We start from the raw sequence: 72,089 nt of genomic DNA, 5'->3' as shown, positions 1-72,089 counted from the left end.
TCTTCCAAACCTAGCACTTAGTTGCTTTATGACAATTTCAAAAATGTTTACATCTCCACCATCTGTATTTTCTATAGGAGGTAAACTTTGTAATTCTTTGAGTCCTGCACCACCTAAACAGTTCTTTAGTAACGCCAACTTTCTTTTTGGAGAACAACCATCCTCCTCAACAACATCTACATAAGCTAAAAATGTGGGGTACCAAAGATCCCATTCTACCTTTGGATCTCCTGCTGTGGGTAAAAAGTGTGCAGGGGAAGCAATATTGTTTGACATTGTAAATTAGTTACACATATAATTTCCCATAGATGAGAAAAATTTGGATAGAAAATAACAAGGAAGAATTACCCAAAATAATAAAAGTAGTCACCGTTGTCAGTAAAGTAGTAGTCACAAAGGAGTTCCAAGTCTTTCTTTCTTCCAGCTTTTTTTTTTCTTTTTTTAAAAAAAAAAAAAAAAAACGAAGTGGTAAAGGTTGTATATTAGGCAGAGTTAAGTTAGTACCATGAGAACTGTAGAAGGTTGTAATCAAACAAGGTGTATAAATGAGGCAAATCACTGAGGAACGATCGTGATCGTTAGTATAAAACGATCGTGGTTGTTTCTATGGAAATGAAGAGAAAACAAAATGGCCGCTGGAACGCACACGCAAGAGCGTGATACGTGCGTGATGACGGTAGGCAAGTGACGTGTATGTTGAATCTACACACAGTCAACGTTGACGAGGCACGGGCTGCAGCGCTCGCTCGGTGAGTTTTCAAATGATGCAAATGAAACTGAACAGTTATTGTGAAAGTGGAAAAAAAAAACACAAAAATATAACGCGTTGGCAGAAAATGATCGCGTTAGAGGGGAAAAGATAATACAACGGTGGTAGTCAGTTTGGGAAAGAAAATCAGGAACATAGCATCGATTTCACACGAGGGAAGAGAAAAAAAATTAAACACGAATGAGACCCAATTCCCGCTGGTGCAATCAAAGCACAGGAAAGGGACAAACAGCCGCAGGTGCAATCTTTGTACACATAGGAAGAAAATTACCTTAATATTCTTTTAGCTGTAAAGGTGAACGCTGTCAATATCCTTTAACTTCACCAAAATGAATCCTTGAAAAAAAAAACGGGTTCTTTTCTTAAAAAATTAATTGCAGATCCTTGATGATTAATAGTAGATCCCGATCGTCGCCAAATTTATGTAGTAATGAGGTACAAGAGATTCAGGTAGAAGTTGGTAGGTTTATTGTAGTAGACAGCTTGAACAACCACCTTCAGCAGAAGCCCAGTAGAAAGTGAATATCGTCACCACATAGAATGTTACAGTGGAAATGTATGATAACAATTCTAACACAGAATCCTACTCTACAACTCTAACATGGAATACTACACCACAACTCCACCCGCTAACCACTAGACTGCTAATCACCTCATTACAGGGTGCTGTAGAAAAGGCCAAGAACAGTCTAGTGTTTTGGTAAGTGCTACAACATATGACTTCTGGGTTAAGCCTATTCACTTCCAGGGTAGAAGCAATGATGGCCATATTTAGCCCTGAGCTAGATGCAGAAACTTTGTCCAGCAATTGTTATGCTAGCTAATGTTTTACCTGCTATCATTATCTAGTTCGCACCCAGTCTTGAGTGACCCCCATTTTTGTAATTTTACTAATTTCCTTTGTCTCAAAGATGATAGGATTTCCTGCCAAAGTATAACCTATAACTTGTTCATCTTCCTTCCCGGTAGGGGTGGGCGAAATCCTTTTTTTAAATATGCTTCTTTCAGGTGCAATTCTGTGTTTCCACTCTTTTCACACCCACCTGGCCTAAATTAAGAGAAAGACAGAATGCACGCAGAATGCCCTGCAATACAAGAAATCCTTATTCTGTTCAGCGGTGAATTCACAGAACTACACTGCAGTAAGTTAATTGTCCTACCCCGGCCTGGAAGCACGTTCCCCAGCAGGGCAACCTGTGTGTGGCACTTGAAAACTGAAAATGCTGCCTGTTCTGAAATTCCCCTGAATATTTCACCTCACTCCCCCCCCACCCCCCCCCCACCCCCCCGCCTCCCCTAGCCTTCCCTATGTGCATAACAGTTTGCTGTCAGACTGGTGACATTGGCTTCTCCTGGGTTCCAGCAAACTGGGCATAGGTCGCCTTTGGGGATGTTCACTGCTCCAGTTGGTGACTGCCTGGTAAGCCACCCTTGTTTATCAAACTTTTACTCATATATCCCAGTGCAATCTACACCTTTCCACACTCATTGCACACTGTCTATTTCACACGCACGCATTAACTAGGCTACACAAACTGAAAACAAAATGGTGGCAAACAAGCCACCTCTCTGAGAGGACAAGTCCGTACCATCATTTTTCTTACTCTTTCCCTGTCCTTTCTATTTCATTAAGTCTCTGGTGGTAGTTTTGTTCACCGGCATTGCCAACACTATAGAAGAAGAGTTTGGGTTGACATCAGTGTACATCGCTTCTCGAAACCCTGAGACATGTGACACAATACAAGCGAGGTAACTCTCAGTTGATACAGTGCTCCAGATGAAACCTCTGTAACTTGATCTATTACCCTAAATGATGCCTGCAGACATGAATAAATGTGTACCACCGTGCACTGAATAGAATACTCCAAATGACCCCTTTCAAAATGGTCCCAATATGGCAAAATGTGCTATTAGAACGGGACCCAATACAACACAGGTAGCTTCCAGAACTAGACACAAAACTCCAGATGTGGACCACAGAACTGGACAAAAAATGTCAGCGATGCACTCCATATTTCTGTAGCTCAGGTGAAGCATTGAGAACTGCATACAACAATTTAGATGTGGCCTGCTGCATGACATATTGTCTCATAAAATCACTTCTTCACTGACTACAACACTCCAGATGTTCCCTCTGGAACTAAGGGCCTCATTTTGAGGCTGGCCGGTGGCACGCCATTTCAGCTTCAACTCTTCAGCCAGGAATGTCCTCCATATTGAGAGCTCCACGCCTGCCTAGTGGGGATCTCTTAATCTAAAGGGCATTTGCCAGTAGTACAGTGGATGGGCGTCTGCAGGGGGGGCAAGGAGGGGCGCTTGCCCCCCCCTGAAGCTACCTTCCTTGCCCCTCCTGCGGACACCCATGAAAACCGTGACTTCAAGACGGGGTTCTCACTCTCTTTCCTCTCCTTTCTTTTATTTACTTCCCTGTGTAATGGATCCAAAAAAGTAAGACGCTTTTGCAGGAAATGTCGTATTTTTCTGACATTTTAAAGTGCAGCATTGGGAATATAAGGCTAAAATTATGAAAAATAGATAAATAACTAAATAAAGTAAGACAGACTGGTAGCAAACTGGCAAAACTGATTTTATTCACACTGAAACACATTAGCGCCACTTTTACAGAGTTTGCCAGTGAAGCGCTATTTTTGTTTTCTTGTCTTTGTTGTCCCTGGACTTGGAACTAGTGCACCAATCCTGGAGGTACTGCAATGTGTTGATTGGAAAAAAAATGTGTGCTGCGGCTCTGAGTCCAGGGATGTGGTCTTTTTACCATACTGCTTACGTTTTGTAAGGATATAAGCAATGGCCATTGAAATGGGCCCATTGAGGGCCCTGTAGTGGTGTCCTTAACTTTTCAGGCTAAAGCACTCACTGATTTCTGAATAGTGAGTGTAAAAGCATTAAGGTAACCATGTTCTTCCTGCTTACATTTCCCATGGTTTGCTAAATTTTGCATTCCCTATAAGTGTTTGCTTTTTCCAGGATGTTATTACTTTTTGTTTTGTAGGCCGCATATTGCTCTTGTCTAGTGCGTAATTTAATTTGAGCCACATCCAGGTGTTGATAGCGGGTAACAATTGGGTTGTGGTTGAAGACAGTGGGAGTTTTTCTCAGTGGGGCAGTATGGTGTTCAGTGGGGGAGAGGATGTGGCACTATGGTCAGAGCTGCTGAATTTGAAACTGGGAACCAGGTTCAACCTTATTAACCAGTCCACCAGACCACTCTCCTGCGAGAGCATAATCACATGCTAGACCTTAGAAGGCTTCGCAACACCTTAGAAGTCCTGGTGTCTTCGCACCAGCATGTGGACCTTAGCATGACAAGTGTAGGTTAACCTTCAAGGCTTGTCCACCACTATCCATACTGAAGTTCACCTCCAGTCTTGTGGGCAGGCCTATGAAGCAGGACACCCTAGAACAACAGTCACTGAGGTCACAGGACCCTTGAAAAGGGCCAGCTATAGATCGGTGCAACCAGTGTGACCACACCGGGTGCTGACTTTAGGTGGAGGCATCATGTTTGCAAGTATATTATGGTTTTAAAAACGCTTGCTGCCTCCTTCCTGGTCTCCAGCACTTTTCGGCAACAATAAAAATGTCACGATGACTCTGGTGATTATTGTTCTTCCTAGAGAGAGATCAGAATTTTGACTAGTGGAAGTTTTGACTCACGGAAAGGTAGCTCAGAGGGTTAATGTACCGGCTGCAAAGAACATGCGTCATGCAGATCACAAAGTGCACATAATGTAAATAGGTCAGTGGGCTACTGCTTTTGTCAGAGAGATCCTTTTGTTACTTGCAGTTTATAAGTTAAAATCCTAACTTAGAACAGTGAGCTATTAACTGTCATCTAAGAGCTGCATACAAAATGCAAGTTATAAATTAGAGCGTTATGTCCCCCCCCTCCAGTCTTTTATTATCCTAATGTCCCAAAAAGTGTTCTTTTAGACAGAAATCAATTCTGATTATTAAGGAGAACCCCCAACCATGGTATTACGTTTTCAATTCCGGGTGTCGTGTTTCTCCAGACCAATCAATATAAAGCTATACCCGCTACTAGTATGGTTGTCATGTGACTCCTACACCTTGTAGTCCTTAGTCTTATGTAACATTTTCTATATAGTGATTTACACACATATTGATTGTCTCCGTGTAATGTGTGTGATGTAAAGTGCTCTGACACCTTACAATGGTATGAGTGGCGCTGTAAATCAAATTAAATGCATCTGAGAAAGAGTGGTTATGGAGACTTGGGGGGCACAGTTAAAGGGTGGTAGTGAGGGAATCCATGGCAGAGGTGGTCATTGGGGGCACTAACAAACATTAATGCACAGGACACCACCAGTGCTATGGCTGGCCCTGCCCTTGAGGCCAGTCTGCCTCAACCATAGGTACCTCCATTGGCCTTGTTTCAGCAGTAATAGCTGTAACTCACCAGGGATTGGCAATGCAGGGTTTGCACGCATACCAAACAAAGTCTGCAAACTTCACAGTCTCCCTTCTTCATTCACAAGCACTTTTAACATGTGCTGCCTCCGGTGGGGCCACTGGAATTAATTATGCAGCAAAGGATGACAACATTATGTCGTAGTGTTGACTAAATAATGCCTTAAAAAAAAGACTGCAGCGTAATGCAGTATATTTTCAGATATTTTATTATTTTGACTTGTGTACACATGCTAACAGTCTCTGGAAAGATTTTGCCTTATTAGTACCAGTGTAACATACAAACGCAGCAGTGAGAAAGGTGACCAGTCAACCTTTACAATAGGCCATCCACTCCGCAGCAACACAAGTCACATTTTATATTAACTTTTGATATGTTTGAGCTACAAACAATTTATTAGTTTAAATGGTCAGATCATGCAGCAGATCTTGCCTTAAGAGGCAAATATGGCAGAGCCATAATTTTAGAGAAAACATTTGCAAACTAGGATATTTTGCCATTCATGTTTGAACTGCTGTTGTGGAAAAAGGGAGAAGTACTGATGACAGAAACTCCATGGCTCTGAGACAAATGGCTTGTGTTTCCACATTTTATCATATTTGGTACATTCTGTGATTAGACGCATATCCCACTTTGTGAATATATTTTAATGTCAATAACTCATTATAACCTTAAATAATCATGTGTCCGTTGGTTGATTAAACTGGGCAGTGAGATGCCAAACACATACTAAAAATTGGGATGTGTGCGCATTCTGGCCACACTTCTGGCTCCACCCACAGATCCACTTCTTGGGTTATTCCCGCCCTCTGATTCTCCCCCCACTGTTCCCCTACTTTTTTTCCCGCACTTCAACCACTGTGTAAGACTCAGCATCCCTGGACCTGTGATGAGCTGCCACAGCGGGCGCCGCATGTGCCACACATTTACGGTGCAGGGCTTCCGCATAAGGGAGCTGGCCATTATTGTATCCCTAAACGTGCGCACGTTGTCAGTTTGACATTGACTACACGTAGAGGGACTCTAAGTTTCTTTACAAAAATATAGCTAACATTTGGACCTATACATTTTATTGTGTATAAATTAATTGAATGTGTGTAAAATTTAGCAATGCCCGGGGAATTCTCGTAAAGGGAGCACCTATTGGCAAATCACTAGTGTGTGTGATTGCTGCATTATTTATTACTAACTTTGACGTTGTCCTTTAACTTTGGATAAAAGTTATCACGAATTTTAGCACCAAGAAGCCAATATTGGTGAATATGTGTGCTACAAATAATCCCTAACATACACTGTGCATACAGTATATTTAATCGGGTGCTTTATTCATAGGCTGTTTTAAAGTATTCTGATAAAATTAGAATTGTGCTGAAGACAGCCTTTATTGGTGTTGGATCGAGGAACCGGAAGTCTGCACACCTAGCAGACAGAGATAAAGCACCTTGTCAGAAAGGTTAGCGTTTTCCCTACAGGTGGTGTTTGTTGGCCTGTGGCAGGGTCAGTCACATGTCCTGGATTCCTGGCATTTAATTGAGTCTATCATAGTTCTGCGCCTCAGTGTTTCTTGTGCCCCACCTGGCACACATCATGTCGGAGGATGGTGATGACGTTAACATTTTGCCCCCCCTGGAAAAATGTCTGCGGACGCCCATGTACAGTGGATGCGCTTTGGATCGAGCCAAACACCAAGTGCCACCATGTTGATGCCGCCCACTTGCCTTTCAGACAGTCTTTTTCAGTGACATATTCCTATGTCGGGTGTTATTTCTGAAAAACAAAATGAGGATGGCACCGATGTGCAAGGAATTGTCTCCTCGTGCACTGTTTGTTTTCCCTTCCAAGGTCCGTCATGCCCAGCATGGTGGTGGGGAAAGGAAAGCAAGACATGCATCAGGTGGCTTGCACTAAAGATGGCGGTCCACCCAAAGCCGAAAGACAGCTCTGCTGTGCCTCTTTTAATTGATAGTTGGCTCCAGCAGCGGTGGTCAAGCAGCAGCTCCCCGTCTGTAAATGAGGTGGGGGAACAGCGAGTTTCACTGGGTTATTGCCCAAAACTCTAAAGAATCCCCTCATTTCTATACCTTAAATGAGACCTGGCCACAACATGCTAGATAAGGTCTCCAGACTTGGACGCAACACACATGGTGCGATATCTAGAAGCAGCCACAATAATACATATGCCACTTGTGCACTCTTAGAACAGACAGAAGTATCCAGTTGCACAGGAGGACACAATACCCCAGATGAGATACTACAAGAGAACAAGAGATGCTTGCTTTACACTGTGGTGACACTCTGCTGGTGATATCTCTCACACTTCTCTTGTGCTCCCTGCATAGGGTGACCATCAGGAAATGTAGCTCATGTCCCGGTTTTCAGAGAGGGTCGGCTGAAAACGGTGGGAGTAATCTTTTTATGTTTAGCAAAGCAGGGATGGTTAGCAGCTGCTTTAAGAAAGCAATTTAATTAACAGGCATGCTACTGCTTTAAAAATGGCATTTTATGTATGTTCTCACTGCCTCTTCTATAATTCTCTCCTAAGGAGCACTGTCATTGTTTGTGCTGGGTTACAATAAAATTGTAGTCCTTCTATTTTTGGGAAATGTCCCGTTTTTTTGGCTTTAAAATTCTGTTCACCTATCCCTGCAGGCTGTGCATGATTCTTACCCACGGTTCATTTTTCCTACCTAAGAAGTCTACAAGAAAGCTTGCACGACTGCGGCCCATGCAGTACATGTTCTGTGTATAATGGAAACATGAAATGCTGCTTGCAATGTACCTCTTCTGTGCCTTCAGGAAATATTGCCTTCTTGCTGTCCATGCACTTAGGGTGACCAACCGTCCGTAAATTTCACGGACAGTCCGTAAATTGGACCTCACGTCCGTTGTCCGTGAGGATCCTATTTACGGACACCTTTTGTCCGTAATTTTGGCCGTCACAGGGAGCAGCACTGCTCCCCTGTGAGAGGCCTCACCCCCACTGATGGGGTCGCCTCGCGCTCCTCCTGCAGCACAAGAGCAGCCCCTCCCGTCCATTGTCATTCTGTATGCCGGGTAATTGCTACATACAGAATGTCAATGGGGCAGTCTGGGGTGTTAAAGTATGTGGTGCCCTCTTCCTGCCTCAGTGTACAGCAGGGCATACTGTAAAATAAAAGGTAAAACGCGAATGCTGCAACTTTAGCAATGTTAAAAAACTGTTTATATAAAGAAGTCTGTAAAATAAGTTAAAAAGAATGGGTTATCGTTCTTTCCCTGTCTCATCATTTTTTAACTGAAGTATTTTCAATAATATATTCAACAAAGCCATGGTTGCTGCTTTTTTGGGTCTCGCTGGTAATGCATCCGAAGGATGCATGTGTCCAGCTGGAGACGTATAGTTATCAGTCTGGGGGGAAGGACGGACAAGAAAGTGGAACGCGCTTTTTCCCTGGATTTGTGTGCGCGAACGTGCACGTTCCGTCCTGCGCCGCGCACTTCCCTCCCATACTCCCAGCAAGTCAGCCTAACGCGCATGCATGCACACAGACACACACATGCGCGCACACGCACTTACACAGACACGCAGGCACCAGACAGGCAACCCCCTCCCCCCCCCCACAGTCACACACACACACGCATACACACAGACTCCAAGACACATACGCACGCTCACACACATACACAGCCCGCCGCCGCGCGCGCGCGCACACACATGCCCCCGCCCTCGCAGGCCAGCAGCAAAGCGAAGCCCCACTCACCGGCTTCCTTGGTGCAGCGGCTCTCACCGGCAGCAGGACTCTTCCTCCCTTCTTCGGCACCGGGGCGCAGGGTAGGCTCCTGCCTGCTCCGGTGCTCCAAACAATCGCGGCTCTTCTGTGGGAGGCGGGGTAGGCTCCCGCCCTCCTACTTCCTGTTTCCTGTTGTCCCGCCCGGCCTGCCTGGCTTCCTGGTCGCAGGCCGGCGGCGCGAGCTCTGGACTGTGAATGTGTAGAAACATCCAACGAGGTGCTCTCATTTCTATTATGACTGATAGAGTGCAAAAATAATCATATTGCCAGGATTGCAGGTTCTTTTGTATAAGAGGCTGTAATAATATATATTCGCCACCATTGAAGTGGTCCATATTTGCTCATTCGTGGATTTTAAAACCCTCCCAAGTGTTTTTTCACAACCTCAGCCTACCAAATCTCTTGTGGCTTTGTTCCCTCTTATTTTCGAGGTGTCTGGAAACGATTGATCCAGGCTACAGCTGTACTTCATAACTGTGGCTACCCGGAGGGAGTGTCCCTATTAGCAGGACCAGTCTGCTGGTAAACACCTTATCTTTCTAATTAACTTTTAATTACACACGGGTAGGAAGGGATGGCGCTTTACAAAGGCATCTTCACAGTGGAATTATTTATGAGTGCCGCAGGGCGCATACTGCTCATTTCAATGCCGGGGTATGGCTGACCTTCGCATAACATTCTATAACAGTGGTAAAATATATGGCACGTTTTTGTAATGACCTGTAGAGTCGCAGCGAGTGAAATGCTGCCGCAGTGGTGGTACTTGCAGGCTGGAATTTTCAACAGGACTGGGCAGTCTTTGCTTTTGTTGAGTGAGCCTGGACTCAGGACTTAACTTGAATCATCTAGTGTTATGCTGCTGACGCGGCTGACTTTGCGAAAGTTATAACTATTAGCATTGTAAATGACAAAGCTATTAATTTAGCTATTTAAAAAAAAAAACATAAATAAAAACTTTGCCATTTACAATACCAATAGCTCAAACTTTCCTAATGCGAGACCTATTGCATTGCAAATGCTTGTTATTTTAAGCAACTAACAACCACTGATAAAGCCAGTAGTCCTAGTTTTTGTTGGTGTAATGATACTTGCTGTATTATATATATATCTGGATGCAATGACATCAACAACATAATACCAGTCGGGCGGAACACTATGCTAGCGCTGATTTTTAGCCTAGGTGTTTTAAACTACGCCCTTAATTACATCGAACACCCCCTTTGAAGAGACCCCCCAGTTTTTTTATACCACTTAAAGCCCTGGAAACAACACCATGTCACAGTCACCTCATACCCTGGCACTGTGCATCATGCATGACTCATGACTTCTACGTTTTCAGTCTGCCTATGTGCAGGGGCATAGTGAACTTTCCCCCACCTCACCCCTTGCTTTAGGAACTACAGCAAGGTGACGTTCTTGATGGGCCTCTTCTGTCTGCAACTCTGCAGACAAAGGCTCAGCTCTTAATGTGAAAAGGTGGGTGAGTAAATAAGTGAAGGAATGTGTGAATGGCTGGATGGATAACTGAAAGGATGAATGAAAGGGTGAGTGGATAGATAAAGAAAGGTTGGATGGATGAGTGGAGGTATGGATGAGGGAAAAGGTAAATAGATGGATGTATGGGTGGAAGGGTAGATGGATGGGTAAAAGGGTGGATGGGTCTATGAAAGGATGGATGAATGAGTGAAAGCTTAGATGATGGGCAAGTGAATGGGTGGATAGATGAGTGAAAGGATGGATGGATTGAATTGATAAGTGAAAGGGTGAATGGATGGATGGATGAGTGAAAGGGGGTAGATGGACAAAAGGATGTATAGATGAGTGAAGAAGTGAAAGGGTGGATGGATGACAGAACGGATGGATGGATGAGTGAAAGGATGGATGAGTAATAGGATCAATGGATGAAATAAATGAATGGATGAGTAGATGGATGGGTGGATGATGGATGGATGGATAAGTGAAAGGGGTATGGAGAGAGAAAGGGACGATGAATGACTGAAAGGATGAATGGGTGGAAGGATAAGTGACTGGGTGGATGGATGAGTAAGTGAATGAATGGCTGGATGGGTGAAAGGGTAAATGGCTGGATTGATGAGTGAATAGATGGATGGGCGAAAGAGTGGATGGATGACTGTACGGATGGATGGTGTGAAAGGGTGGGTAGATGAATAATGGATGGATGAGTGAAAGGGGGGATGGATGAGTGAAATGATGGATGGAAGAATATATGGTGGATAGGTTTGCAAATGGTTGAATATGTTTGGATATAAATGGGCACATAGATGGAAGGACAGAATGAATGATGAAAAACTGAATAATAGATAAAAGAAAGATTACACCTTGTAGCACCCATTATCTTAAGTAGCATTTCCTATACATTGACTTTCACGTTAATAAGTCATTGTCTCTATATAATGTGTGTTACGTAACGCACTCCAAAACCATGCCCTACATAATTGGGATGAGTAACACTATAAGAGAAATTAAATACACATGAGAGACGGTCTAAGTGAAGATGAGGGGCACCCTTGAAGGTTGGTAGCAAGGCAGGACTGGCTGGATCGGGCATAGGGTGTTTCCCTGGGAGGCTGGACAGGGGGGGAGCGGTTTTGTTACTGGGGGCTGGCACTGCAAAGTTCCTTATATATCCAGTAGTTTTCAATCAACAATAAAAGCGGCCTCACTTATATTCAGGTGTGGTTCACCATTGTCTGGTGACTAATGTACCTGCTGGAGCGAGATGCGAATTTTGAATTGTCGGCAGCAAGCTGCGGCCATACTGAAAAACCGTGAAGTGCACGATTGCCTCAACCTAATATAAACCTATTTTGACTTGTACTTAGGTGGTTGTCTATTTACATATATACTATTGCGCGACCACCTCTGACTTGTCTGTAAAACGTACCTTTTGTCCCGAAGTTTTGTCCTGAATTTTGACCTTTTGTCCTGAATTTTTGTCCTGAATTTTTACACTCACTGTCCTGAATTTGCACCTAAGCCAGTTGGTCACCCTACATGCACTAAGTGCCCTGTGCATGTGAAAGACGCTTGCATTGATCTAGCTGTGCCTCTGGTGTGAGTGAAGCTTGGCGCTCAATGTCCACTAGTCCAAATCCCACATTATTGACTTTGTCAGTTGTTTTCTTCACATTTAGTATGCTCATAATAAATGCAGAACTACGAATACCAGAATCACAACAGAGAAACACCGAGTGTGTTGCTCATGAGGAAAGGGACAAGTGCGCTCTTTACAGGAGAAGTTGGAAGCAGAGAGAAAGGGAAGGAACGGTGTGTGGAAGGCACGAGAAGGCGAGAGGGAGGCGTTGCGAGTGCTCAGAGTTAATGAGAGAATTACAGGTGTGTGTGTGGGGCTAAACATTCACTTAAGAGGAATAAGCAACGAGAAAAAAGAAGAAGTGTAACTGGGGCAAAGAGGGGGGTTAATGAGAGAGATATATTGTAGACGCTTTCAGAGCAGGAGTGGAAACAGGAGGAGGGGTGGAAAGGACGGGGAGGTTTAAATGGAAAGAAATAAGACAGATGGCTGCAAGGAAGGACAGACGGAATAACTCATGCACGCCTGGGCTCGGTGAGCTGTCTCCAGCCTGCCCACCCCCGGCTGCCGAGGAGGCTCCCCGCACAGGCTCGGAGCCGGACTCCGGATCCTCTCTTGCCCGCTCCGTCGGTACAGACAGGCGTCGCTGCACCTCCCGCCCACACCCCCAGCCAGCGCTGCGCCCATTGGCTCGTTCGTCCCATGCCAAGCCATCCACGTGTCCCAGGCAGCTTTTCAAACACCGTTCAGGCGGGATTTTTCTTGCTCAACAATAACCTCGAGTTGCCAAGTTTTTTTTTTTTATTGCAGAGCCTGATGAAAAGGAAAGAACTCTACAGCAAGTGAACCACCGGCGAGAAGGAGAGAGCAGGTTCTCAGAGGAGAGCTGTCCTGCCTGCAGCACGAACCAGGGGACGCTGAGGAGAATAGACCAGAGCTTTGACGCGACCACAGGGCGGGCCACGTGACCAGAGTTCTGGAATCTGTCAGATTCACACTGGGACCTAGGAAGACCTGACCAGGGGATTAACAACACCAACAGAGGCAAGAAAAAGACAAAGTGATTGCAAGCAAGCAGCAAGAACTAAAGAGGGAGCTGTCTTGACATCACTACAACCCTGGGAGCATTGGGAAGATAAACAAGTACTAACTGGATCCAGACTGGTGTGTATTAGCAACACCAAGCAAGGACATCAACAGAACTGACCAGTCAATATCTCAAACCACAAACAAAAGTTGACCTTAGCGACTGCTCTATTGGCTTATCAACAATATCAAAGGTGGCCGAAAAGACAGACGCGGAAACTCTACAGAGAAGCCCGTGCTTTTTAAATCTGCCAAGAGCTAGGACAGGCATTAACTACATATTAAGAGGGCATTAACAAGATCCATTAGTAACTTGAGGTCCTGAACCCCTCGGATTCCTGTGTCGGCCAGCTGTGTGTGGACCCTGGGCCAGGAGCCATGGGAAACGGGGAGTCGGTGTCAATGAAGAACACGCCTCATTTCTTTAGCACCTTGGATCAATTTGGACATCAGCTACCGAGAAGAGAAGCGCTGAATCGTGCCCGGCGTGGGAGCTGCTGCCCTGGTAAGGAAGATTCAGTTAATAAGAAATTAAGGGCAGGAAGAACTATGAGCACTCTAGAATTCTTCTTTTTAGATTCACACAGCCAGCATTTAGGGGAACAGGTTGTTCACCACAAAATTTCATGTCAGGTTAAATACGTGTTTCTCTGTATGATTTTTTAGAAAGGCATGATTTATGACATGAGCGCCTGTTCTCCATCATTAATAAGAACAGCTCGAGACAAAGTAAAAGCACACCTGAATTTAAACATCGACATACCTTAAAGAGAACTGTATTTGCAAAAAACCAAGGCCTACATAGCCCCAATTCACTATTCATTGAGAGGACAAAGTAGAGAGAAGGGGATGGGAGTTTGAAAGCGGGCATAGAGCCCACTGTAAAATGTCACTAGTTTGGGTCGTTGTGCCAAGACCATACTTGATATTTACTAAAATCAGAATATTTTGAGGCATTAACATATGATTATGTACAAGATAGGGCCGGATCCATGCCAGATTTTTGGGATATCCGCATTGAGATACATGTAGTTATTTTAAAAATCTGGCATGGATCCGCCCCTCCAGGACCGGTTTGGAGACCCCTGGTTTAAACAAAGCAGTATAAACAAAGATACATTTTGCCGGCAAATAAGAAAGAGCATTTTACCTTTATTTATGCTCTAACACACAAGCTCATACCTATTTTGGACATTCACAGATAATGTCAGATGTCCCATATTTGGTAAATATATCATGTGAAGAAAAAAGCTGAGAACCCCCCGCTCCCATTTTGCATAGTAAAATCAATCCTGAAATATTTGATTAATCCTAACATTTTCATAATTTTCAGAGATATATGCTGCAGTGTTGGCAAAGAAAGAATACGTGGAGCAAGTGCATTCAATGTCATAAAGCTGTCATACAATTACTTACATTTCTGTTGTATTTATGAGTACAGTCTTCAACAGGGACATTCTTAGCCAATCAGGTTACTTTGTTGTGTTTGGCATGGTTGAGGTGTCTGCTCTAAGTTACCCTAAGGCCTCTTGTAACATTACCATATTCGAAATGCCCGGATATTAGACGCCATCTTGGACTTGAACCCCTTTTATGTTTACGAGCTTTGTGGTGAAAAGATAAGAAAGTGCCTCGGTTTCCTCCTTTAGTTTAGACTATTACAAATGATGCCCATTTATAGGGCGCATATCAAAATCAATATGTTTCTTGAGAATGGATAATAGTACCAGGGCTTCATTTGGAAATATTGAAGGGCACGTACTCACTATCCCAGGGTACCTATTTCCTATGGAGAAGTGCCCGTGCTCTTCTATTAAAAGCATTGCATTCGTGCAAGAAGTACAGGAACGCTCCCTTCTAATTAAGCAAGCGCACATACTTAGTGCCTGACAGTACCTACATTGTTGTGTAAACAAACATGCATGCATGCACATATTATAGGACGGAAATACAGCAATACTGTATTATTCAGAAATGTTTGAGAAAGTAGCCTCTGGCACTTGTGTCCTAAGATCGGACAAAAATCCAAGAACCTCAGGCCCAAACCATAGGAGTCCGCAACCACAGGGCTCCTCTGGCCTCAGGTTCCTGTTTGTGCTTACTCTCATGATGCTCCTGGTAGCCGCATTCTTTAGGCACGTAGCTCTATAGAATTACATTAGATAAAAATTAAATGAATAAATATGGTCACAACCTCACTCTACGTCATTATGGCTACTGCTTTCCGTTTTGAACTTTACATCTACAGACCATAGCTATCAGGTGTATTACTCTAATTAGTTCAATGGAAGCAAACCAAGACGGCGACACTCAGAATGTTTCTGGATGCCACACCCGGGTCTGAGCCTGCAATGACACATAGTGAGGTGGTCACCCTATAAATAAACATAAATAATAACAAGTCATCTTGTAAAAAAGAACAATTTAAGACAGACATATAGTAATATTCAAATCCGTTGGAGAAGGGGGTTCTGACACTTGAAACCCTAGATCGGACCAATGTTCATTATTTCTCAAGACCAACCCCTGAGGATTCACAGATCTCGAGCTCGACAGGTCCCACAACAGCTCTAAGTCCTTCCACCAGTTCTGCTTTTGCAAGTGGTGCCAAGTGAGGTGCAATGTTCTCAACCACTCTTTGGCTTTTAACACAAAACACTTTGCATGCTGGGATTTTCAAACACATAATCATCATGGTGGTAAAAGGGAAACTGCCCAACCCAGAATGTAAAGTGAGCTTGACGAAAATAAAAGGCCTGCCAGGAGCTGTCACATGTGACCTCTTCCCAGCAATGGATCGGTACTAACAGTAGGGGGTGGGCGAAAGAATCCCCTACAGCTGCCGAGTCTGGGAATTGTAAGGCCCACAAGTTCACCCACAGCTTCATTTTCATTCCCTGAATCCTATTCCCCAGCACACGCCGATCACACCTGACTGGAAGGAATGTTGTTTCTCCAATGGTAATCAGGGCTACATAACTCCTTTTGGCAATAGGCTAAGGCAATAGATGATATGTAGTCTCATCTCTTCCTTTCTTCACTGCCTGATGTCTTCCTCCAGGATGTTTGGCAGTAGGGTAAAAAGAGGGGTGTGGTGTCACTATAAAACAATGGCTGCCAATCAGTGGACTTATGGCATTGTGTACAGTTCATTGTAGTGCATGGCTCCTTTTTACCCTAATTTTTTATTAGTTCTGGTGTTAGCCAAGACCTTTTGACTTTACAAACATTATGTATACAATATACTTACTTAAACAACATATGCTTACTTAAACTTAGCCAGCCTCTTTTATTCACTGGTCTGTTACTGTGTCATTCTCATTTTTCTTCCCCCTACAACAGCCTATAGCATGAGACAATAGGTCAGCCGAAGTAACCAATCGATGTACTCCACTGTGAGTGACGCCATTCTGCTCTTTTTCAAGAGACACACCATCACACAAACTAGTTCCCTTGTGTCCAGAACTACAATATTATGAATGTTTTCTTTGTGTGAACCCAAAAATATTTTTATTGTTAGGCAAGGTTTTCTCCTTTATACAGCCGAAGGCCCAGCAGCTCCCTCAAACAAGAAAGTTTTGCATAAACCATCACAAAATAAATGAAGCGTTGGCAAAGCCAAAAGCCTGGAAGCTAACACCGGACCTATTGACTTTGTCAATGCATGTCCAAAACTTCACCTGTTTTACACTTCTTACAGCTGATCTAGTTAAAAAATCAAACGCATTTTGATTTCCAGGCCCAGCATCTTCACTCAACAATCAGTTGCAGTTTTGATTTTCTCATCCTAAATAAAGGTCTATAAGTAGCAGGGTGCAACGAAAACCTTGGACTGGATGAGTTATACACACTTGACAAATGACAAATGTATATCTTTGTATGCCATGCCATACTCCCTCCTGTTGTGATGCATAAATATTAGTATAAATGTGTATTTTCCTAATTAAAAAGGAGGAGGAATAGTCCTGAATAAAATCACAAGAGCCACAATAAAAAACTGACTACCTGCTCCACTTTCTTGCCCCTGATCAGATGCCAGTGCTTCGTATTTTTAAATGTATACAGTCGAAATTCAAATGTAAAATCTGTTCCTTTGAAGGCCTCTGCATGTTGTTAAATTCAGCTTGTTGCTGTGGAGATCTCAGGTGGACTGGTCACCTCCAGCCGCCTTTGTGAGCGCGGGAACTGAAGCTTTTGCCCAGATGCAGGAGAACTTCGCCCTTGTCGGTTGCGACACACCAACCGCCACTTGGTTCTATTCAGAGCAATCACACAGCTGTGGTGCATGCCAGGGTCAAGTAGTGCTTTAGTGCGGAGGCAATAACAACCTTTGCACAAAGCACAACCCACTGACTAAAAAGTGCAGTTCTGAGATTACCTCCAACAGAGTGAGCTCTCTGTCTGGAGATTAACACCATTTCTGCCAGTGGGCAACCGACAGAACTGGGAACTGCAAGTCAATTTTCTAGGCTGTTCTACCGACCAGAATGAGTGGTCTTTCCATTTTATAGGTCTGACATGATAGCACAGCGGTTATCCGACCGTATATGATCAACCGAAAAAGAGCTTTAAGAAGCTCTACTAAGAGGAGGGGTTTTGACTCCAATCTTCAGTACGGAATTTAGTTGCACAGAAATTGTGTGCCTCCGCTGAAAAAGAGTGCTTGTATCACACCGTTTGCCCTGTGGGAAAGCTTTTGCTCAATACAACAGGACTGAGTTTGTGTCATTGCAAACCAGTGGTCAAGGCTATGTGTCTGATGTGTTTATTAAGAAAAGTTACAACAAAATCTGTAGGCCGTAATTTTGTATTGTGAAAAGTATATGCAATAGACATTAGACATTTAGTGTGTATGTCATTACACTGTGTGGAAGTTTGTAGACAGTGTTTTGTTATAGCGAAGCTCACAGATTACTTTAGGCAACAAGGGTTTAGGTACTTCCTATTCCTGTGATACACACTTTAAGAGTGCTAGTTATGTTGTTTTATGAAGGGTTGTATATTGTTTATTCAGCCGTAATTATGCTCATATTTGTGATTTTATGGCCACGGAGAGAGGAGCTTTGCCTGAATATAATGCTGATAACCTTGATTACAAATTGTGATTGGGTGGTGCACTTCTACTGAAAAAGAGTGCTTGAATTTCTTGAATTGCACTTTTTGCTTTGTGGGAAAAGCTCAGTACAGCAGCACTGACTTGCTTAAGGTGACAAGTCATTGATCGATGCTTTAGGTCTAATCTATTTATCATGAAAAGTTATGACAAAGGCAGAAGGCCTGACTTAGCTATTGTGGAAAGCATATGGGAAAGCCAGTAGTGCTTTGAGGGTGGACTGTCATTATAACTCAGTGTTAAAGCTTGGAGACAGGAATTTTATTACAGGAAATCCCACGGATTGACATAGTAGGCAAAGGTTTTGTTGTCTGTTACCACATGACAAAACCACAGGGGAGAACATTTGCAGTTTGAGAATCCTTGTTATGCAATTGTAGGAAGGGGTGTCTTTTCGTTGCTGTAATTTTGTATATATTTGTAATGTTATCACTGTGTACTAATAGTTGCCTTTTGGGGAAGCTTATGGGATACAGTAGGAATGAACTGTTTATGGTGACAAATCAGTGATACATGTTACATGCATGAATTGTTCATCGCGAAAAATATATGTCAAAAGCCATAGGTCTAATCTACTTGTTATAAGCACAGCAGGGCTGACTTTTTCTCTTTGTTGTTGTTAAAATCGTATGCTAACACAGTAGACCTTTAAGAGTGTATTGCTATTAAATGTGGGAAAAGCCTCTAGAACAGCTTTGCAGTACGCAGATTCTCACAGATTACTGTAATAGGCTAGGGTTTTAGTCTTGGTTTCCAGTATGGTTTCTGCCTCTGACAAACACTACTTGTAGAAAATTACACTTTGATTCTTCTTTTAGGAGAGGTTTAATATTGTTTGCCAACTGAGATTTTTTGTATATGTATACATGATGACTGTGTCCCACGGTGTTACCTTGTGGGAATGCTAATGCGGAATTCAGTAGGCCGGAGTTGGATGTGGTTACAAGCCTGTGATATAGGCCTGATTGATTCTTTGAGAACATTTATATCATGTGCCAATGAGTTTGAAGGTAGATGAATGGCTGTATTTGTTCAGGAAATAGTGAAAGAGTTCATGTCTGATGGCATATTGAGTGACTAAACGTACTGAGTGCCCAAACAGTTATAACCCAGACCTATTTGGCATTGTCGATTCCTGTTTAAACTATACTCAGTACAGCATGTAGGCCTAAGCAATTTATAAGTGCATTTAAAGACTCTGGGGAGATAGATATCACACATTTCAATAATAATAATGATAATATAATGCATGTGAGTCTGCAAATGCATGTTGCTAGTTGCGTATTACAGGCGACATGTGACACATCTATACACCTGTAATAAAGACATCATGAAACCACTCGACTAAAATAAGATTTTACAGTTCAGTTCTGCTATCAGGCTGCCTGCTGAAGAACCAGCAGCTGGGTTGAAGGCAGGTAATAAAGCATAATTACAGCTACATTTTAAGCAAGTTAAACATGAACTACATTTGCCTTCATCTGATGTGTTTTGCTAAAATGAAAAGCAATTAGCAGAAAGAAGATATTTATGGCAGTATTTTTTTTTCTTCCACCCTATGTGTTGGTACAATCAAGATAGACTCTGCATACGAAAACACAAAATGAGTCACAATATACTTTAAATCTGATTTCCATGAAACTGATTACAATATCTTTTGGCAAAAGTTACCAACGGCTTTTGGGTGTGTTCAATTTCACTGTGTAGATTCTGCTTTTATTCTTCATGTCTGCAATGACCATGAAAGAGCAAGATACAAACTATGCATACAGTGTATTGGAATGGAGATGGTATGATTATGTATTATAAGGAGTGAAATGCACCCTGCCCTAGATTAAAAGGATATTGCAAGTCACCCCGAAGTTCCATGACCTTATAGAGAAACTCTGCCTTCGGCCTTGTTCCTCTGTATAGTCATGGAACTCCTTGGTGACTTGGAATATCTTTATAACATACAGCAAGTGGTACTGTATACCTATAAATTTAATTTGGACTCACCTTTTCGTTGTGCAACATTTTCCACTTTACTACAATCTGTCAGAAGCAGAAGGCCTCATTTTGTATCCAAACATTTTATTATGATGGAAAGACATTAAAAAAGTGTCAACTGCAGAGGAAGGAGGGCTTGCAATTACATATTACAAACGTATTATTGCTCATTTGTATAAAAGGAGGTAAGTGGCTTTGCTTGCAGATCATTCATGGAAGATAGGTAAATACTGCACCTGGCATTAATGATATATTACCATCCAATTTTTGCGGCTGGAATGAAATCAGGGATAGTGACACTACAATTCTGTTTTCTGCATGCCTTTCATGAAATCTGAGGCCTTTCTGGGCATATATTCTGCCTGACTTACGCAGGCAGTTATGTCCCCAGAAGTGCTAGGCCACTAGTAAACCCATTTGGCCAAAAAAGAAGTTTTCTCTGGACTGCCAGGTGAGTGCTGTTGGAGATCTTGTGGCATTTCAGTGGTGCTTGTTTGTTGTACTGGGCTGGAGATATGAGTCGTGTTTTTCAGGGATGGCGTTCAGTGATGCGGAGGAATTTGGAGTTAATGCAGGTCTCACCTGGCAGCCAATGTTCCTCTTTACGGAGAATAACAGTCGATTTGCATAGAGTCATGTCAATATGAACATAGCTGCTCTCCTTTGTAAGGGGACACATCTATTATAACGCAGGCATTACATTGTAGTGCCTTTACAACGCAGTCAGTACCACGACTGCGACATTACAACGAGGTCCATTACAACACAAGCCATTACACCGATTTGCTTTACGGAATGCGGTGTTGGACTGGTTTTGGATTTTAAGTCCAACACCTTCCCTACTAATACACTGAGCAATTTAAACTATTCCAAAGTCCAGCGCTTTCCTAAAGCAAGTCGTTGTATTGATCGCGTTGTTAAGCCAAGCGTGGTTTTGGCATGCGTGGTAATAGATGCTATTCTTTTGTAAGGTGTGCATGTAATGCGGAAAACAGGTACAGAGAGGATTATCAAGCATGGAGAGAATGATGGCTCTGAAAATGAGGTTAAAGATAGAAGGTCATGAAGAGGGCAAGGCGCCTCTGCAGAAAGAGGTGGTAGTTATTTGTTTTAACCAGTTAGTAGATCTGAGCTTTCAAAGATAGGTAGTTTTGAAACTGAGTACTCAGTTTCAGGTAGCCATAAAGCCAAAGAAGTTGGGCCACTGGAGAGGTAGGACAGCTTACTGCTGCAGTCTCAATATTGGAATTGTCTTTTTTTCTCCATCAACAGTGAATTATTTCTGGGTCATACATATCTGCATTCTTTGAGAATCTTTGAATTAACGTATTTTAATGAATTTCGCTCCTTAATTTTAAACATAGCAATGTTAAAAAAAAGAAAAACGGGGAAGGGACCTCAGAGTCACCACTTATTAGCATATTGTAGTCAAGTTAATAAGTTTCCAAAAAGAACAAGAGCCAATGATCACAGTATAAGCAGTGGTTATTTGAAATCTGTGCAATGGTCAAGTTTTCATATACATAGAAGATTCTATCGCTACTTCCACTGCATCTGCAAAACATATTATTTAAGACCAAAGTATCTCTTCCACCGGCCTCATATTTCTTTTAATTTTCGAAGGGCTTCCCCACTCAATGTAATGTTCTGACATTTTTAGGTATAGGATGGACAGCTCATGTGCTATTACTTCAAAAAGTATTGCTAGTTTACAGCGGGTTTAGAGTCTACACATTACTTACCATTGGTTGGCTTCTTTCTCACTCTCATTTCTTTGCTTCTTATTGGTCAGCTGATCTAGACGTCCTTCCTCTCTGTGTGTTTATCCCTCCCCTGGAGCATGGATGCATTACTTGTGTTACTTCATTGCTCGTTTTTCAAGGCACTGCTTTTTTCTTGGTATGTTCTCCCTCCAGCAGAGTGTGTCTTTTTTTGTACTTCCCCACCTTCCTGTTCCTTCCCCGTGCTCTCCTTCCATTGTCTGTGGTGTTGTTACCTCCCATGCCCCCACCCGCCATCCCTTCGTTTGCCCACGGTGTTGCCCACAATCACCCAACCACCCTTTTCCCTTCCATTATCCGTAGTGTTGCCCCTTTCTACACACCCAGCGTCGTTCTCTTCTTTTATTTGTTGTGTTGACCTCTCACGCCCTTCTTCCCTTCAGTGGTGCCACCCGCACATCTCTCCACATTGAAAATAGATTTCTCCACAAGGAAAGTAATTTATACATAACAGGAAGGTGGTAATTAGCAGCTCTAGCAAGCAGCCAGCGGTGTTAAAGTTGCCAACGCCCAAGAGCCGGCTGGCTCTGGGTAGAGGGCTGCCAGCAGGAGCTGCAGGTAATAGGAAAGTCTCAGTGTAAGCACTGCGGGCACAAAAGGAGGGCACACTAGTGAGAGGGAGAGCCCCGCCTACCCTCAGTGTCACCCAAACAGTGCTATTTAAGGAAGATGGTTTTCCATATCCATCAGTCTCACCCCTATCGGACATCAGGCGTGTGCTAGTCAGAGGCTTGCGTCCAACCCGTGAATTCACAGTGTGGATCATACATCCCACAGGCATCCACTCTCGACCTTCCAGTTTATTCCCAAATCCAGGTGGTCGTGAATTACTGTGCCATGGGGCAAAGTCGAGAATCTAATTCATTTCATCGGTCACCGCAAGCTATAGGCCAGTGCCCCAACCTCCACTCTCCTCCTCGTTCTGTCCCTAGATCACAAGATGACAACTGCTGATCGGGCACTGCCTTCACTGCAACCACTGGTGATCAGAACAGAGTGCCTCTACTGAAAGCATTCCAGATCTTAGCAGTGTCTCCACTGTCAGCAATGTAGATGCATCCTATAGTGACTATGTTGCAATCACCGCAGATCCCAACAGTGCCTTAAGTGTAAACATGTTGACAACAAATGTGCTGTCACTGTAAACAATGTGGATCCCAGAGTGTCTCTACTTTAAGTACTACAGATCCCAGCAATACCTTTGCTGTGAGCATCGCAATTCATTTACTCCACTGTAAGCACTGATATCCGAACAGAGTGCCTCTAAGGTAAGCATTGCAGATCCCAGCAGCACTTCTACTGTGAGCAATGCAGACATATCCAGTGGTTTGAAGGGCTAGGTGTACAGTAGCAACAACACTGCTTCTCAGGCAGTGCCACCACCAATTGTCCATCTTGCCCCCACCCACATGCCCTCCCGCCGTGTTTCCTTCAGCACTGCCCTACCTCCCGCAAGCAATTAAAAAAGCAAGCATTGGCTAAGCCAATAGGTTGTGGCAAGGCAAGAGCTATTGGCTTTGTCAATGTCTTTTAGCCATGATGTATAGCAGTGTCATAGCACTATTTTCCCGGACTTTCAGCCAATGCTGCTACACAACAGGATGGGTCTCTGAAATGCAAGCGCTATTGTCTTAGTCAATATCAATATCTTTTAGCGAAGTTGTATAGCAGCACCAAAGCTCTTTATTTAGCTGACTTTCAACTATGTTGAACAGCAGCCATGCTGCTACACAACATGGCTAAAAGACATTAATATTGGCAAAGCCAATAGTACTCGTAATGCGGAGATCTATTGCCTTTGCCAATGTTTGTTAACAATGCTGCAACTCACTGATGTGCAGCAAGCGTTGTACAACCTCCCAGGATTACTGAATCATAAGCTTCATTTAGTTAGTATACCTTTTGTGCTCCAGGTGGGTTTGAATATAATAGCGAGAATGGTGAACCCTATAAACTCAGCACTGTAGCATCTGACTTTGAGAGAAGAATGGACCAATAATCACTTATTGTGAATGATGAGGAATTATTTCAGTAGCGTAAGCCAAGAGAACTAGTATTTTAGGAGTAGGCATTGATCCCTGCAGTGACGGCTGCTGATAGATCGGGGAGGACAGAGACGGCGGGTTAGCCTTGATACTATTCTACTATTCTTCAAGGATCCTTTGACCAATAACAAGCAGTACTTAATTAGTTCCATATCTATTTCAGAAACCTGGCACTTTCCCAGAGCTGAGAGATGTGCCTTGCAGATCTGAGTAAGGTTTGAGAAGGGCGGGAAATTAGCTGGGGAACCACCATCTGTTTAACATAAGTTTGGGTTCCTCATCCTGAAACAATATGTTGATTATGGATGACGGGTCTGAGACCAAGGCAATAGCTACACGAGCAGCTATAGATGAGAGGCAATGATCCTTTGGTGAGGTGGAGGGACCTGCTTCCCTAATGGAGTTGAGATACTCCATATTGTAGAATCAATGGCATTAAGTTAGATGTCTTCTGGTTTGGGTCCATGGTGTGAAGTTCTGACACTAGGATGAGGTTCACCTGCTCCTGATGGTATACTTTTGGTCATACCTTCTTGATGGAGACTTCTTGCAAACCTCTTATAAACCTCAAAATGCAGGCAGTCTCTGAGGTTATTGCAGACTTGGAATATTGTTTTTTTCACATTTTAATGTTTTCTGCAGTTGGTGTAGTAATGGTTGACATCTTCTCGTGCAAGTTTTCTGACATCGGTGCTCCAGATGAAACCATTTATTTTTCTTGTCCACACTTGACTGTCATTCGGTACAGCATTTCTCTTGATCAGTATTTGTGGGGATTTATTTATTTATGGATTTGTATAGTGCTTGAATCACCCCGAAGGGGTATCTCAGCACTCACGGACCGACATAAGAAAGTTGTCACAAAGGAGCGAGTCTAGAACAGTTTTCATTGGGATTGGGTGTAAAGCTTTGCTCCCTAGTGAGGGTCTAAGCTTTTAGAAACCCCCCTGTTGCGTACTCTGTCTCTGCATATAGCACGTTAAGATTATTTACTTTCTAAGTTGCCCTTCTCTTGGATGGCTGAAGGTGAGACGGTTGTGGTCAAACAGAAAATAAGTTTACACTCTGAGGTGACTGATTTCAATGTTTTGGTTGTGAATAATAAAAAGTGATCTTTGTAGTGAAAGGGGATGGTTCGGTGGAAGGAGACACTATTATTTAAGATTGCATTTATTATAGTGGCAGTATTGTTTCGAAGGTCATTGGTACAAATGCTAAAACTGCACATTCCTAAGTTATATTTTTGAAAGTATTCGAATATATCAAGATAGAAAACATGGGGGCAGACTTACAAGGAACAGCCACAGCGCAGCAATGCAAGCCCTTTGGCTGTGCCACGCTGCGGAACTTCTGAAGCACAGGAATGCGACATATTTACAATAATATGTCACATTCCTGTGCTCTCCCCTGTGCTGGCGCACAAACTGCAGCCTTGGGCAGGCACCCTTGCACCAAGGTGCAAGGATGCCTGCGTCCTGGGGAGCTTGTTTTTGTGTAGGAAGGGGCAACTTCCTGCACAATAACAATCACTACAGGCATTTTTCTCTTTCAATGCGTGCTGTAGAATGCAGCACGCATAGAAAGAGGAAACAAGCATTGGCATAGCCAATAGGTCTCGCCTTTGGTACCTTATAAGTGTTTAGCCATGCAACACTTGATGTTGTTGGACCAAGGATATTGTGCTGGATAACTAAACACTTATAAGGTCCCAAAGGCGAGACCTATTGGCTATGCCAATGCTTTATTCTTTTAGTGTGTGCCAGGCGATTCAAATACCAGAAGCGATGTTTACGTATAAGAGTTCAATGGGGAAGGCACTACCTCTAGGGGTCTACACATTACAGGTATGAACCTCAGCTGGGGCGGGGGGGGGAGTGACTCAGCTTTTCACCTTTTCAAAGTTGATAAAACTTTAGAAATAACAAAAGTAAATATTTTAAGCGCCAAATGACAACTTGTTTTGTAGTCAGTGTCAAACATCCTTATTACAATTCTGAAAGCATACATATTAAGACGTTATGGTTTGCATTTGCTGTGGAGCATAAAGGAATCGCCTAGTATGATCTAAGTTACAAGCCTGAAAGTTAATATCCTGTTTGACATCACTAACATAAGCTATTAAAATACTGTATTTAAGAAAAAGCCCTGCTTTTTCTTTTTTGAATGGCCAGCGGACTAAATTGTAAAAACATCACGTAGGCTATTATATGGTTCTTTGCGATAGTGATATAGCTTTCCGTTAAGACCAATATTTCTACCCAGAGTAAAACACAGGTAGCAAAAACAAAACTGGACTACGATTGCCCTCTAAAGGATTTCTTTAATCTAAGTGAAGAATGCCTGGGATCTCCAAGCCTTGTGATTAAACAGCCCCAAATTGAGAAGCATTTCATATTTTGCTCTTCCAGTGCTTTCCAAGAAGAACTTGTCTGGCAGATTCTGTGAACGACGCGGCTGGTGCGCACGGAGAACACTGCCGTGGCCCATCTGTGCTACTCCATGCTCCTCAGAAGGAGAGGCAATGACAGCACTTTGTCTTCCAGGCAGCACAATTAGAGCGCATGTGCCTATTAGTCATGCTGCTGGGATGTGTAACGTGTTGTTAGCGGAGTCCCGTTTCAATCAGGCGTAGTAAACAATTGCACAAGATAGACATACCAACTTGTGTGTGCGTACTCACGCTCAAAACAAAGCACAAACAAGCCCGGAGTTGTGTGCGCGCGCGTGCTGAAAAAAAAAAAGCACTTGAGTGGTGCGCGCACGGCGGAAAAAGTGAAAAAAAAACAGCTGCACGTCTGGGGAGCGGTGTGCGATGTGCGCGCACAATGACGAGAGAGGATAGCCATATGGCATCACTGCTCGTCATTGTGTGCGTAACCGCGCGCCCATGGCCAGCAAATGCGTCTGGTAGGACTTTTGAAAACTCACAGGCTAAATGTCTCGCCGAGCAGCGCATGCACTGACTCAACGAGACCTAAAAACGAGGAGAAATTAAAATATTTTTCCTCGTTGCGCCTCGCTACGCCTCCCCTTGGGAGGCGTAGCATTGACACGCATTTCCAGATTTACGATTCCTCGTAAATCTGGAAATGTGTCTGGTTCCATGGGTGTTGCGTGGGAACAACCACAGCAACACCAATGGAACGGCCCTTCCACACAAAGTGCTGCGTGTGAAGAGGCCATATTTACAAGGACAGGAAAAGCCATGCAAGGTGGCTTTTCCTGTCCTTGTAAACATGGAGCAGTGAAATGCGCCACCAGTACAACACAAAAAGTGACGTACTGGTGGTGCAGGGGGCTTGTAAATCTGCCCCATGGTCTTGTAGAAAGCTGGTTTGCCTTCAAGTAGAATGATTTGTGTTGTCTTTAATGTCGAGTGAAATTGTTATATTAATACATTTGGAGGTCATGTGTTTGTAGGAGGAGAACTGTTTTGGAGTGGAAGTGGTTCGAGATGAGCAGATAATGCTTAGGTGTTAACAGCAGCGCTCCAACCCATTTTCATCATTTTGTAGACCAATAGATCATGGTAGGATTAGTTTTGTCAATAGGAGGATATCAAGAAGGCTAGAGTTGTGGGGGTTGAGTCATGTGTTTATATCGCCGGTTTAAATATGTCCATGAGGCACACGGTTGATAGCACACATCACACATACTGAGTGGTGTCAAAGCTCATTATCCATTTTCTTTCTGTCAGTGAGCGTGGACCTGGAAAGCACATTCGGGTAATTGGTCCAGCTCTCAACCATAGAGACCATCACGTATGTTTCTAACACAGGTCTACAATGTCTACCACTTAACAGGATGAAGGTAAATCCCATGATTAGGTAAATAAGTATGTAGCAGTGCATTTTTGGAACTACTTATGTATTTCCCTAATCAATTTCACTTTTCATTGGACTTGTAAGTTAATGTATTCCGATGTGCATTTTCTAGATTTGCACGCCCACCTAGATTTTGTGGGTGCAGGCTTTCTCCCAAAAATGGTCATGACTGCCAAACTTATGGTTCCACTGGCTGATTTACAAGTGGTGGAACTACAATGTCTCGAACAGTAGAGACTCAGCTGGCTCTGCCATCAGAAAATCATTGGCCGACAGCCCAGTCACCAAAGTGCGACCAGGTCACACTTACAACCATCCCACTGTATTTAGGGCAAAGGGATTGCCACTGAATTTTACTGCCTGGGACCACTACATGGGACCTGGATGTTCCAGGAAGATAAATGAATCAGTGGCCACTATGCATAGGGGGAAACTTCCAGTGCAGCAGGGACGTTGAATTTTTTTCTTGTTCTAAAAACAACTTCCAAATGTGTTAAAAGTGACCAAAACAGATGTGGTGCCAGTTCTGAAGTTCATGGATGCCTTCAATGCAGCTGCCACAGCAACGGCTACACCATAGACAAATTTCCCATTATGCTGCAGGGTATGTCTAAACATGTTGAACGGCACCGAAGGGTGGCTGGAGGCAAAAGCCTCTGCCTACCTGGAAACCCGAAAGGCCACCAACCATATTCCAAATAAATAATGTTCTGTCTAGTTTCCATTTTGATACATGAAAAAATTGGCAGCACTTTGTTCTTCTCCTTAAAGTAGTGTCTAAGACAGGGGTCAGACACAGCTCTCTCGTGTGATTTTGAAGTTATTTGTTAGTGTTGTTTCCACAGAGGAATTTTTCTGTGAAGGCTCAATCGAAAGACATTGGCTCTTAATGCAGTCACACTGTAAACACCTCTCACTTACTCTTGTTCAGCTGTTAAATTAGTTACACTCTTCCCTCTCCATTGCTAAAGAGTGTACTTTTTGCTTACCTCCATTCCTGTAATATCACCCTATTTGCTGGGTCCATTCGGATGTTTCGTCATAAAAGGCTTAAAACCTCCCCCACTGAACCATTGTTCTAAGTGGTCCCTCACCCACCCCAATCTAAAATGACACTTCGATGGCTCCTCATGTTTTCTGGTCCCAACTTGCTCCAACATAGTAAAGGTGTCTAACTTTCTATACCAACATTTTCTCCTAGGATCTAAAGTGCTAATGCTCTGTCAGTAATCAACATTTCCCACATTTGTCTGTGTGGTCTCTTCATGATTTAGTATGACACGTGTGCCAGTGGTGGCGGGCATCTACGGGTGGGGGTCTTGGGGGGAAAGCAGGCACAAATGGTATAATAAATAAATAGAACTTAGCCTATCCCTACGTCCTCGCTCTGGACCTCTTCTTTATAGGAACTGGAACCGGATGCTGGTACTCCCTTGCCCAATCCTGGTGCTGCTCACAGCGCCCTTATTGGAGGGAGCGACTCAGTGCTCCACAGCGCATTGGAAGTTTGCACTTACTATAAAAAAATTAAATGGTAATGAAAAACCATTTCAGTTTTCACCTCAGGGGCTTTGTGGGGGTGGGGGGGGGGTCAGTGGGGCAACCCTCCAACGAAGGAGCTGCCCCTGACAAGTGCTCACTATTAGCATAATGCACCTGTCTCGGTCTTTCCCCAAGCCAAGATGGGGTCAAAGTTTTTGGAAAGTAAAGGGCCTCATTCTCCATGATCTGGAGACACTTGCTCGCCTTGCCAGCTGCTAACTTTGGAATCTTTCTTTTTTTCAAAATTGTATTTGTTTAGTTAATATGGCAGCATTACAAATTGTAGCAGCTTGTTGAAGAATCAACATACATGTATTCATGAATTAAGGGCAATAAGAATGAATGAGTGTTTAATCAAAGTTGTTTAAAGCAACATAATCTTTAAAGCTTACTGTCTTTATCAAGGCAAAAAATAAGCCTTTATTTGAAAAATAGAATACATCTTTCATTATAACCCAGTGTAATATTGCAGGACGAAGATGTATGGTGTTTTCCTCCTAGCCATTTTTAGACAAAATATTTACCAAAGCCAACTTTGGAATTCTCAGCTTGTCGACTGGTGGTCATGGTCTTCTATGTAACTTTTCGAACTATCGCTCCTGTCTAAAACTTTCAGGGCCATTATCATTCTGCTGCAATGGAGGACCAAATTATGAAGCACAATTCACTGAATTATGCGGCAAGTGAAGGCAAATTGTGTGGCTTAATGTGCACATTTTTTGACAATATTATTTCACTGTTACATCATTATAATACACATTCACACTGTCTGGTAAAAACTTTAGGGCATATTAGCAAGCAGCAGCGATAATTATCGCTGACCGCTGCTAGCGTGAGAAAATCTATTGCTCGCTATCGCTGGCGATAATCTCCATGTTAGCGTTGTATTACCAATGCTTAAAGCCATGGAGATGAAAATCACAGCGATAGCTGGGATTATCGCCGTTTTCAATGGAATATCGCTGGTTTGGACCTTGCTGATAGGGCAGGACAATCTTAACCATGTAATCCACCTCCCATTGGATTACATGGCTAAATCAGGTCACAAGCAGCCGTTAGGAAAGTAGCGTTGACTGTGGTTAGCACTACTTTTCCTAACGCTCTGCTTGTGAGCATGCAGCTTGATAATAAGAGAAATGTCGCGTAGCGACATTTCTCCCATTATTTTGCCCTGGAATGCCCACTTTGCATCTCATTAGAGATGCAAAGCTGGGCGTTGTTGACAAGGGCGCAAAATCAGCAAAACACGGTGTCTTTGCTGATAGGGCGATTAAATTATAGCCGCTTTTCGGCCGAAAACGGCCGCAAAAGCGGCGATAATTTCATATCGCCTGCCTTGCTAATATGCCCCTTTCTCTTCTTGAGTGCCTTTTAACGCCTGAACTCTATAATAGTTAATTAAAAGGTAAACAGTTAAGAGGTCCTTTACTGTGCCCCATCGTGTATTTTTCTTTTTCAGTACCTTTTGAACCGTGTGAGCTATAAACAATTTTTAGCGAAATGTGTAACTGTGTAAATTATGCAGCAGTTGGTAGATCATGTAGCAACAGCGATAAATCAATAATTATACAGAAATGCTGCGGGCTCAGAAGTGCACAATTCCAAAGGCCCTGCATTTGGCATTCTCTTGCATGAGCTAAAAAATAACATTTGAAGCTCTAACAAACAGAAAAGAATGGCAATAATAACACCGGAGTTTAAACATTATGAATAACACAGGCTAAGCGGAACTCTCTCTTTTTTTCTGTACATCTTTAGTATGCCAGTCGCTAGAGCTCGTCACTATTCACAACCTTGGAGCAACGCTTCCCTTCTTTCATTCATTTGTTATTTGTGAAAAAAACAGAGCTGCGAGGCAACAGAGGGCTGATCAAAAGAGAGGGGGCGCTAGAGTAAACTAAGAAGAGGAAGGTAGAGAGACTCGAACAATGGGTGCATTTGAAAGATGCTTGGCAGGACTGTGCAGAGGTGTTGAAGGACTTGAGTTGGTAGCTTTTCATGACCATGCAAGGTTGCCTGCAGGTGGGCCTTTCCTCAATTCCCCTCTTGTGTGGCTGGTGAGTTCACATGGAAGCAGAACCTCTCCTTACATAGTTCAGATGCAAGGGTTTGTGTGGAAAGGACACATTAACTGGACTCATATTGGCTAAAGTTGGCACAATGCGGACGTGAGGCAGTTTGTATTCTATTGCTGTGTGTGAACAAGCATATTGGCTAACCATATCTACCACCAGTTCAATAAGTCATCCAACATATGCTTTCCCCTGTACTCAGCGTCTGCAAAGTTTTCTTGTTTGCAGTAAGTCTTTGCTTGACATTTTGTATTTTGTTGTGATTGCATTTATATAGCACTTACTAGCTCTGCCGAGATGTAGATTTGTAGTGAGAGGGACACTACTGCAGAAACATATCAGTCATTAGATATCATATAACTAATGGTGAAACCCTTCAAGGCACACCAACTAATATCTTGCGGCTTGGCTTCTTCCAATGTCCTCTGACCCTAGAGGGATTACTACTGGCGGAGATGACCATGGGCATGGTGCTGTTTAAACAATACCAGAATGCAAAATATCTCTGCTCAATATATGCTCTTCGCGCGGATCACCATTATAACTATGGGCCTCATTAGGATGACGGGCGGACTTTGTCCGCCCGCCACCCTATCGGTATTCTCGACCGCCTGCCATAAGGGCGGGGGTCCCATTGGCGGAATTAGGATGTGCCCGCCACAGTGGCGGGCACATCCTTCATTTTTAGCATTGTGGCGGGCGGTGCACTCTGCACCGCCCGCCACAATGCTACAAATGCATTTTTGCATTTGCATATACAAAGCGGCAGGCACCGCGCAGTGTCTGCCGCTTTGTACATGCAAATGAAGGGAGGTACCATAGGTACCCCCCCTGTGCACCCCCACCTCGCCTTCACCAGGGGGGCCTGCAGGGGCCCCCCAAAGCATAGACCGCCTGCCTTTCCGTGGCGGCATCACCGCTGCGGAAAGGCATCTATTTGCAAGCATCCAAATATGGCTGGCGGTGTCTGATAGACACCGCCACCATATGAACCCTTTTCCGCCCCGGCCGCAAGGCGACCGGGGCGGAAAAGTGGCGGGCGGTGTTTGCCTCCGCTGCGGTCCCCCCGCCATTGTAATGTGGCGGGGGGAAAGGGTGGCGGGCGGGCGTTTCTGTCGGGCGGATCACCACCGCCACCATGGCGGTGGCGATCCGCCCGACATGGTAATGGACCCCTATGTGTTTGAAGCCCCCTCGGTTCCTGCCGGATCCTCTCTACCGAGTAAAACAGGCTGAATGGTCTTAATCAGAAGCAGGTGATGGCACGCTCTCCTTTTTAATTGCTGTATCATGGATGGCTACCTCACAGAAGGAGTTATATCTACTACCAGGTATTAACTCTCCACTGCTATGCTAGTAAAACAACTGCCCCATCTTGTAAGTGTCATTATCATGCCAGGATGAATATTGCTCTGTTACTGAAGGTGGCTCTGATGAACCAGACACCACATTGCTCCATCACATAAAGCACAAATTACTAAGCCATTAGTGTACATTCACCTAGCATGTAAATCACTACTGCTATTATAGGTTAAACTTTGCTTTCACCACGTAAACCATGTAAGAAACCAACATTGCCGTCTTGAACAGAAGTCATTGCCATATAAACTGCCCCCAGCTTGCAAAACAACACTGCTGTCAAATTAGCAGTGGCCACCATGGATTCCTCAGCAAAAAAAAACACAGCTGCAGCCCTTGGCATCCTCCAAACTTGGACTGAGCTTCTACTACACATTGTAAGAATGACAAACTTGGCAAATGTGATTACTTCTGCATCTCATGTGCCAGGGAGAAGCTCAGCCCATTTTCTCTTTTTTTTAAAAACTGTTTGGAGGTGTGCTTCACCTGACAAAAAATGCCCAGGTCTTGCTCCTGACATATTTAAAAGGCAGCACCTAAGTCACATTGAGGGGTCTAGGAATCTGTCTAATGGTTGGAGGAGAACCGTGTGTATGGGACCCGTTGCTGGAAGTCTTGGGGAGTAAGCTATGCAGCACTCTGACCTAACCTCATTGGAAAAAGCAGATGTCACACCGGCCCAGACCAGGTTTTGCTGAGAATACACCTTACATTTGTTATGCATTGCTGCTGCATCCATTGACACCTGAACTCCCTTTGGTAAGAGGGATACCAATTGATCAGCCACAGAGGGGTCCCAAATGGGAAAGGTGAATAGGCATGTTTGGGGTACAGTTAACACATTGTACAGATCTGACATGAGCACGTGGGCTATGGCAGAGTCAAAGTAAAGTAAAGTCCACATTTGTAAAGCGCACAATCACCCGTAAGGGTCTCTAGGCGCTGGGGGCCGTCGGGAAGATTAAGCGAGCTATTGCCCAGAGTCACATGGTGCTGGGCTAACCTGCCGCCGGAGCCGGGGATCGAACCGTGGTCCCCAGATTCCAGCGTCAGTCGCCCTGGCCGCGGCGCCACACCTCTCCCTAAGAGTCTACGTCCTTGGAACACCAAGCATCTGTCTACCCTCATGCCTATTTGGAGTCTGGGACATTATAGGTTATGCTGAGTTGAATTTCCTGAAAGCGTCGTAAAAAACGGGATCTTCTTACTTCAGTAACACGTTGGACCGCCTCAGTAGACGCGGACCATCCCAGCCCCCAGGATCATTGCATCACTGGTGGAACAACTTCTTTGATTGCACTTTCTGCTTCCCATCTGTATTCAAATAACAGTCGGTTTTAAGAACCCTGCCGTTTGGCAGGTTTCAGGTTTGCCTGTTTTGGTAAGCCAATTCCAGCTCTTGTAAAGCTACACTGTTTCTTTTCAAATAGTGTGTGGCTGGGGCATGTTCTTTCTCGTTCATGGATCATCCAACTGAAGAGTTATAATTTATGGACGCCAGATTTTGCCTGTGGGATTAAAAAAAGTTTAAAAGTGTGATGTTGTTTAAAGCCATTATGAGTTATGCAACTTTATTCAAATATCGAGTCAGTAAACGTTTCACGTGATACTGTGTTTTTAACATGCCATGGGCTTATCAGCTTTCTTAGATTTGAATTATTTGTTGATGGCTACTAGAAATGTTGAACTATTCTTTTTAAAAAAAAATTTTTTAGGAAAAATAGATAACTGGTTTCGTACATAGACATTGAAATACATGGAATTGAAATATATTTTGCATGTTCTGCATCAAGGCTACTCGTTGGTCTTCCTCGATGGGGTAACAGTCAGGTTTCCAGTGAAACCACTGAATATTCAGAAAACCTTATGTTAAGAAGAATGAGTGCCTTAATATTTATCGCATGAATATTCATTGTAGAGAACGAAAAAGCCCAGCTAGGTTATGTGGGTGAAAGCTGGTGTCATGGAGCTTTGTGAGTGTGCTGCTGAAACTCAATTCAACATGTGAACATGTTAATCAGGTCTCTCAAAAGTATACTTCTGCCTACTCGTGGCTATTGCCCCTTTTAGTCACATGCTTCTGTGCTAGACTTCAATCCCAAAAGTTCTGTGAAGCCACAAAGTAGCTGTTCTGTGGAAATAGTTGATTGCTTGGGGCTGGTGGTGGTCAGGGGAAAGTGTTTTTCTCGTTTAAATATAGAATTTTACGTACTTTTATATATTTTTGAAGGAACTGTCCATGAACTGACAAGGCAGAATTTAGGACTCGGACACCACTGTGCACTTATCACTTGTGGTTCATAACTATTGAGTGTAAAGACAGCAGTTTTGGTTAAAAAATGAGCTCCAACCGTTTTTAGTTCGAGCCTTGACAGCGCATGCGCTGCTCTGCGAGGCATGCTGTATTTGAGTATGACTTGAAGCTCCGCCCACTCTCTGCCTATATTTTTCATTGGCTTGTGTCTTTATCCTTCGTAAATGCTGGCTTCTGATTCGGTAAATGACTTGTTAGTCCCTCCTTAGTACCGCCTTGTCTTTATTCGTAACCTCCCAATAGAGACCACACCCCTTTCTTTAGACAAACCGCATCTAAAGAACGGGGCGCGGCCGCTATCAAAATGAAAGCATTGTTTGGGGTGCTTTTACAAAAAAAGCTTTTGTTTTTCAAACAAATGCTTTTTTTTGGTAAAAATGCCCCATACTGAGCTTTCACTTTAATGGCGGCTGCGCCTCTTTCTTTAGACACGGTTCGTCTAAAAAGAGGACTGTGGCCTCTATTTACGTGCAAGCGCGCCATGGGACACTTTGAAACAAAAAATATTTGCAATTCAATAGGTCTCGCATTTGTGAAAATGTAAGCTATTGACATTTACAATCGCAATAGCTCAAAGCCTCATAAATGCGAGACCTATTGCATTGCAAATGCTTCTTAGTTGTGCCGTGAGATAAGATTGTTGCAACAGAGACTTGACATATTTGGTTTTAACATAGCTATATTGAAGGTAATAGAGGAGCACAGTATCTTCACATGTTTCAGGCCGATTTAAATTCTTAATCACACACCTCTATGTTCTCCTAATTAAGTGATGTCTCATCTAAGGAGAGTATTGTAGAACTACTTAGGAAGTACTATAATTAATTTTGTAACAGGCAATGAATCCTGTGCATTCACATCATACCTGTGTTCCGCCATAATGGGCTTACTCCAGTTCTCACATCAATGAGTGTCTATGAGACCCTACAGCTGGGTCTCTGGTGCTCTGGTGTAGAATGCTTCTACTCTCCTCAATTCCCAGCAGTGACAATGGGATCGTTTAGTGCTATGTCGATCGGATCGCTTTTTACATAGAAACAACAGTAACTGACTTTGATATGTGCCTCACGCAGACAATAACAAGATGTACATATCAACTGGTTTATGGGTGACATAAGCTGTCCTCCCTTTATAAGAGTTAGTAAGGACTACAAAACAGGTATTGGATTATATACTGCAATGGCGAAAGAGTAAAGACCTGAGCACACACATTGTGTTTAATTTAGGTGCTTCCAAGCTTCCTCAGAGCCAGAGATCGAACAACCGTAGATCTCTGTCTAATTAAACCACACATGTTTCAATCCTAGAAGGGTCTAAAAAGTCTACAATTGCAAAGGAAACTCTTAGTTTTCCTTCCTAGCTGAAAAATAAAAAAGGACAAAAGTAAACTTGCATAATCTGATTTGCAGAGACCCATAGTGAAATTATGCTGCAATGTACAGAAAATAGGTGGCTCCAGAGAACATCTCCATTAGCAGCCATCTTTCAGATCGACTCCTCCTCCCTCGGCGTCACATATCACACTAGCCAACCAAAAACCTGATTTGACACACTGCCCATTTTTAGGTCTCGCTGGTGATGCAGCGCGATAGCGCTGTCGCCAGCGAGAACTATTGTTGTCGTCTTGCCTGCCAAGTGGTACAGACCGGGGCACGAGCCGATTGTGGTCTGTGGACGCGCTTCCAAGACGCTCTTGCACAGACGCGCTTACACACATGCAGCAAGTGCGCACACGCACACACACAGCCAGCCCCACCACCCCCGCTTTCGCATCACTTAGGAGAGACACACACACGCGCGCGCCCCCCTTCTTTCGCTCCGACTCGGCCCGCTCTCACCAGTTGTGCTTCATGAGCGCCATTGGGTGACACAGCCTGTCCATTTTGCTGTGTTAGTGGGCGGCAGGCGGCCTGGGGCATGAGAACGGCAGAGGCGGTGACCGGGTAGAACGGGGAGAGTCGAGTCCGCCTCTGCAGGTGCAGCGCATCCGGCGCCGGAAGCTACCCGGGACGTGTGTGCGTCACTTCCTGCAGTGCTTTCCGCCCGGCTCTACCGGTACAGTGGACGCTGGACGTGGCACTTGAGCTCCGGGGCTGCTGCGAGGGCGGTGAGTAGGACTCTCCTGGGGTCTGCATCCTCCACAGAGGTGGGGCTGGTTTAATCTTGTTGTTTTGTTCTTTTTCTCTTTGGTTTCATGTCTTGGATAGCGGTCTTTCGGTGCATGGTACTTGTTCTTTCCAGACCATTCTCCTCTGACTAAAGGTGGAGTTGACGGGAGGACCTGGAGTTATCGAAGGCAAGAGGTGTGTGTAAAACCTCTTCACCTCCCTGGGATGATTTCCGCTAGCTCTGCATTTCTATTCACCAGGGAGAGCTGTCCAGCCTAAAGGACCAATGTTGTGGAGGGTTGTGCAGAACGCACGGTGCCGCTTCTTTGGGCTTCGTCTTTACCCAGCGATCCCAGGATTTGATGTGCTTTTTTTGGCTGTCCAGTTGTTTCCTCCGGAGAGGGGGTCTAGCACCTGAAGTCGCAGGAAAGGACAAGAAGGGTCCGATTTCTTTGAGGTTATCCTGTCTCCCCACCCCTTGGAGCGGTGGATGTTCCATCCCCGTCATTGTCAGAGTCCACCGTAGCATTTCCAGGAGGAGACAGGACGACGGAGCCGGGAGACGGAAGGAGGCATCATGTCTTGGCGGCCGAGAACCACCTCATTCGCGGAGAGCTGCAAGCCGGTGCAGCAGCCATCGGCCTTCGGCAGCATGAAAGTTAGCGGTGAGTATCTATCATGTTCATGTAACCTCTGAGGGAGGCAGTGCTGGGCCTGAACTCCTGCTGTATGTACACCAGGCAGCCCCTGCATATGGGCTCGAGTGAGCGTGCTCTCCCCGCTGACCCCAGAATGCGCTTTGAAAGCACAATTAAATGCACACAGGAAGACTTTACTCCTCTCAACCCCAGCCCCCCAAGTAGTTTTCACATACATTTTCCAGATTACATTTGTCATTTTTCAACCTACTGGTGTGACAGGCAGCTTCCACAGGGCTATCTGTTTGTGTTCTGCTATTCTTGCATGTATTTTAGAAGCTATGTAATCGGTTATTTGTGCACTTGGCTCCCTAAATCCTGCATAGTGGATATTCAGACAGCTGACTAATATGGTGCTGGTTTTACATGGATTATTTTCCTTACGGACTATAGGAAGAGCGCACACTTTGAGAATTGCCTACAAGCTAATAGACATTGGTTTTCGAAATTTGAATTTGACGATGTGCCCTCGATGTTTTCAATGTAGTTAATGTTTAAAAACTTGATGTCTTCATGGAGAAACCTTGTTTAATTTGAGTAGGAGAATTGTTCAATTTCTGTGGCTGCAAAAGGCTATTTTAACTGGTTCAGTAATGCTGTTGTTTTCCAATCTACCAGGAAATAAGTTGCTAGAGCTGAGCATTGAAAGAGCTTTTGCTTAAGGAGCTCTTTGAGCTTGATGTATTAAGGCCTAGGCCAGTATCCAACTTCACTGGTGATCTCAAGTTAGGTATGGAGCTGAGCGTTGTACTGTCTGTGCCAATGTCAGCCATCTGTGGATACCACGTTTAGTTAGTAGTCAGAATCTGTCATGTGAAGTGGTGAAATGCCTATGCCTTATTCGGAGTCTGAAATTTAGATCCTAGTATTGCATGGTCTATATTGGTAACATAAATCAGTGTCTTGTGATGTCAACACCTCTACCGTTATCTGGCATAACCCTTGGGTACTGTGTGAAGTTAGTGACCAGACACACCATGAGAACTGAGCATTGAAAAGCTTTTGCCAGTTGTTAAAGGACTATTATAATATGAAACATCTGTATATGTCATACAAGGTCAACGGGCGGAAGATATTGGAATTGAACCTTCAACTACACGGATGTGAAAAAAAAAACAACACTCTTTCTTAAGAGTCTATGGTTTTAAATATTATCTTATCAGATCTTCAGTTATCCAGATCAGGTCCGACCAGTAGATACAAGTAACCTCATGTGACAAACAACACACACAAACCCAGCCAATATTCAGTGGCGCCTTAGTGTTTCTGGAACCCAGTTATGGTACTACATGCCTGGGCTTATATGCCAGGACACTGTCCTTGATCAGCCGGACTTGCTGAGCCAGGGCAAGTTGATCACTTGTTGAATGTTGTGCCTTTTGTAGGCGTTGAGCTTGTGACATTCTAAAAGGGATGGTTCATTGAGTGGTCTGATGGCTACTTTCCCAAATTCTGATGGTTGCTGCAGAGCTCAAGGAAGATACATAGACACGTTTATAACCCTCTTAACTCTCGAATTCAAATTGGTTCATTGATTTAGACTTCATCATAGATTAGCAATTTAAAACATTTAAAAACATTCTTAATTGATGCAGTTTTTTAAAACCATATATTCTTTCTATTAATAAAAATATTAAAATGCTTTAAAAAATGTATACAGCTTATTACACACGCATTCATCAGAGGTGGCCTTACTAAGGCGATCAAATCATTAATTCTGTCTATATTATTATATTTTAAAAAACGTAGGTTTTATAAATTGATTCCTAGATTCTAGCCCAACTTTACTGGGACAAATGTATAGGACATGCACAGTATCATGAACGCCCCCTTACATAGAACACAAGCTCCTGACTTACCTCTTGTATGTCTCCAATGTTTAGTATAGGCATTTAATTGTAAAATACTTAGGTGTAAAATAATAGTGTGCTTAGTACTGTGATCTAATGACAATCACAAGTATTTATGGTGAGCCTTATATTCAAGATTTTCACCAAATGACCTGTAATTAACTACCTGGGAACAATGTGCAATATCGAGGTTATAGCTTAGTCTAGATGTCATACTCTTCATGAACAGCTTCAAAAGTGCTGGTGATCAAAACTACTGATGGACAATAGTGCATTGTTAATGCTCTAAAGCAGCTTCATGGTTTTTGTTAAAGGTATAGAGAGAGGCTAGTTCCTTCCTTGAACGTTTCTATCTTCAAAAGCGCACTCGGAGAGCCTTCTGGCGCATGCATCAGATTAGACGCCAATCTAATTTGATTTGCTAGAGATCTAGAAAATACACTCAATATCATGAGCTATAGGCAGAGTGCTTGTTCTGGTGTAGCTTGGCTCAAAGGTAGTGATCTTGTGGAGGAGCTTTCCTTCACAAGAATTTAACGTTGACCACTTATTTACGGGAATATACTCAAGTGTAGAAGAGAGAATGGGGTTATCTTTGCTTGATAAATGTCAAGGAGGGATTGAAAGAGACTCCTTCCTGAGGAAGAGAACAATCTTTTTCAGGCACTTGCGTGAGCTGTAGCTTTAAGCCCGATATGCAAAAGGTATGAGGTACTTTCTAATGTTTGTTTAACAAAACTCCCCAAGTAAGTGTATGTTCTTAGTTCCTCAATGGATCTTCTGCCCAATTTCCAATCAAAATAGCTGAATTGTTTCCTCCCTCTAAACACTACCACTTAAGTTTTAGTGATGGTTACTTAAAAAATAATTCTCTTGACATAAAAAGTACATCCATACTACGCTGTAGACCTCTATATGTGAGGTCCAACACTTGAAGGATAGGTGTTTTTTTAAATTAAAAAATAGTGACAGCTTTTGGTCCGAGGACGGTGCTGAACTTGAGAACTGCAGTGCAAGTTCTTAGGAGGTGGTGATCTTGTAATCCTTCCCCCCTCCCTCCCTCCCCCTCCGAGAATAACATGTCAAAATGGTTGTTTGGAGCCATATTGATAAAGTAATGAAGCTTGGGCAAAAAAGATCAACTGTAGTACGTAGCTTTTGACCTTTTCATAGTTCGACCAGTACCACAGTGAGCGTATCAGTCACTTGGGTTCTTTGTACTCAAAAAGCAAATTTCCAAAACTATCTCTGTGCTTATTAGACCAAACGGGAGCATTGAAACTAGAGTATCTGATTAGGATATGTGCAGATAATGGTTGATTGAGGTCTTCTTTAATGGGTGGCTCTGCTTGCTAACATCTCTTTTTTGTGCTACACATCAGGTTTGGTGCTGCCTCGCACATTGTTAAGAACAATACTAATCTTAGCAAAACCGCAGGGTTTGCGAATGCAGAAGTGGTATGTGCAATATACTGAACCCATTTTGCGATCATTCTGAATTGGAATTAGGAGACTTAAAAATGACTCCTAATTGCGAGTGTTTTCATTAGTGGTGTGCAACCAAAATAGTAAATCACTGATCAGTTGCTCACCCCTCAAAGGAGGTGGTAACCGATTTGCAAAGGCACATCGTGACTGGTGGGGGGAGTTTAAGGGACCACTTCCCCTGTTCTCAGTGTATTTCCAAATTGAAAACGTGTGTGTGTGTATATATGTATGTGTGTGTGTGTGTATATATATATATATATATATATATATATTGCTGCACCCTTCCTTCAATGAACACAGGTTTGTTTTCTTTAGTATACCATGACCATAGACTTCTCTGCTCCTTGCAAAAAATGGTCTACGCTACAGTTTAAGAATAAGTGTCCTTTTCACAAATCGAGATGCATATATATATTTTTGTTAACAGGGTGATTACTGCACCAGGCTGCAGACAGAACATTGTCGGTAAATTGTATGGTCTTTTTCGATCTTAATGTGCCTTAACCTGACTCATCTAGTGTTAACTGACTTTTTAGTTTTCTTTATTTTAGGTCCGATCTCATTCAGGCACAGGTAGTGTCACCTCTGCCTGAATGAGATCGGACCTAAAGTAAAGAAAACTAAAGTCAGTTAACACTAGAGGAGTCTTTTAATTTTTTTATTTTAAACTTTAGGTATGGTTTGACTCTTTTGGCTTCACTGAAAGGAGTTTTTCATTATCTTATTCTATTGACTGTTTGTGTAGCATTCTGTTTGTGGGAACTGCTTTCATTTTAAATGCACAGGGAAATATTTAAAATCTGAGCAGTAAACCTAAATACTGTAGAGATCGTAACATCTTTTATGCATGCATTTGCATGTTAAATGGAGTGCTATTGTTTCTAAATTGTGTTATTGTTTCTAAATTGTGTGGTATTGTATATCACTCTTTAGAACTGCTCAATACACTGTTTCATTTTTAGTGTTTGAACATCAAGGAGGGGGTGGGGACAAGAAATAAGCAAGAAGTGCTTTTGCTTTATTGCTATTTTGAAGGAGCTGTATGGGATCACTGCTCGGGTTCATGCTTTTCAGATTGAAACATATACCAGTGTAAGGACCTCATTTGCGCACTGCCTGGTCACATCTTTCTAACCATTGCATTTTGGCTGTTGCTGACCTCTCGTGGCTCCTCGTTTCAAGGCCTCACACCAGTTGGAGCCACATACTGTATTTGTAATCTTCACATGCACTCTAAAGACTGATTCAACAAGGTGTAAATATCGGTGCACAGACATAATATCGACTCCACAATATCGAATGGACAAAATATCGAGTAAAAAATATCGAATATAATAAAATATATCGAGAACAAAAATATCGTTGTTAAAAATATCGATTACAATAATGATAATAAAATATCGAGTCCCAAAATATCGACTCAAAAATATCGACATGACAAAATATCGATTAATAGTCAAAGTAAAAAATATCGATATTATGTTGAAAAAAGGTAAAAAATATAAATAAATTGTAATAGTAATATAAATTGTAGTTAATGTTTAGGAGCGGGATGTTGGGTTAATAGGGGATAAGGGTGGGGAGTAATTTAAAATAATTAATTAATCAATATATGTTTGTAAATATTTTTATAATTTAATTAATTGGGAAATAATTAATATTAATTAGTTAATTAATTTATATAAATGTCTATAAAAATTTTATTAGTAATTAATTGGTAATTAAATAATATGAATTAGTTAATTGGAAAATAAATCATATTAATTAGTTAATTAATTAATATAATTGGTAATAAAATTTTATGTAGTAATTAATTGGTAATTAATTATTATTAATTAGTTAATTGGAAATTAAATAATATTATTTATTTAATTAATTAATATAATTGGTAATAAAATTTTATGTAGTAATTAATTGGTAATTAATTATTATTAATTAGTTAATTGGAAAATAAATAATATAAATTAGTTAATTAATTAATATAATTTGGTATAAATTTTGTATTAGTAATTAATTGGTAAATAATTAATATTAATTAGTTAATTACATTATTTAGAGTCATTGTTATATATATATAATATTTTGTTACAGTTCATTAAATAATTGGGGAAAAATTTATTAATAATTACATGAAAATAATTACAGCTAATGTGCTATAAAAAATTTCATATTTGTTATTGGTATAAATTGTAGTTAATGTTTAGGAGCGGGATGTTGGGTTAATAGGGGATAAGGGTGGGGAGTAATTAAAAAGAAATAATTAATTATGATATGTTTGTGAGAAATTTAAATTATCAATTAATTGGTAAAGAATAAATATTAATTTGTTAATTAATTCATATAATTTGGTACATATTTATCATTAGTAAATAAATAGTAATTAAATAATAATAATTAGTTGATTTAATTATTAATAAATAATTTTTTTCTTCATATTTTGTTATTATTAAATATTTTTTTGGGAATAAATATTATAAATAATTATATTTAATTAATTACAGCTATTTTCCTAATATATTAACTTATTAATTATAGTTAATTATCCATTAATAGTTATTTAAATAATATTAATTAAATTTGGGTACAGGAGGAATTTTAGTGTTCAGGGTCAGTTTTCTCTCTTTAGGTAAAGGGGTATTTTTATGTTTCAAGGTCAGTTTTCAGTTTTAGGGTAAAGGGGTATTTTTAGAATTCAGGGTCAGTTTTCAGTTTGTGGGTAAAGGGGTATATTTAAGGTTCAGGGTCAGTTTTCAGTTTTTGGGTAAAGGGGTATATTTAGGGTTCAGGGTCAGATTTTAGTTTGTGGGTAATGGGGTATATTTAAGGTTCAGGGTCACTTTTCAGTTTTTGGGGAAAGGAGTATAATTAATGTTCAGGGCCAGTTTTCAGTTTTTGGGTAAAGGGGTATTTTTAGGGTTCAGGGTCAGTTTTCAGTTTGTGGGTAAAGGGGTATATTTAAGGTTCAGGGTCAGTTTTCAGTTTTTGGGTAAAGGGGTTTATTTAAGCTTCAGGGTCAGTTTTAAGTTTGTGGGTAAAGGGGTATATTTTTAGGTTCAGGGTCAGTTTTAAGTTTTTGGGTAAAGGGGTATATTTAATGGGTCAGGGTCAGTTTTCAGTTTTTGGGTAAAGGGGTATATTTTTGGGTTCAGGTCAGTTTTCAGTTCTTGGGTAAAGGGGTATTTTTTGGGTTCAGGGTCAGTTTTTAGTTTTTGGGTAAAGGGGAATTTTTAGGGTTCAGGGTCAGTTTTGGGTTTTTGGATAAAGGGGTATTTTTTAGGGTTCAGGGTCAGTTTTCAATTTTTGGGTAAAGGAGAATTTTTTGGGTTCAGGGTCAGTTTTCAGTTTTTGGGTAAATGGGTATTTTTTAGGGCTCAGGGTCAGTTTTCAGTTTTTGGGTAAAGGAGAATTTTTTGGGTTCAGGTTCAGTTTTCAGTTTTTGGGTAAAGGGGTATTTTTAGGGTTCAGGGTCAGTTTCCAGTTCTTGGGTAAAGGAGTATATTTTTGAGTTCATGGACACTTTTCAGTATTAGGGTAAAGGGGTATTTTTAGGGTTCAGGGTCTGTTTTGTGTATATAAAGTGTGAGAGTTTTTTTTATAAATATTACAAATAGTTGAAAAACTTTTGTGAAATAAAGTTGCTCATTTTTATGCTAATAATAATTTTTTGAACTACTCAGCAAAAAATATACTACTAATATATGTTAATAATATTTATAAAATATATATAAATATTTGACAAATTTTACACTATAACATTATACTAAAGTAGCTATTCTAATTTATACATGGTCAGTCTTCAGCACCTTTCCAGATATTACTTTCACTTGAGTAGGAATAGTAAATAATAATTGGTCAGTGTCCAGCAACTTCTCTGATAATACTTTGACTGGAGTAGGAATAGCAATTATTAATTGGTCAGTGTCCAGCACATTTGCATATAATTTTACATTAGTGTGTTATTATATTACAAGACAATGCAAAATGGATGTTTTCACAAAACTTTATTACAATTTTTCAATTTTTTCATGTGTAATACAGTACAATCACTATCAAATATAACATAAACATTTTTGGAAATGTTGTATTTGCAGAATAACACATTATCATTTATGTACATGTTTTAATTTGTCACACAAAATTTTTTCACAACATTTTTTATGTCAAAACAAAATATTATTATCAATCACTTTCTGTAACAAGTATTTATATTGAAATAAATAAAATTCAAGTTATTTTTCTGTTTCTTCCATTTATATTTAATAATGTTAATATTATATATTAATATTATTAAATATGTAATTTTAATATATAAATTTTTATAAAGTAACATGACAATTATTATATTTGCTCAAGATATGGAAATACTAATTAAGACATTTTTTTTCACATATTTCTGACAATGTTGTTTTTAAATTATACATATAAATATATTATGTTGTTAACTTTATAACTGTAAAGGGGAATAATATGTTTAATCATAATATCTGGTATTGGTAAAAGATTATTTATGCAATTATATACTTTTATAATACTTAGACATTATTATAAAACATTTTTAATTAATAAAAATAATAACAAATATATTTATTATTATTATTATTAATTAATAAACTTAAACATTTATCTTTTCTTTTCAGAAATACATACATCCAGAGAAATAAAAATACATTATTTAAGGGCATTATTTATATAGTAAATGGTTATAATTTTTATATTAATAATAATAAATAAGTTATATTATTTATTATTATTAATTATTTACAAAACAATTAATAATGTTTAGTTATAAACAAACACAAACTTATTCCTATAAATGTACACAAAAATAAATTTTTTACATATATTATTTCAAGTGTTACATACTTATTTAATATTATTAATATATATTAATTACTATATATTAATTAATATTAAAGAAATTTAAATTGTTTTAACAGTTTAAATTATAATGAGTCTACTGTATTAATTTGTTACAATAACAATGTGTATGTATTATATTTTTATACTATAACATTCTATTTTCTATGATACCTTTTCAAAATTGGTTTAAGGGGACTACTTTTTTACCGCGTAAGGTTATTGCGCTTCATTCAAGACTGGAGAAGCTCGCGGTTGGGAGTTGCTTCGTGTGGAGAGAGGTAAGGTAAATTTTATATACCATTTATGACTGAGTGGTAATGTTTGAGGGTATATTCGAACTGTGTAGTGTTTTTGTGTGTATGTATGATTTGTTAATGTAGCGTTTAGGTGTAATGTCGTCGTTATAGATGCGTCGTGTATGTTTTAGTTCTAGTGTTATTTGAATTGTTAGGAAATGTCTTCTTACATGGTTAATGTTAATTGTGAGTGTATTTACAAATTTTACGGGCTATTTGTGGGTGGGTTTCGTTATGTATGTTTTTTACAGGTTCCGGTTCCTCGCATGAATACTACATGGAAGGAAGCGTGTTTTTTTTCGGAGATACTAATGTATGACTTATTATGGTTATATTTTTACGTGTATCTCCTATTTTTCGTGTTTGCCAGGAGCGGATTTTAATAATTTTAACCTTTTTTCGGGATTTTTGAGGGTTTCGTATTGGATTGATACATTGGTATGCGTCACCGTTTTTTTTAAAGTTGTGTGTATATCACTTTAAATACTAAAGTGTCCACACTACTGTTTTCGGGATTTCCTGGAGCGTTTATTTTATTTTTACATAATTTTCGGGTTTTTGATGGTTTCCCATATTGGATTTTTCTTACTTTGTAATGGATTGTATGGATTGTATTTTGCTTCATTACGTCTCTTTCATCTACAGAAATTGTAAGTATTTTTATATTTCTATTTATTGGGTGGGAAATGTCGATCTTTATATAATGTGTATGTGTGATGTAATTATAAATATTGCATATTTGTTCAGAAATAATGTGCAAAATTTTTATAAGTTTGTAAAACAAATATGTCTTATTTATAATTGTTTAGAAATGTTTATGATTGTTATATGTATCATTATTGTAAGAAGATATTAGTATATTTTGTCGACATTTTTATAGTAGGGTTTTAGCTATTATTTTCACAACAATAGAGAGAGAGAGGGAAAATAATAATGCTAGGCACTATGTGAGGTGGGAACTCCTGGTCCCCCAATAAATCTGAAAAAACAATAGAGGAGTAACCCCTCGTGGGTAGGGAGAATAATAACTCTCTGACAATGAGCACTAGTGCTCTGGTTAGCACATTTTGCCCCAACCTGTTACTGGATAAAGCATATCCTTATAGAAGACCCCTCACTCACCAACCTAGTTGGTGACATGCTTCATCATCGGGGTCCCACCCCATAGGCCGAGTGCCTACAGGGTGTGCTGCGACACCTGATTACAGTGGAGCTGGTTTTGTTTTTTATGTGTACAAGACTATCAAAATTGTGTATTAAAAAGGGCCAACACTACTCACTTCAAGTATTTATTCTTGAGCGCTTGAACCCTTAGTAAAAATAAAGTGTGGCACCTTTGCCTAATTAGGAAGGCTTTGGTGTCAAAAAAGTCGTGTTAAAATATATAAAAATAGCGAAAGTGTGCTATGTGAATGTGAATATACAAAACTATTGTTTTAAAAGGTCTACATGTTTCAACCCAAACATGGATTCAAGGGTTTTCGTCAGGACCGTGGGTGATTTGAACTGGGTGGTCCGCCCACGCTAAGGAGCGTCCTGCCCTAGTTCAATTTAGAGATCATAAATAGGGATCTCGTGCAAAAAGGTGCGTTTTTCACTTTTGAAAAAACCTGTGAAAAGAGCTTGAAAGCGAAACTCTCGCTTCATAGGCACCAGCGTTACCAAGTGGACAGGATTCCGTCTCTTGTCGCTTCTGTTCATCAGACCGATTAACCTACTCCACGGGGCACGCCGAGCAAGAACCAAGTAGGTTAATCGGTCTGATGAACAGAAGCGACAAGAGACGGAATCCTGTCCACTTGGTAACGCTGGTGCCTATGAAGCGAGAGTTTCGCTTTCAAGCTCTTTTCACAGGTTTTTTCAAAAGTGAAAAACGCACCTTTTTGCACGAGATCCCTATTTACGATCTCTAAATTGAACTAGGGCAGGACGCTCCTTAGCGTGGGCGGACCACCCAGTTCAAATCACCCACGGTCCTGACGAAAACCCTTGAATCCATGTTTGGGTTGAAACATGTAGACCTTTTAAAACAATAGTTTTGTATATTCACATTCACATAGCACACTTTCGCTATTTTTATATATTTTAACACGACTTTTTTGACACCAAAGCCTTCCTAATTAGGCAAAGGTGCCACACTTTATTTTTACTAAGGGTTCAAGCGCTCAAGAATAAATACTTGAAGTGAGTAGTGTTGGCCCTTTTTAATACACAATTTTGATAGTCTTGTACACATAAAAAACAAAACCAGCTCCACTGTAATCAGGTGTCGCAGCACACCCTGTAGGCACTCGGCCTATGGGGTGGGACCCCAATGATGAAGCATGTCACCAACTAGGTTGGTGAGTGAGGGGTCTTCTATAAGGATATGCTTTATCCAGTAACAGGTTGGGGCAAAATGTGCTAACCAGAGCACTAGTGCTCATTGTCAGAGAGTTATTATTCTCCCTACCCACGAGGGGTTACTCCTCTATTGTTTTAGCTATTATTGCCAGATATTCTAATCCTCTAGTTGTAGGGTATAGTGTGACTTGACTTTGCAGTAGTCGGAACATTTGTTTAGTTTGTTTACTTAGTTTTGGACCAATTTGGGTCACAGATTGTTCCATTCTTAGTTCTTGATAGCTTTGTTCTTTTATCAAAGCTTCTAGTAGGTTATGGAATGTGGGTTTTGTTCTGCTTGTGGTAGCTTGGAAAGCATTATGCCACCCTTCTACACTGTTGTTGGTTTTAGCCTCTTGGTTTAAAGTACTAAGATAGACATTCCACCAAGGGATTTGGAATTTGGGTTGGCGTCGATGTCCAGATCTGTGCAACCTTCCCACCCAAGTATCTTCGAAATAATCTAGTAATGGGGTTAGTTTATCTTCATTCCTCTTGTAATATGTGCTGTCAATTAATAAATTATAGTGTTCCGCTACATCGGTAACAGGAACGTAGGCCAGTGCTATCAATTTTTTAATTTGATAGGCAAAGGTGCTATCTGTTGAGTACAAAATACTTAAAGTTGATTTTTGGAGATGTCTCCATATGCTCTGATTGAAATGATAGTAGCAACCCTGGATTGCTGTGTGGGGAAATATTTTCAAAATGCTATTAATCATAGCTAATTCGAAATCAATAATTATTTTTTCTGGAAAATAATTATTGATTTCATTTTTGAGAACATTTAATATTTCTGTGTAAGTGTTTTGCTGTTTGTTTGGTAGCAAACAGTAAATGAAAGGGATGTTATAGTTATGGTATAACCCATGGATGGAATATAGTTGATAAAAAGGTTTTGGGCATGGTTTAAATGTTCCATCCATCATCCATTGGGGACACTGTTGGATTTTTCTTAAATTACTTGCAGTTGCAAACATTATGATTCTGTTTGTACTGCTTTCATTGTCAAAAAGGATACATTTGTCTTTATTGTGTGTGATGGACATTTCTGGTGAAATAATAATTTCCTCAAAAGTAGTAGGGTTGGGTGGGGTTGTGGAAGTGCGTCTTTTAGTGTATGCAATTGTGCGTTTTAGGGAGTCAATAGAGGGTAGTTGACCTGAAGCAAGGGCTGGGACTTTTAACAGTTCCTCTTTAAGGATTTGTGTTGTTGGTCTATCACTTTGTGTGCTAGCAGTCTTTATACTTTCTAAAGCATCTCTTATTTCAATTTCTGTGACATTGGGGGGATGATTGTGTTCCCTGGTAAATAGCACATTAGTTTCCTCTGTAGTAGCCCTTCCATAACATTTGTTTGAGTAATATTTTGTACATTTCCAGAAAACTTTTCTACCACTTTGTCTTTCCTGGCTATAAACATAACCCATATAACATAACAGTAAATTATTTTTCTGTGACATTACAAATTCTGCACCTTCTGTCATTTTGTTTTACTTGTTCTAGGAAAGAGTAGAAAGAAACAAAATCAAATAACATATATTTCACTTAGTGGTGCTAACATAATTAATTTTGTATTTATACTTACGTTTACTAAAAGTAGTAATCACAAATGCAGAACTGTATTTTGAAGGACTTTCTTGTATGTATTTCTTTATTTACTGTTGGTATGAAAATATAGAAATGCTAAGTTAATGTTTATACATAACAAACGTTTTTCCTAGGAAAAAGCAGTTTTTTTATTTGCTTAGTACTACATTTCATGTGAACATTACATATACTTACTTGTTTAAATAGTTGAGTTGTAGTATTTGGTGGAGTACATCAAGGTAGTAAAGTTTAGATCTGTAGAGAAGATAGAATAAATACATGTCACATATGATAAAAATTATTTTGAAGCGTTGGGAAATTGGAAATATTTAAAAGTATACTAACTTCTAAATATGTACTTTTCTTTGCTGTAGGTAGAATAGATGTATGATGTATTCACAATATCTGTAGAGGAAATATAAAATACATAACATGGTGTTAAGAACATAGAAGTTTTAGACAAATTGAAGTATACTTACATTTTTTACAAGGGTAGTCTTGTCTTTTGGTACAGTTGATGTAGGATGTTTTTATTGGATCTGTAGGGAAGATGTAATATGCAAGATATGTTGTTTAGAAAATAGCATTTTAAATATTGGTTGTTTACTAACAAAAACATATATACTTACATGTTTAATTAGTGTAGTTCTATACATTTGTAGTGTTGAAATCGGAAAATCGCTGAATATCTGTGAATAAAATGTTTTAAATTAAGTATGAATCTTGTGAAATACTGTTTAAAAACAGCTGTTGTTGTATAACAGACCATTAATATATACTTACTATCTTATTTTGCAGGGGAAGAAATAGGAGCATGTATTAGGAATTCTTTTGTAGTAGTTTCTATCATAAAAGTAGGAGGAGATAAAAATTAAATAAGTGGAAGAGTTAGAAGATATAAGTAAAATAATAGACTACTAATTTAGATTTTTAAATAATGGAATGTAACTTACTTGAATGATTATCTAGTGAGCTGGATCTTTAAAGATGTTTGTTCAGGAACAAAATCTTCAGAGTGTTGGCATCTTCTTTCTATGGAGTTAGCAGCAGCAAATGGTAGAATGCATTTATCCCTTTTATAGTATGTGTATTTTGTGTGCTTGGATTTGATTGGTTGTAGGATGAAAGGAAGGATTGTATAGGCTAGTTTGAATTTTTTATGTTAATTGGTGTGTTTGTTGATATGAGAATGGTGGTATGTGGTGCTTTCCGCATTAAAGCAGGTTAGTTGTTAAATAAAATAGATGTGTAAGTGTAAAAATATTATGAAAATTTTAGTTACATGTAAAGATTCTTTTTCAAATGATAGAACGCATTTAATATAATGTATAGCAAATGATGATAAATAGTAATGTTATAAAAGTAACAGGTATTATATGTAAAATGTTTTTTGTATAGAGCAATGACTTTTATAGACCATTAATATGGTATTTTAGACATGAAAGGGACCAAAAAATAACTCGATATTTGTTTAGAAACGATATTTTTGTAGTCTATATTTTAGTAGTCGATATTTTTGTAGTGTTAGGTGTAATTTCATGAACAACGATATATTAGTAGTCGATATTTAATAAAACGATATTTATGTACTCGATATTCTAAATACTCGATATTTTTTAGTCGATATTTTTGTATTTTGTGTAATAAGTATACAAAGTCGATATTTTTGTAGTCGATAATTATTCAACGATATTATTGGTAGTCGATAATGTGACCGTCGATAATATTTCAGTGATCCATAAATATCAATTGGTTTACCTGGTTGCTTGAAGGTGTCAGAATTCGGACCCTGTCGGACTCCGATCGGCATGTCCTTCTGTTCAGTGTGTTTGAGGTTTGTGAAATATTGAAAGGATTAATTAATGTATTAGGTCTTCTGTTGCCTACTAATTTAGAATCGGCTAAACACTAGTTTTTGTTGCTTTGGATTAAAAGTCAAACCAAGTTCTGTTCATTCAAATCCCTCTCCTTTTCTGTAACTAAATCAATCTTTGTAAATGATCACACATACACTTGCATGTGAAGGAACCACCATTTTGATTATTTATGAACTATTGACTAATTTCTACTTAGTTAATGCTTAAAGCATCACCTTCAACCGTGGTCCTGAGGTTTACCAGCATGTAGCTGATTGTCTAACCTGTGCTTTCATGCTGCAAATGATTTCTTTTATACTATTAATCACGTTTTTCTCCCAAAGCTTTGAGAAGATTATCCACATAAAGGCACTTGTATGCTGTGTAGAGCATGGCAGTCTGCTCTGGTACCCATACTTATGATGCTATGATGCACTTGAAATACGTCCATACAGTAACGAGCACTAAATCAGCATTTTCCAGCAGTCTTTCCAATTTGTACAGTGTTTGTCCAAGTCTTGTAGGTGAATTTCTGTGGTCAACATAACTGCCAGATAGAACTACACTAAAACAATAGTTTATGATTATTCTCTTGCAGAATATTTAAGCGATATCTTTGATTTCCGCCACGTCTGCCTTCATTTATTCTTGTAGCATGTTTTCCTTTGTCTAAAACATAATGGCGTTGCTTGTACCATTGTCTTCGGGTTTTTTGGCTGTCATTTACCTTTCAAGGATATACGTGAATTTGTTTTTCCCTTTTAATGTGATAGCCTATCAGAACCATTTTTACAATCCTTTTCTCTCTCTAGGAAATTGGAAGACCATCAAAGCCAATTCTACAATCCATTTATGTTTTCTGGTTTTATAGTTTTTTTGTGTGTTTTTAATTTTACTTTTTTATCTGTTTCTGTCACTGAAACGATTTTCACTTTACATACCTGCTTGCATAGCATTTCCCTTTTGACCGTTTGCTTTCACTTCAATGAATTTCCCTTTGCCAGATTTCTCATTTGCCTACATGTTAGTGTAGCATTCATTTTCTCCCTGGCGATCTGCTAGCACTTCATTCATTTCCTCTCTGCCTGCGATGTTGCATTTTGCCAGCTCTGCCTTGATTTCCTCTTTAACCATTTGCTAGCACTGTATTGTTTATTTTTTTGCCATTTATTTGATCTTTACCCGTTTATAAGCACATCAACAATTTAGTTTGTTACTGCAGGAATTTCTTCTTAACCTCGGCGATGGCACTGCAGGGGTCTCCACCTGTTGATGATGAGCTGGCACTGCACTGAGTAGGCTAACTGGAAGTCATACATATCCACATATCATATTTTAGGATCTCAGTGTCCTATATTTACTAGACTTATGAAAAGTTGAGGCTTTGAATTGTTGCTCGTAATGCAGAAATTCCAAGACAGATGATATTGTCAGAAAGAATGTATCCCTAGGCAGGTGCCAGATACATTGATTGTTCTGTAGCACTCAAACATTTCATGTGATCAGAACATCCACACATTCAAGAAGCCTTCTCTGAAGAGGTTGACCTATGATGTAAGTGCATCCACACACTGAAAACGCATCCCCTCAAGAGGTTTTCTTAGAATGTAAGCAGAGCTCAGTATTTAGGTTGTTTATAGACAGTTTATCTCTGGTCTCATATTGGATAACCGAAGAGTCTCCTGCTGCAGTGGTCTGACCACAACGTGGAGTGCAGGGTGTTCTCTCTTGATAGCACCAACCTTCCCTTTTAGGGCAGTGCCCTTTTTGTGAAATGGAAATACATCAAGTATCTAGTAACTGGGCTAACAAGCATTTGCAATGCAATAGGCCTAGCATTGGCGAGAAGCTATTGGCATTGTAAATGGCAATGCCTTTTATCTGTTTTCTAAACCTGCAAGCTGTGCGTAAACACACACTTTGTACTAGTAGTCGTTGCTTATGAGAAGCAAGGCTGGCAGTCACTGCACCTCTTTTACTGCCAGCCATGCTTTTTGTAAGCAAGGACTATAAGTACAAAGTGCATGTTTACGCACTGCGTGTAACTTTTCAAAACACAAATAAAAGTCATTGCCATTTACAATGCCAATAGCTCAAACTCACACAAATGCAAGACCTATTGCATTGCAAATGCTTGTTATCCTCAGCTGCTTTTCGCTCAGTAATTAACTTTGAAAGTCACCTGATTGACACCAAATCATTCCATAATTGTTTTACACTTTGCGTCCATTTTACTATATTCCTAATTCGCACACATTTTCAATTACCCGTGGAATTATCTAAAAATCACTGTTGTGCAAGATCTAAGGGACCCAGCCCAAGGAAGGTTGACTGAAGCGTTTAAACAGCACAAACCTAAGCCTCGCTTGGAGCCTTACCTGGATTTTATCAAGAAACCCAGAGACAGATCCTTATTTATCCAGTTCAGGTTGGGAAACCTCCCCCTCCATGAGTATACCTGTAAGTGGAAGCCCCCATACCGAACCTCACCTGACCGCCCAATTTGTGAAGGTGTCATTGAAAGTATCGCTCACGTCTTCTTTGTATGCCCAGCCTATGTAAAACCCAGACAGAAATGGCTTAAACCAGTGTGTTTATTGCTCGGAACCAGGGATCATTCCTCCGCACTTAGAATACTCAAGGCTGACACTAGTACAAGCTTAGTGTGTGGGGTTGCCAAATTTCTGAGCTGGGCTTGGCTGATTAGATTAAAGGCTACGAGATGACCTTAGTTTTAGCTTAATTTTTAATATTCACAAAGCTGCTAATGTTTAATATGCCTTTTAAACTATTTATTGTAATACGAATGTTTTTATTGTAACCTACTTTGTAAAATGTAACATTTATGAATTGTGGTTTTTATGTTTTGTATGTGCTTTTATGATATCTCACATATCGAAATAAAGCTTTGATGATGATGAAAAATCACTGTTCTACCCTAAGAAATCTATGCGTTGAAGAATGGGGAGAATCCCTACAGGTGCATAAGATCGCCTTGATGTGCCTCCTGAAAAGGTACAGATTTCATCACAGCTGATTGGATGCAATCCTTGGTAAATCTGTACACACGTTCTTTTCTGTTTGTCATTAACTTGAGGGCAGTGGAGTTTTACTTGAAGAGACCCAACTGTGGTCTGCTTCAGAATCAATTTACCTTCTTGCAAAACAAATTTCTCACCATAACCACTGGAGTGATCTTTCAAATGGTAACCATTTGCTAAAACATGGGATGACTTAATCCACTTTGGTGCATTGAATTCGCGTTATTTATACTCTAATAAAGTAAATACCCACAAGAACCACTGCATTTGACAAGTTGAAGGGCAAAATACTAATTAATGTTACAAAGTCCACAGACATTTTTTGAATGGGATGTTACATGCGTTTAACAGGACAAATGACAAGTACTTGTTGTCCTGGCCACATACATGTAATTCGTCATCGTTGTTACTTTTCCATATACTTGTTCACCATTTCCTTATCTTATCCTGGTCACCATCTTCTTGCTAAGCATGGGTTGTTTCCCATGGATTATCCTTCTCTAAGTATATTAAGCAAGGGCACCGCAATAACAATTCCCAAATATATGCTTTGCTACCTTATAGTCTAAGCATGGGTGTATTTTGCTTCCCATGGTACTGATAACCATAATTGGTCAAAGTAGCTGCTTTTTAGTTTCTAACATAACATGACTCAACATGATTTTTCCACTTAATTGCATATCATAATAATTACTTTAGTGATTCAGTAGGGCTGTGATCCATATTTTCTTGTTTGTGAACAGCCAGAGAACTGTTCATTCTAAACATACAGATGATTTGTGAAGTGCTTCAAACAGCTGGGATGAGCTAATTCAGGGGGTGATTACGATGGCGAGTGGACTTGAGTCTGTCCGCCATCGTAGCAGGCATTGGGACCGCCTGCCTGTCATGCGGCGGTCCCTCACTCCACATTACGATGCGACCGCCACCAAGGCGGTCGTATCCAGCAGTTTACCATTGCGGCGGGTGCTGCTGGCTGCCGCACCCGCCGCAATGCCAAAAATGCATGTAGTGCATGGAAATGCAGGGGGGTACCATGGTTACTCCCCCAGTGCACCACCACCTCCCCCTACACAAGGGGGGCCCGCAACCATACTTTGGTGGACGCTGCCTGCTAGGCACCGCCACCATTTTAGGCATGCTGACCGCTCCACGAGGCAATCGGTACGAATGCCTGTGGCGGAAGCGTAGGGGGTGGTCTTTGCGTCCGCTGCGGTCGGAAAGCGATTCCCCCCGCCATCGTAATGTGGCGGGGGGAAATTGCTGTCTGATGACAGGGGACCCGCCACCGCATGCTGGCAGTGGTGGGCTTCCGCCATTGTAAGAACTGCGTTACTTACCTGTAACAGCAGTTATCCAGTATTGGTGTCTTTCATAGATTCACATGCCTGAATCATTCCCCGTCGTCGAGATTCAGGCATGTGAATCTATGAAAGACACCCCTAATACTGGATAAGAACTGCGTTACTTACCTGTAACAGCAGTTATCCAGTATTGGTGTCTTTCATAGATTCACATGCCTGAATCTCGACGACGGGGAATGATTCAGGCATGTGAATCTATGAAAGACACCCCTAATACTGGATAATCACCCCTTCAGTATCTTGTTTCTGAACCTCTGGGTTGCATCTTGGCTAGCTGTTGCAGTGTCATTTTGGAACCCTCTTGTTAATCTGCAGGACTTCTTTGTTGGATGTTTTCTAGAACTGGGGTTGCGAAGCATAATGTTTTGAAAAAAGGTAAGTTACCACGAGGGCTGTGGATGAGGTGTTTCTTTAAAGGAGTTTTTAAATATAGCTGCAGCTTGCAGTGAACTTATTTATCGATTTTACACGGGCAATGAGCGGAACAGTCCTCACACCTTAACACAGCTTTTCTATCTCCATACATCTGATCGTTTGCACCCCCCTCTGGTAAAGATCTTCAAATGACTTATGCAAGCAGAGGCAATGAAAACTCCCAATTCTGTGTGTGGAGTAGGCAGAGCAGTCTGCATTTCTCCACTATTACGGGTCTTTGCAGAGTGTAGTGTAGTCACTCCTTGACATACAATGATACTTCGCGGAAGGCGCCATCTTACTCGCGAGGTTCTGCATCACGGGGAGTGACATCGGTGCCAGTGTCGATCATCTTCGCACAGATGTTCCATGCACTACCTGCTGTCTCTTGTGACATCTGCTTGTGATACGAGCATGGTGATGCTGTGGCATTCCTCAGCCAACCAGTGTCACAATCACAAATGGTGACATGTTACTTCCTGCGCTTTGCCCAGACAGGGGCACAAGATGTATATGTATTATGTTGATGTTGGCTGTTTTAAAGGTGTCACACACGTCAACAAGATCTTCTAGTTTGTGTCACGTTTTCACAGTGATCGCACAGCTGTCACCATATTGGGCATAAACATCTTTAAGTGTGTATGTGTGTCAGTACGACTGATGATGTGCATGTCTGTGGTCCATATTAAAGGCTGGTTCATCTCAGCAATACATCACCGTATCTGCTTTGCACTGTAAAGTAGCATCAAAACACGCACCGTAAGAGAGTTTCACATTGTGCATCACTTCAACAGCACTTCCACTTGGTGATACTCTTTTCAGGCATTTATAAGCAGGCTGATCGCAGTGATAAACATACCTTTTTATGCATTATGTGTTCTGTAACAACTGTGTATTAATTCTTTGTGTAAGCCATGATGAGTGTAGCTGCTTCTCCCTTCTTTTTGACTACACTGGGGGAACTACCTCGAAAATGGGCCAAGAGGAAAATAGTTTTTAATCACTTCTAAGGTATGTGGCAACAAAATTTCAACTGAAGGGAAAACATTGATGATGCACTATTTGTGGCATCAAGGCCAGGAGGGTTTTGACAATGTGCGTGATTTAGGAGAGCAAGATTCAAGAAATTTTAATAAGCTTCACATTTGTGGAAAGAAACTTGATCTACATTACCTTCCAATATTAAGTACTCTGGTAAAGAGGTATATATTTGTTGGAAGAGCTCAAGTTGAGGTTGGGCCAGTAGAAGATTTTGGGCCTTATTACGAGTTTGGCTGTCCAACTGCCGTAGGAATGGGTGGGCCCTTGTCAGCAGCCCATGGCGCTGGCGGTCCAAAGACCGCCATATTACGGGTTGACCACTGGGCCGGCGGTGTGGATGCGGGGATCTTACAATGGTGGTGTGTACTTTTCCCATATATATCAATGCCTGTGTATGCATTTCAACTGCAGATGTGTCAGATGCATACATACGCATGATATATGTTAAAAAATACCATATACCCATTACCGGGGTTCAGCCCATATTTTGGGCCATCCTGGCAATGGGTCTATGATTTGAAAAGGACTCACCTGTAGATCGCTGCAAACAGGGCTGTAATCCTCATCTTGAAGATCCTGCTGTGAAGGGGGTACCTGGAGAAAAGGATCCACATCAGAATCTGCCTTGGAGAAGAAGGGATGAGAACTAAATAAATAACAAAGTCTTCCTCCTATGGCAATAACATTATGGGTGATTCATCCAAATTATGTAAATAGTTGTCCCGCAGATTTAAAACCTCAAAACATTTATTTATTCATATTTTATTGATATAAAAAAAGTGAAATAATCACATATATACACATTTAAAAATAATCTTCTTTTCTCAGACATGTGCTGTCAATTAGTAGGCAGAGACCCATGATTAAAAAAAAACAACAACAAGGTTTGATAAGGAACACTACATACAGAACAGCAACACTTTAAAAGGTACCAATAATTCAAACACAAGAACAAAACACAATAAAATAGTACAATAAAATGACAATACAAATAAGACTAAACAATAAAAACGCCTACGCACGTTTCGGAACACAAAAGCACATACACGGTTTCTTCTTCAGGGCGAAAACATAATTTCTGAATTTTTGGGGGGCCATCTGTATTCAATGGAGCGACCACCTGATATGTGGTGTAACAGCTCACAAGAAAAGTAAATCTGCGCGAACAACAAGGACAGATATGAGCACTATATAACATTTAAAAACAACAACAACCCAGTAGGAGCTAGAAAGCTAATACATACTGCTATTCAAATACGAAAGAGTAGATAAACCAGTGTATCAAAAAAGACTTAGTAGTACAGTTACCACCACCAAGAGGAAGGCAAACAAGTGTGACCAGATTTCCAATAGTCAATAGTGCACAAAAGCATGAACATGCGAGAAGATACAGGTTAATAAAATATGTTTTAGTTAAACCAAAAACCTACTTAGTGGGTATGGAGGAAGGACGGATCTTCCTGTTCTTGGTAACAGCAATATTGCACAAATGGAGGTCTCAAAAGTAATCTGGAGAGGACATGCATAAAAAGATACTGTTGATACAATGGCTACACAAAAGCGTTGCTAAGGCAGGCAACCTCAATTTGTGGAGAAGGGACACTATTACCATAGGTTGTGGCGGTCCCAGGGCTATAAAGTAGATTCTGATAGTACACTAAAGGCGGTAAATAGTAGGATACCTTCCAGGGTCCGTACTGCGAAAAGGGGTGCTAGAGGAAAGATAACATATAGCCCATGACTACTAGGGACCGTAATCTATGTGAAAGCAATAAAAAAGACTGGGCGACAATATAATCTTCCGTACTTACAAGAACTATAGATAATGCGCGCTCCCAATCCGAAGGGTTATAAGGTAGCCACACTCATAGGGGGAATACAGGATCGTAACCAAAGTTCAGGGGTTGGCTCCTCGCAGTGTATCTCTGAAAAGATGAGAGGCCTTTTAAACGGACATAGGCTAAAGTGCCCTAGTACAATAACGGTATACGTCTAGGAACAATATATGTACAAGGGTCGCCTGCTCAGTGAAGCACGTAATAGTAAAAAACTGCAATAATAGCAGAAGGACTAAAGGCGTTACAGATTCGCCCTAATCGCAGTAGGAAAGATATGCGCGTTCTATACATCTGCTTACCTAAGTCAAAGACGCTGAAGATCTCAGACCTGTGTCCGGCAGAGTAACTCTCCAGCTGCTGCTGGTGGCGTGTTTAAATGTTAGAAGCCATTAATTGGCGGCTAGCAGAAAGATGGGCAGAACCAACGAGCGAGCTCGTAATCGCAAACGTCAGGACTGTTAAAGCGACTTCCGGATAACGATTTACAAAGTAAACTCGGGCACCATATTGGATACTTACTGGTACTGCCGATCAGATTAAAAAGTACATTAAAGCAAGCTCCGAAGAAAGGGGTGAATACACACCCCAAATCCTTCATTGCTGCCACCTTGAAGTAGGCAGTTGGACCGCCACTGTCCACTTGTGGAACAGGCAAATCATAATACGGACAGCGGTGCAGCTCCCCTGTACCGCCCCATGGTGGCTACCTTGCTTCGACCACAAACCTTACTTTGTGTTAACCAGTGAAAGAAATATGCCCAGTCACCTACTGATATTAACCTAGTAACTGCCAAGAGAAAAGAAGAACCGAAGTTTAGAGAATAAAGGAAACTTTAAGGTATTTTTTTTCAAATGTGGTACTGCAGGGCACTGTACAAATTGTAAAGACTGTCCTGCCCTGAAAGTAATATGTAAAATTTGTAAGTAAAAGGGACATTTTAGTAAATGTTGTAAATCAAATGGAAAAAGAAACTAACATTTTAAGAAATTTGTGAGGATGGCCTCTCTGTTCTTCTCAACTGCATAAAATGGAACACGTTCTAACACTTGTATGCTGTGTAGAGCATGGCAGTCTGCTCTGGTACCCATACTTATGATGCTATGATGCACTTGAAATATGTCCATACAGTAACGAGCACTAAATCAGCATTTTCCAGCAGTCTTTCCAATTTGTGCAGTGTTTGTCCAAGTCTTGTAGGTGAATTTCTGTGGTCAACATGACTGCCAGATAGAACTACACTAAAACAATAGTTTATGATTATTCTCTTGCAGAATATTTAAGCGATATCTTTGATTTCCGCCACGTCTGCCTTCATTTATTCTTGTAGCATGTTTTCCTTTGTCTAAAACATAATGGCGTTGCTTGTACCATTGTCTTCGGGTTTTTTGGCTGTCATTTACCTTTCAAGGATATACCTGAATTTGTTTTTCCCTTTTAATGTGATAGCCTATCAGAACCATTTTTACAATCCTTTTCTCTCTCTAGGAAATTGGAAGACCATCAAAGCCAATTCTACAATCCATTTATGTTTTCTGGTTTTATAGTTTTTTTGTGTGTTTTTAATTTTACTTTTTTATCTGTTTCTGTCACTGAAACGATTTTCACTTTACATACCTGCTTGCATAGCATTTCTCTTTTGACCGTTTGCTTTCACTTCAATGATTCCCTTTGCCAGATTTCTCATTTGCCTACATGTTAGTGTAGCATTCATTTTCTCCCTGGCGATATGCTAGCACTTCATTCATTTCCTCTCTGCCTGCGATGTTGCATTTTGCCAGCTCTGCCTTGATTTCCTCTTTAACCATTTGCTAGCACTGTATTGTTTATTTTTTTGCCATTTATTTGATCTTTACCCGTTTATAAGCACATCAACAATTTATTTTGTTACTGCAGGAATTTCTTCTTAACCTCGGTGATGCCACTGCAGGGGTCTCCACCTGTTGATGATGAGCTGGCACTGCACTGAGTAGGCTAACTGGAAGTCATACATATCCACATATCATATTTTAGGATCTCAGTGTCCTATATTTACTAGACTTATGAAAAGTTGAGGCTTTGAATTGTTGCTCGTAATGCAGAAATTCCAAGACAGATGATATTGTCAGAAAGAATGTATCCCTAGGCAGGTGCCAGATACATTGATTGTTCTGTAGCACTCAAACATTTCATGTGATCAGAACATCCACACATTCAAGAAACCTTCTCTGAAGAGGTTGACCTATGATGTAAGTGCATCCACACACTGAAAACGCATCCCCTCAAGAGGTTTTCTTAGAATGTAAGCAGAGCTCAGTATTTAGGTTGTTTATAGACAGTTTATCTCTGGTCTCATATTGGATAACCGAAGAGTCTCCTGCTGCAGTGGTCTGACCACAACGTGGAGTGCAGGGTGTTCTCTCTTCCTTGATAGCACCAACCTTCCCTTTTAGGGCAGTGCCCTTTTTGTGAAATTGAAATACATCAAGTATCTAGTAACTGGGCTAACAAGCATTTGCAATGCAATAGGCCTAGCATTGGCGAGAAGCTATTGGCATTGTAAATGGCAATGCCTTTTATCTGTTTTCTAAACCTGCAAGCTGTGCTTAAACACACACTTTGTACTAGTAGTCGTTGCTTATGAGAAGCAAGGCTGGCAGTCACTGCACCTCTTTTACTGCCAGCCATGCTTTTTGTAAGCAAGGACTATAAGTACAAAGTGCATGTTTACGCACTGCGTGTAACTTTTCAAAACACAAATAAAAGTAATTGCCATTTACAATGCCAATAGCTCAAACTCACACAAATGCGAGACCTATTGCATTGCAAATGCTTGTTATCCTCAGCTGCTTTTAGCTCAGTAATTAACTTTGAAAGTCACCTGATTGACACCAAATCATTCCATAATTGTTTTACACTTTGCGTCCATTTTACTATATTCCTAATTCGCACACATTTTCAATTACCCGTGGAATTATCTAAAAATCACTGTTGTGCAAGATCTAAGGGACCCAGCCCAAGGAAGGTTGACTGAAGCGTTTAAACAGCACAAACCTAAGCCTCGCTTGGAGCCTTACCTGGATTTTTATCAAGAAACCCAGAGACAGATCCTTATTTATCCAGTTCAGGTTGGGAAACCTCCCCCTCCATGAGTATACCTGTAAGTGGAAGCCCCCATACCGAACCTCACCTGACTGCCCAATTTGTGAAGGTGTCATTGAAAGTATCGCTCACGTCTTCTTTGTATGCCCAGCCTATGTAAAACCCAGACAGAAATGGCTTAAACCAGTGTGTTTATTGCTCGGAACCAGGGATCATTCCTCCGCACTTAGAAAACTCAAGGCTGACACTAGTACAAGCTTAGTGTGTGGGGTTGCCAAATTTCTGAGCTGGGCTTGGCTGATTAGATTAAAGGCTACGAGATGACCTTAGTTTTAGCTTAATTTTTAATATTCACAAAGCTCCTAATGTTTAATATGCCTTTTAAACTATTTATTGTAATACGAATGTTTTTATTGTAACCTACTTTGTAAAATGTAACATTTATGAATTGTGGTTTTTATGTTTTGTTTGTGCTTTTATGATATCGCACATATCGAAATAAAGCTTTGATGATGATGAAAAATCACTGTTCAACCCTAAGAAATCTATGCGTTGAAGAATGGGGAGAATCCCTACAGGTGCATAAGATCGCCTTGATGTGCCTCCTGAAAAGGTACAGATTTCATCACAGCTGATTGGATGCAATCCTTGGTAAATCTGTACACACATTCTTTTCTGTTTGTCATTAACTTGAGGGCAGTGGAGTTTTACTTGAAGAGACCCAACTGTGGTCTGCTTCAGAATCAATTTACCTTCTTGCAAAACAAATTTCTCACCATAACCACTGGAGTGATCTTTCAAATGGTAACCATTTGCTAAAACAGGGATGACTTAATCCACTTTGGTGCATTGAATTCGCGTTATTTATACTCTAATAAAGTAAATACCCACAAGAACCACTGCATTTGACAAGTTGAAGGGCAAAATACTAATTAATGTTACAAAGTCCACAGACATTTTTTGAATGGGATGTTACATGCGTTTAACAGGACAAATGACAAGTACTTGTTGTCCTGGCCACATACATGTAATTCGTCATCGTTACTTTTCCATATACTTGTTCACCATTTCCTTATCTTATTCTGGTCACCATCTTCTTGCTAAGCATGGGTTGTTTCCCATGGATTATCCTTCTCTAAGTATATTAAGCAAGGGCACCGCAATAACAATTCCCAAATATATGCTTTGCTACCTTATAGTCTAAGCATGGGTGTATTTTGCTTCCCATGGTACTGATAACCATAATTGGTCAAAGTAGGTGCTTTTTAGTTTCTAACATAACATGACTCAACATGATTTTTCCACTTAATTGCATATCATAATAATTACTTTAGTGATTCAGTAGGGCTGTGATCCATATTTTCTTGTTTGTGAACCGCCAGAGAACTGTTCATTCTAAACATACAGATGATTTGTGAAGTGCTTCAACCAGCTGGGATGAGCTAATTCAGGGGGTGATTACGATGGCGAGTGGACTTGAGTCTGTCCGCCATCGTAGCAGGCATTGGGACCGCCTGCCTGTCATGCGGCGGTCCCTCACTCCACATTACGATGCGACCGCCACCAAGGCGGTCGTATCCAGCAGTTTACCATTGCGGCGGGTGCTGCTGGCTGCAGCACCCGCCGCAATGCCAAAAATGCATGTAGTGCATGGAAATGCAGGGGGGTACCATGGTTACTCCCCCAGTGCACCACCACCTCCCCCTACACAAGGGGGGCCCGCAACCATACTTTGGTGGACGCTGCCTGCTAGGCACCGCCACCATTTTAGGCATGCTGACCGCTCCACGAGGCAATCGGTACGAATGCCTGTGGCGGAAGCGTAGGGGGTGGTCTTTGCGTCCGCTGCGGTCGGAAAGCGATTCCCCCCGCCATCGTAATGTGGCGGGGGGAAATTGCTGTCTGATGACAGGGGACCCGCCACCGCATGCTGGCAGTGGTGGGCTTCCGCCATTGTAATCACCCCTTCAGTATCTTGTTTCTGAACCTCTGGGTTGCATCTTGGCTAGCTGTTGCAGTGTCATTTTGGAACCCTCTTGTTAATCTGCAGGACTTCTTTGTTGGATGTTTTCTAGAACTGGGGTTGCGAAGCATAATGTTTTGAAAAAAGGTAAGTTACCACGAGGGCTGTGGATGAGGTGTTTCTTTAAATGAGTTTTTAAATATAGCTGCAGCTTGCAGTGAACTTATTTATCGATTTTACACGGGCAATGAGCGGAACAGTCCTCACACCTTAACACAGCTTTTCTATCTCCATCCATCTGATCGTTTGCACTCCCCTCTGGTAAAGATCTTCAAATGACTTATGCAAGCAGAGGCAATGAAAACTCCCAATTCTGTGTGTGGAGTAGGCAGAGCAGTCTGCATTTCTCCACTATTACGGGTCTTTGCAGAGTGTAGTGTAGTCACTCCTTGACATACAATGATACTTCGCGGAAGGCGCCATATTACTCGCGAGGTTCTGCATCACGGGGAGTGACATCGGTGCCAGTGTCGATCATCTTCGCACAGATGTTCCATGCACTACCTGCTGTCTCTTGTGACATCTGCTTGTGATACGAGCATGGTGATGCTGTGGCATTCCTCAGCCAACCAGTGTCACAATCACAAATGGTGACATGTTACTTCCTGCGCTTTGCCCAGACAGGGGCACAAGATGTATATGTATTATGCTGATGTTGGCTGTTTTAAAGGTGTCACACACGTCAACAAGATCTTCTAGTTTGTGTCACGTTTTCACAGTGATCGCACAGCTGTCACCATATTGGGCATAAACATCTTTAAGTGTGTATGTGTGTCAGTACGACTGATGATGTGCATGTCTGTGGTCCATATTAAAGGCTGGTTCATCTCAGCAATACATCACCGTATCTGCTTTGCACTGTAAAGTAGCATCAAAACACGCACCGTAAGAGAGTTTCACATTGTGCATCACTTCAACAGCACTTCCACTTGATGATACTCTTTTCAGGCATTTATAAGCAGGCTGATCGCAGTGATAAACATACCTTTTTATGCATTATGTGTTCTGTAACAACTGTGTATTAATTCTTTGTGTAAGCCATCATGGGCGTCCGCAGAAATTTTTCCAGGGGGGGGCAACATTTTTACTTCATCACCATCCTCCGACATGATTGAGCACAAGTATTAAATAAACAAATAAAAAAATCTAATAAGACAAAGAGCTTAAATAAACAAAGAAACCCATGGGGTGGGAGAAAAATCATGTGAGGCTTCACAGCAGATTACCTGGCAACCACAATGAAACAGAGGAAAAAACAAACAAGCATTGGCATAGCCAATAGGTCTCGCCTTTGGGACCTTATAAGTGTTTAGCCATGCAACACTTGAAGTTGTTGCACCAAGGATATTGTACTAGACAACTAAACACTTATAAGGTCCCAAAGGGGAGACCTATTGGCTATGTCAATGCTGTTTTTTTTTTAAATGACGAGCAGTGCTATATGGCTCCGGCTGCCACTTAGTCCACCACATCCAACGTAGATGCTGCAGCCATCTTTGAATGGTTTTAAAGCCAATTCAAAAGCTGTCACCAGTGTATGTTAATCCCTATCTCAACTGTGAGACTGCTCTCCTGCTTCCCAATTCTATTAAATACAACAGAACATCCCTTTCTGAGCTGCACGGCTCATCCTACCCACGTTTCATGAGCAGATTTGAAATACTGATGGTTTGGGCTTCCCGGAATTCAACTGGTTGAGAGGTAGACAGGTGTAGAGAGGTAGAGAGAGGTAGAGAGAGAGAGGTGTAGAGAGGTAGAGAGACACAGGTAGAGAGAAGTAGAGAGAGAGGTAGAGAGAGAGAGGTAGAGGTAGGGAGAGAGAGAGGTAGAGGTATACAAGTAGAGAGGTATAGAGATAGAGGGAGAGGTAGAGAGAGAGAGGTAGAGAGAGAGAGGTAGAGAGAGAGAGAGAGAGGTAGAGGGAGAGAGGTAGAGGGAGAGAGGTGAGGGAGAGAGGTAGAGGGAGAGAGGTAGAGGTAGAGAGGTAGAGGTAGAGAGGTAGAGGTAGAGAGGTAGAGGTAGAGAGAGAGTGGGAGAGGTAGAGAGGGTGAGAGGTAAAGAGATAAAGAGGTAGAGAGAGAGGTAGAGACAGAGAGGTAGAGGTAGAGAGGTAGAGAGAGAAAGAGGGGTAGAGCGAGAGAGAGGTAGAGAGAGGTAGAGAGGGGTAGAGAGGGGTAGAGTGGGTAGAGTGAGAGGTAGAGAGAGGTAGAGAGAGAGGTAGAGAGAGAGAGGTAGAGGTAGAGAGGTAGAGAGAGAAAGAGGGGTAGAGCGAGAGAGAGGTAGAGAGAGAGAGAGGTAGAGAGAGAGAGAGAAAGAGAGCAGTAGAGAGAGGCGTACAGGTAGAGCGAGAGAGAGAGTGGTAGCCTGCGCCGACGACCTCGCGCCACTAAAGAACCCTCCCAGCAGACCCAGAAGCAAGAAGGCATCCTGGTTCACCGACGACCTCAAGGACTCCAAGAAGACCTGCCGTACCCTTGAGAAAGCCTGGCTCCTCGACCGGACCACCGACAACATGACCGCCCTCAAACACGCTACCCGCAAGCACCACCAGCTCATCCGCACCACCAAGAAAAAATCCCTGAAGGAACGACTGGACAACAACGCCCACGACAGGAAAGAGCTCTTCACTATCGTCAAGGAGTTCTCCAACCCCAGCACCGGCACCAACGACATCACTCTGTCACAAGACCTCTGCGACTCCCTCGCCTCGTTCTTCCACCGCAAGATTGCCGACATCCACAACAGCTTCGGCGCCCCACCCACGCACCCAACCGTCGAACCAATGCCCCCCACCGCCACCCTTCGCACCTGGACCACGGTGACCACCGAAGACACAGCCCGCACGATGAACACCATCCACTCCGGATCACCGACCGACCCCTGCCCACACCACGTCTTCAACAAGGCCGACTCCACCATTGCATCCCAACTCCGGAACATCATCAACGCCTCCTTCAACACCGCCACCTTCCCGGAGAGCTGGAAGCACACCGAGATCAGCGCCCTCCTGAAGAAACCTACAGCGGACCCCACCGATCTCAAAAACTTCTGCCCCATCGCGCTCCTCCCTTTTCCTGCTAAATTCATCGAGAAGATCGTCAACAGACAGCTGACCGCCTTCCTCGAGACGAACGGATCCCTCGACCCCTCACAGTCCGGCTTCAGAGCCAACCACAGCACCGAGACCGCCCTCATCGCAGCCACCGACGACATCTGGACCCTGCTCGACAAGGGGGAAACAGTGGCCCTCATCCTCCTGGACCTCTCCGCTGCGTTTGACACGGTCTGCCACCGCACCCTAGTCCAGCGCCTCAGCAACATCGGTATCCAAGAGAAGGCACTGGAGTGGATCATCTCGTTCCTCGCCGGAAGAACACAAAGAGTCCGCCTCCCCCCGTTTCGCTCCGAGGCCACCGAAGTCATCTGCGGCGTCCCGCAAGGATCTTCACTCAGCCCCACCCTCTTCAACATCTACATGAAACCTCTCGCAGCCATCGCACGCCAGCACAACCTCAACATCATCTCTTACGCCGACGACACCCAGCTGATCCTCTCCCTCACCAGAGACCCAGACACCGCCAGAACCTGCCTACACGAAGGGATGAAAGACGTCGCTGAGTGGATGAAGGACAGCCGCCTGAAACTGAACTCGGACAAGACGGAAGTCCTCATCCTGGGATCTTCGCCCTCCGCCTGGGACGACTCCTGGTGGCCCCCAGCCCTGGGCACCGCACCCAAGCCAACCGACCACGCACGCAACCTGGGCTTCATCCTGGACCCCTCCCTCTCGATGACCAGACAAGTCAACGCCGTCTCCTCATCATGCTTCAACACCCTGCGTATGCTTCGCAAGATCTTCCGCTGGATCCCGACCGAGACCAGGAAGACTGTCACCCAGGCACTCGTCACCAGCCGACTGGACTACGAAAACGCCCTCTACGCCGGAACCACAGCCAAGCTACAGAAAAGACTCCAGCGCATCCAGAACGCCTCCGCCCGACTCATCCTGGATGTCCCCCGACGCAGCCACATCTCCAGCCACCTGAGGAACCTGCACTGGCTCCCCGTCGACAAGAGGATCACGTTCCGGCTCCTCACCCACGCACACAAGTCTCTCCACGACCTGGGCCCCAAGTACCTCAATGACCGCCTGACCTTCTACACGCCCACCCGCCAGCTACGGTCCACCAGCCTCGCCCTCGCAGCCGTACCACGCATCCAAAGAGCCACCGCCGGAGGAAGATCCTTCTCTTACCTGGCTGCCAAGACTTGGAACTCCCTCCCCATCCACCTTCGGCTGACCCAGGACCATCTCGCCTTCAGGAAACAACTCAAGACCTGGCTGTTCGAGCAGTAGCATACCCCTCCCCCCAAGCGCCTTGAGACCCTCCCGGGTGAGTAGTGCGCTATACAAATGGCATGATTGATTGATTGAGAGAGAGAGAGAGAGAGAGAGGTAGAGAGAGAGAGAGGTAGAGGGAGAGAGGTAGAGGGAGAGAGGTGAGGGAGAGAGGTAGAGGGAGAGAGGTAGAGGTAGAGAGGTAGAGGTAGAGAGGTAGAGGTAGAGAGGTAGAGGTAGAGGTAGAGAGAGAGTGGGAGAGGTAGAGAGGGTGAGAGGTAAAGAGATAAAGAGGTAGAGAGAGAGGTAGAGACAGGGAGGAAGAGAGAGAGGTAGAGAGAGGTAGAGAGGGGTAGAGAGGGGTAGAGTGGGTAGAGTGAGAGGTAGAGAGAGGTAGAGAGAGAGGTAGAGAGAGAGAGGTAGAGGTAGAGAGGTAGAGAGAGAAAGAGGGGTAGAGCGAGAGAGAGGTAGAGAGAGAGAGAGGTAGAGAGAGAGAGAGAAAGAGAGCAGTAGAGAGAGGCGTACAGGTAGAGCGAGAGAGAGAGTGGTAGCCTGCGCCGACGACCTCGCGCCACTAAAGAACCCTCCCAGCAGACCCAGAAGCAAGAAGGCATCCTGGTTCACCGACGACCTCAAGGACTCCAAGAAGACCTGCCGCACCCTCGAGAAAGCCTGGCTCCTCGACCCGACCACCGACAACATGACCGCCCTCAAACACGCTACCCGCAAGCACCACCAGCTCATCCGCACCACCAAGAAAAAATCCCTGAAGGAACGACTGGACAACAACGCCCACGACAGCAAAGAGCTCTTCACTATCGTCAAGGAGTTCTCCAACCCCAGCACCGGCACCAACGACATCACTCCGTCACAAGACCTCTGCGACTCCCTCGCCTCGTTCTTCCACCGCAAGATCGCCGACATCCACAACAGCTTCGGCGCCCCACCCACGCACCCAACCGTCGAACCAATGCCCCCCACCGCCACCCTTCGCACCTGGACCACGGTGACCACCGAAGACACATCCCGCACGATGAACACCATCCACTCCGGATCACCGACCGACCCCTGCCCACACCACGTCTTCAACAAGGCCGACTCCACCATCGCACCCCAACTCCGGAACATCATCAACGCCTCCTTCAACACCGCCACCTTCCCGGAGAGCTGGAAGCACTGTAGTGTAGCTCCTATTTTCCCAATAGGCTCTGCGCATTGGAATAGTACCTACAGCAGTAAAGGCCTAGGCCAGACGTTAACTAGGTCTACTACTGTCGATACTAGACTTAATTTTTGGGTTTGCCAGCTAAGCTCAGAGTTCGCTAGAAACTTTCTCGAATGTTCAAGGAAGGAATTAACTCCCCTGATTAGACAAGAAGGGATTTAGTTTCTGACAACCATAGAACATGACAACTTTGCTCTCCCCTAATCAAGAGTCAATCTCGAGAGTCGTGTGAGCACAAGGCAATTATTTTACTCAGTCAGTACGTGCATTCTTAGTCTCATCAGAATGTAGAGAAAAGGAAGAGACGGGCGTGTTCAATAAAAGATGTTATTTATTGATCAGTCTCTTTTCTCGTACAAGAGAAATGGATCGATATTATTGCAATACTTATAGTTAAGTAAAGTGCATACATTAGAAGCAATAGTATAAAATAATACTGTAAAAACATTGATATGGTTTCTGAGCCATATGATGTTTTAAAATGATTAAAATATATTTACATACACATATACATTTGACTAAACGTACTCAACTGGTGTTTCTAAATACGCCTACCCCGTGTACCTGACCTAAGTCTAATACGTGGGCGGGAATAGAAAGTTACAGTTTAAGTTAAGTTTGTTTTTGCCAAGTGAATAACTAAAGAATTCTCTAGGAGGGGTTATTCAGTTCTGTACCTGGAATTTAGGATGAGTGAGGAATGGTATCTCTTTCTCTGCTCTCGATATTCCAGGCTGCCTGCGAGGGCTACCCGGAAGCGCCGGTGCTGGGTCTCTCGGCTTGAGATAGCAGCGCGTCTCTCAGCGCGTCAGGAAGGCGGGGCTGCTGCCTGCGGGGTCTGCTTCTGCTCTCGGCTTCGGCAAGTATGGCTGCTCCGTCTTGTCACCACGCGTGTGTTTGCATAGGGCAAGGTCGGCAATATTTATACCTTAAAGGTGCCGGGATTGACGTAAGGATGGACATAGGTACGTCAATAAAGATGTCATACGACTTGCTCGTTAGCACATTCTTTACTAAAGTTCTCTGTGAAATCAAAACAATGGCCGCACGGATTATCCAGGTTGTCATAGGTTTGATTTGTTATGAGAACGTCGTATGCCTTATCAGGGGCTGGAGGAATGTCGCTTGTCTAATTAGATCTCAAGCGTTATGACCTAATCAGATAACACGTTCCTGTGCCGTAGTGTGACTGCGTCAGATAACGGTATCTGCATCATGGGGGATTTCTTGCCTCATGGGCTGACTGTTAGTTGACTAGCTAGGTAGTTTAACCAGAATAGGGTCAGGAATAGGGGGATCGATTCAGAACCTATAGAAATACACGACACCCACTCCACGCTAACTATGGTCATATCTACTAATCTATGCATAGTATAACATAGTACAACATACTATAGAGTATAGTGTATACCTTACCACCCCAAAATA

Source organism: Lissotriton helveticus, chromosome 7 (genome assembly GCF_964261635.1).
Source record: "Lissotriton helveticus chromosome 7, aLisHel1.1, whole genome shotgun sequence".
Classification (NCBI taxonomy): domain Eukaryota; kingdom Metazoa; phylum Chordata; class Amphibia; order Caudata; family Salamandridae; genus Lissotriton; species Lissotriton helveticus.
The sequence above is the reverse complement of the archived record's forward strand: the minus strand, read 5'-3'. Positions refer to the sequence as shown.